The following is a 70,744-nucleotide window of genomic DNA, read 5'->3' on the forward strand; positions in this document are numbered from 1 at the left end:
CTGCTCACACATCTTTTGAGATTTATTTCTAAGAGGAATTTTTTTAAAAAAGGGAAAAATTATGGAAAGCATAGAGTGGTAGATCTTGATGATTTGTTCCAGCAAATTTCCCATCTCAAGGGTCAGATAGATATCCAATGTGTATGGAGGCACATGCTTCCATACTTGCTACTGCTTAACAGATCACAAAAATGTAGAGCTCAATAGCCCCAAATCTAGTGCCTGGGAAGATACATCCCTGTGTGCTGGATTTTCCACCACTTATTGAGGGGGATTAACATTTTCTTGCAAAATAGAAGGTTTGGGAGTGCAGTCACCTCTGTAATAGTCAGCTGTGAGGGATCCATAGTAGGATCCAATATAACCCAATTATGGACAAATCTGCTTATATAGTGCTTCTGGCAGAACTGTTAACTTTTAGCTTACTCAAGTGCCAACTTCTGGAAAACTTAAACTGCCTGCATTTCTCATTTCAGCCAGGGGAGGGCAACTGGTCATCAGGAAAATAAGATCAGTTTACTAAAGTTGATTTTTTACGGTGCACTTCAAAGTCCTAAAACAGAGAATATTAAAAATATTTTAGTCCTGAAAACATACCTTTTGAAAAACATGTCTTCACCTAATACAAGTTAAAATAGTCCCCTCTTGCCCCACAAGCTTCAGCAAGCACAGCACTTTTATTGCTGTTCACTCTTACCATTATTATTTCTATATAATGAATATGATAGTAAATCACAGCTTGGGGCAAATAAAAGAGTATTCCACTTACGGTGCCAGGAACACACTACAAATTAAACTTGAAAAAATCTGTAATTTTAAACAGTGCTTTGCATTCTTTCTATTTTATACTGTGCTATCAAACAGAAACTAACCATGAACTCTACATTGTTTGGTCATTTTAAGTTGGAATTTAAACAGAAACACCACCCCCTCCACCCCTAGAAATTCTTAGCTCTATTTTTGAAGTGTCTTCTCCTTGTCAAAGCAACTTTTTTTTTTTTTTTTTTTTTTTTTTTTTTTTTTTTTTTTTTTAAGTTAGTCTGTTTGTACTGATAATTACAGAATTACAGTCCTTGTCACTACATCACCTGGACCACTCAATGTTTTGGCCCTGTCAGCAAAGAAATCCTTAGAGAATCCAAAGAAGTCTCTTCAAGTCACAGTAATGTGAGGCCAATTCAAAGACTTTTAAAGGGAAATAGATATGCAAACATTAGAAATCCACGTGTCTTCCTGTTTCTCTTTTCTCCCTAATGCCAAAGACGAATTTCCTCCTTCTGGTGCATGCAACACAGGGCAGCAATCTGTGCCAGCTGCAACTCAACCCCCTTATTCTCAGAGATCCTCTGAGACTAAAGAAAAGAAGTTTGGTCCCTTCCCCTCTGTAGCCTGTAGCATAACAACCCTGGGACCTTTAATCCCAGCTTCAGAGAGACATGAAGAGCTGCCTATACATAAAATGGTGGAAAGTTTCTTGCTTGCATCGAGCTGGTCCAGGATGGCCTCTACCCAGCCAGACATGGGTTTACCAGCAGAGAATGAGGAGGCTGTAGCTCCCTCCATCATTAGCAGCCACCCATAATTAGCAGCCACCCGTGCCATATTTTGTGTTTTCCATTGCAAAGCAGTGGGAACTGTGCAGCTTCTCACAACCCTGGGCAAGGCTGCAAGCAGCCATAAATGCACAGCCAGGCAGCTCTGTGCAGGGCATTAGCATTCCCCCGTGCCTGAGGAAACAGACTTTGTGTACAAATGAATCAGAACCTTTATGAAGCTGCATCACAGGGACTTGGACGCCTGTGCAGACTTCCCTTGTTTACCCACAGAATAGGCCATGGCTTGAATTGGTACACAGATTAATTCTTCCTAAAAAAAAAAGCATTCATTTGACAGGGAATTATTGTTGTTTGTGTTTGAAATGAAGATGGCCCAAGGCAAAGCAGATTGCTTGGCTCAATGGCCCACTGGCTGGTGTCTGGCTCCCTTTGAAATGGTATTCAGTTTTCGGCCTTATATGCCACATAATGGTGGGTTTCTCGAACCTGGGTGTTTTCTTACAAGCACTTTTGTCTAATCACTAGCTGAGAATCCAGCCTGATGTGTACATTGTGAAAGATGCTGTTTATACTTGGGCTCTTAGTCTGCCATCTGTGCACAGCTTAGCTGCAACCTCCCAGTAGATCTGTTTCTCCTGTGCTGCCAAGTCCCTGTTGAAAGCCTTCTGAAGAGCATGATTCACGTCAGACTTTCTAATAAAATTCAGGCACTTTGGAAGCTCTCTTAAAACCTATTCCCTTCTCTCAGCAAATGCAGTGGTATAGACTTAATGCTTTCTCTAGACTCATTGGTTCATATCCGAGTGGCACTCGAGCACAACCAGTTATGCATGCAATCACTGATGCATATATATTCCCACACTGCCCTTGCTAACATGTATCCCATTCTCAAAGCCTCTGACACAAACGAATTCAGGCACCAGAGCTGCTGGCACAATCCATTTGCACTGCACCTTGTAATCACTTTTTATTTAAAACCCATTTTCTTTAAGAAACAGCCTTTGCACTAATCCTCAGGGGAAATATTTTGAGCCCAGGCTTCCTTCCTCAAAGTAGGACAATTTTTGTAAGAATCAGAAACAAGCTACATGCTCAGTACCTGTAGGCTTGGATAATCTGTCAGCACAGAGATGAGAAAGACTAAATATAAGAACAGGCAGATGCTATTTTACCTGCCCCACTCAGCCTTGTGCCTTTATAGGTAAGCATTCTGACTTACAGAGTACAGGCATAAGCCTGAGCAGATGTTTGAATTAAAGACAAAGACTATTACAGAGAGAGGGAGTAAAGAAAATGTACTCTTAATATTATGTGTGAGAATAGAAGTGTTTGTAATGAACACTAATTCTGCTTGAAAAGAGATGCTGGAGGGCTGCTGGTTTCCAGAAACACACAGTCCCCAAGACGGGTTGTAAATGAGTTTTCAGATATTGCCCCAAATAATTGTCATGCATAATTTGTCCTTGTCTCAGACAGTAACAACTGGCCTTACAAAGTTTTTTGGTATGAGCAAGGAGTCTGAGCAAAATTACACAGTTTGCAGGCCATGGATAGCCTGGTATTGCTGTGAGAAGCTGCAGAACGGGTGTGGTGAGACCACACCCACAAAAACCCCTTTGCAGCGCGTCATTTCACTTCCACCTTAATGTCCCTCTTCTGCGTCAGCACCTGCATTTCCATGCCCTCTCCCCAGCCCAGCCCTCATGCCATCTGATGAGCCTGCAGTTACCTGCTGGTGGCACAGAGGAGGGTGTGGAGCACACAATGTGTGTGGCACTCAGCAGGTGACACCTGCTCTCAGGTGCAGCCTCCTCCCATGGCCCCTCCTCTCCATGTATGAAGGACAACTTGCTATGTGGCTTGGCTTTGCCCATTACATGACCACATGCTTATTCTTACAAAAAAATATGGCCACAGGATAAAGTACAGGCTAATGGGAAGGCTGCTGATAGCCACTGCTGAAAAAGGGAAGAAGGATGTGTTTAATCCTGGTACCAGAAGAAATGATTTGAAGCCGCAGGGAAAGGTTTGGACTGGATGGGGCTCTAAATACCAGAATGAAAGTCAAGGAGATGCAATGAATAAAGCACAGCCCACAGCTCAGAGAAGGACTTTTTTTTTTTTTCTCCTTCAAAGCCTGGCAGGATAGTAAGGAATCAGCCTTCAGACACAGAAAGATGACCAAGAGGCATCTCGTTAGAAGACAGTAGAGTGGCCATTGTGCACCTGTCTCGATGCAAAAGCCAAACCGGTTTTTGCTGCCCCCAGGAATGCAGACTGGGACCTTGAGCTGCATGAGCTGGCTGGTCCTCCTCCTGCCAGGACAGCAGAACACGTGAAAGTGAGGAATCTTGCTCCTCAAAAGGGTGGGGGAGCTCCTGACCTTCCTTCATGTTAGGATCGGCTTGATTGGTTTGGTTTCAGTATCTCCAAAATGAGGATTTTCAGAGGATCACATTGTTGTTGCTGTTAGGTTGCCTTACCACTTTTATTTTTATTTGCGTTCTGCCAGTAGAGAAGAGGCAGGATCCCATTGGGCTAATTACGCCACGTGCCAAGAACAAAGAGCTGGTGGTTTGAGCTTGGTGCCTGCTGCGCAGAGCGGATACACCACACAAAACAGAGAAGCCCATGGAAACAATGCAGCGGCACTGGTCAGCAGAGCAAACAGCAGCCGCAGCATGCGAACAGCTCACCATCTTCACAGTGCTGGAGGCACTGGGGCAAACAAGAGCTTAACGGGGTTTGGAGGGGGAACAATGTGCAGCCCGGGTGATGTTTACAGGATTCATTGGGGCAGCGAAATTGCCCACTGGAAAAATCTTTCGGTGGGTCATCAGGCTTGCTTTCACTGGGCAGGGAGCCACAGCGCGCGTCTCGCAGCACCACACGAGCTGCCAGACGGGGGTTGAAGGGGTGTTTGTGTGTGTGCGCTTCTTGCACCTACGTGATGGGCCAGACAGGGGGCCCGCGGAGGAGACGGGCCCACGGCAAGTGCGGCGAGCAGGGCAAAGGGCCCCGGCGCACTGCCTAGCCACCTGCCCGGGCGGAGCGGGGTGAATTGGTCTCAGGTGCAGAGGAGGAGGCACGGGCTGAGGCCTCACAGGTGGGCAGTGGAAAACGTGAGACTCGGTGCGAGGAGCGAGCAGCGTGGGCTCGGAGGGGCAGTGCCGGGCGCTGCGCGGGACCCTGGGCGGCCGCAGCACCGCACGGGCACGGCACGGCCCGAGCGCCCCGGCGGCTCCGCGCAGGGCCCGGCGGGGCCGGGCAGGGCCGGGGGCGGGGGCCCGCCCCGGGGCCGGCTCAGCGCAGCCGCCGGCTCCGCCCCGGGGGCCACATCGGCGGAGGGGGGAGCGCTCCGCCGAGCTCAGCCGTGCCCAGCCCGCCGAGCAGAGCAGGTAGGCGCGCTGCGGCCGCCCGCCCTGGAGGGGCCGGGGAGCGGGGCGGCACGGGAGGGGGGCGCGGGCCGGGACCCCCTCCGCCCTGCCCGCACACCCCGCTCCCCTCGACCCGGGGGTCCCGGCGCGGCGGGACGGGGTCTGTGCCCGGCGGGGACTTCCCGGGGGTTTTCTGCGGGGGTTTCTGGTGGCCGGGGCGGGAGCCCCCGCTGCGGTTCGGTAGCCCCCGGCGGTTCGGCAGCGCCGGGGAGCCCCGCGCCCCTCCCGGGGATGTGCGGCGCCGGGGCAGCCTCTCGGGGCGCCAGTCCCGCTGCCGGGCGCTCCCAGGCGCGCCCCGCCACACTCGAGTCGGGGGCTGAGCTGTGGTCCCCTGGCGCAGCTGGTGTGTGACCTGAGAGAGCCCGGGGCCAGGTGCAGCGGGTCCTGCTGGCCCGGCGGCTTGCTGCTGTGCGGGGCTGTCGGCCGAGTGCCTCTGCTGCCTGCTGGTGAGACCGGGCATACAGCTGGCTTCAGTCGGCTCTGTCTTGATTGATTTCCAAGATGTGCACTAGATGCTTCGGTAGCGATCTTACCCTATTACGACTAAAGAAATCTGGTGCTGGCCCAGCCTGCTGTGTCCCTTTCCCCCTCGTCCTTTTTAAAATCCCTGTGAGGAGTTGAGAGCAGTGCTTGCAGTTCAAGAGCTGGGTAGATGTTGTAAATGCGAATTGCATTTGCAATGTTGCTGGTAACAAATCTGTTGATAAGGGGGTAGCGGCTTGTTGCACTCCAGGCATGCTGATTCTGTCTCAGAGCGTTAAAGATCTGCTGTGTATGCTTTCGTGTAAAATGGGGTGTTTGGTACAAAAAATAACAACCCAAAACCCCAAACCCAACCACCCTGAAATCTAAACATTGGCTTCAGTAAATTGTAAAGCTAGGTTAGGATAAAGTGTTCCTATGTCTTGGACGAGCTCTAGCATATTTGTGTATAAGATGACAGCTTGAAATTTACTGGCTGTGCAAGTGGGGGGCTGTGTCCTGTTGGAGTGCTCTTGGAGGTAGTGGCTGCAGAGAAGAGCTGATGTTTGAGGTGCTGTTGAGGGTAGAGGTTCACAGGCATGTAACACATCCCACTACTTGTGAGGTCTCTGGGTTGTTAGCTTCTGACAACACCCATGTGCTTCTGTGCAAGAGAGGGTGAACAGCTGGAGAGTGCTGTCTTGCATTCTGCCATCAGTGGTACTTCCTCTCCATTTTTTTTTTTTTTTAGTTTCTCAGACATTTTGGGCTTAAGAAAAATCCCCTTCAAAGCCTGAGATGTGAACCTGCTGTTGTGAAGCTTGCTCACTGCATGAGAACTTTCAAGCAGAAGCCTGTGGCTGAAATAATTTTGGTGGACTACAAGGTGAAAGTGTAGGAACACTGATCTGAAAATCTAGATGGAGGTGTCTAGTGTGAGGGGCAGTCTCAGTAGTGTGCTGCTGTATGCTGATGTCAAGCATATGACAAACTGTAAAAATGACAAATTACTCAGCTCTTGCTAAATACTTCATGAGCGCTAAATGGGAAGAAAGTGTTAATGAGGCAGAAGGGCATTGGGTGGTACAGTCAGTGACCTGTTCTGCAGTGTCACTGCATAGGCTTCGGAAGACCTGCCAGTGTTCCATAGCAGAACCTCCTGCAACAGTGAGGTAGTTTTTAACATTTACATTTGTTTTTGGTCCTTTGGCTGGAGCAGGAACTCCTAGACCTCCAGTTGCGCTTCTTTACAAAAAAGAAAAAAAAATCTGTGGGTGCTTGCTCATGCAAGAACCTTTGCCAACTGCACTGCAAGCCTATGTTTGGATTTGGAGTGGCTCAGAGAAGTGGGTAGCCTCTCCTCACTCCTAACATTGTGTCATTTAACACCTCTGTCAGGGATGACGCTACAAAAATACCTTTGCTTGGTGTAGGCTCTTTGGACCTAAACCCCTCTTTGGCTGGGTTTGTCCATCCTTGTCAAGCGCTCTGGGGACGCTGAGATGACATTCCCACCCCTGTGCTGCAGAGCTGGGTGAAGTCTTGCAGCGTTTGCTCGGCTTCTTACCTGCGTGTGACAGAAATAGAGCAAGACGCGAGCTGAGTGCCTGGAGAAAGCCCTCCCTGTGGGCAATCTCGGTCCTGCTGCATGGAAGCTCCTCCCCTAAGAGGATTTAGCGGCTTTAGTGATGTGGCTCATCTGGACTCTCCTCGTTACTGTTATTGTCTCTATTTTAGTTCTCGGGTGCCAGGCAGGTGTAGTGTGACCTACATTTGTAAGCTGGTGGCCTAACGAGGCCTCCCCACAGCTCCATGGAGGTTTTCTTGTCCCTGCTAATCAAACCTCACTGCTTCAAGCTCTTGCAAGTGCAAGGGGGGGTTTCACATGAAATTTCTCATCTGATTGTAACCAAGGAAAGTTTTCATCACTCTTCTGTTTCTCCATGTCCTGATATCACAGCTGTAAGGCAGGAAGGGTGTACCCAGGACTGCAGGTGTTCATCCAGTAGATGTGTAAGTCAGAGGGATGCAGCTGGGAGTTTCACAGACCTCTGGTAACCACAGGCCCTGGGGCACTTTTCAAACCATGGCCGTGGTTCTTGGTGCCTGCTGGCAGCAGCAGGTTACAAGTTACAGCAGGAAGTACCCAGCACAGGCAAAAGGCATTGCCACAAAGACCTTTGGGCACTGATGGGATAGGGTCTGTTAAGGGAATACCAGGGGGATGCTGGGACTTGGATCATGCCCCATGCTATCTGAAGCTGTAATTATTGCTCCACTTTAATTGTGCCTGGGGCATGGCAGCCACTTTTTTCCTGGTCTGGTTTCCCTTGGCTGTTGAGTGGGAGGTGCTGGAGGGGGTGGGTCTGTCGGGGCTCAGTCTTTGTTTGAGTAGCTTGGAAGGCTGGAGGAGGTAGCGATATTTCCAGTGGGCCTGTGTAACAAGTGGTGATTGGAGCCACAGCCTTCTTGCACTTACTCCTCAGTTTCCATTGTGGAAAAACTTATGTGCACCAAAACTAACTTACTACTGCCAGGAATTATGACATTCACCCTAGAGTGCCTTAACTTCATCTCTCAAAATAAGAGCATGACATCTGTATCCCCTTCTTCTCCTTCCCTGCCTTAATTTGTCTCTGAACATGGATCATGCCATCCAGAGATCTGGAGTCCTTTTGTGCAGCAAAGGGGTAGCTGAGTCCAGTATCCTGCCCACCACCACGTGGTTGTCAGCTTTAATGGGCAAAGAAATAAACTGTGTCCTTGCTCTAATGCATCTGTTGGAGGAATGTGGGATTGGAGCTTTCTACAGGCTACTGATTAATGACATACGTGTGAAGGGATGGCTGAGTGAGCCACCTTTCCTTTAGCAGCTGTGTAATGAGATGCAGTCATTACCTAACCACTCTGTCTCTTTTTGGCTCTTCTGTATTCTTAGAGGGAATGAAATGGAGGAAAGGCTAAAAATTACAGGCTCTCTTGGCATGGTAAAAGGAATAATACAGGAGGCACAGTCAGCGCCAGCAGTTCCTTGACGGCTGGTTGGCGGTGGCAGAGCCTGTTTGCTGAAAGCTCTCTGGGCTATCAGGGCTTGGAAACATTGAAGCAGTTAATGGCTGACTTCAGTCTAGATGGGGTGATAAGTGAAGCAAAGGAACTGCGTAGTGGAGATTGCTTAAATCACTTCTTGTGTGCACTGTCAGGTTCAGAGCTAGCTAATTTTCTGGACGAAGGATGAGGCGTTACTGTGAGCAGCTCTGCGGAAGGGACTGCCTGGCTGATCACAGAAGAAAAAGGGAATAAAACAGTAGCCTGTGGGGATTGGAGCAGGAATTGGAGACTGCCAGCTCTGAACCCAAGCATGTGTGTTTTTGAACACCACAGAGCCAGGGAAGCTGGGTGGTTTGTGGCGCTTCCAAAGCAGATAGAGGGGAGAAAGAGAAGGAGACTAAGCTGGGGACGGGCTTTGTCCTGTGGGAAGAGGTGCGTGCACAGGCTTGCTGGCTGAGTGTTCTAGTTCCTTGTCTCCTTGATGGAGCTTCAGAACTGGGGCATCACCTACTGGGACATCACCATTTAAAAGCATGTCAAACCAAAGTCCAGTGCATGTACTTAATTTCTGAAAGTTGCTGGTGTGGTAAGTGCCTTGTCTGTCTTTAAGGAGCTGAGAAGGACCAGAGGAAGAGCCTTGCACATAAACACGGTGGAATTTGTTAAGGATGCTATTGGACTGCTGATTTTACCTGCTTTGCAGCACAGCCTTGAGGCAGGTGCATCATGAAAGCGCTTTACCCTTTACTGCAAAATTGCTACTGAGCTGTAAGCAGATTGCTGATCTCTTCCAGTATGATGATAATCCCATGGCCATGTGTACTGGAGAAATGCTGATCTGGGATGAACTGTATACATTAGGATATCCAGCAGCCTGAAGATTTGAAGTTATATAAGGGGGAGTTCCCTTTGTAGGCAAAACAAGTCTGTTTAAAAGAGCAGATGAGCTCTGACACACCTTGAGCCGAGCTGATCTTCCCACAGCTGGAGCTGGGAACTGCCCTTGGTTCCTCCTGCTCCCCATCCATTGCCAAGGAGGTAGTTTGGGAAAGGAAAGGAATTATCTTAGAGGGGTTGGCGCATCAGGGGCCGAATATGCTGTAAAGTAGCTTTGCCTGTTGGGAATGAAGGAGGCTGTTTACCAGAGTTGGTCTGGAAAAGGGTTTACAGTGACTGGACCTCAGCATGTTCTTCTCCAGCACCTTACTTTGGTCACCACCTCTGTGGTCCATGAGGTTTCTGTGCCCTTGCCAGGATGGATTCAAGAGACCACCCAGGAATTTGATGGCCTCAGCTGCTGTCTCTACAGAAAAGGCTTCATGCAGCACTTGCTCTGTCTAGTTTTAAAAGCAAGCTGCTCTAGGATGCTGGTTTTGCTTGGGCTTGTGCACCAGACTGGCACAGGTTTGAGTGAGCTGCTGTTTTGTGCATTAGGTTGCTCTGGGGCCACCACCTGAGCTGTGTTGGTGCAGATCTGCTGGAACAGCATGCTGGGGAGGTGTGGAAAGGGCATCTTGGTACTTGACTAGGACTTCAAGGGCTGCTACTGTCATCTCATAATATAAGAATATGGAAATCCTAAATGCCCAGAGCTGATATGTCTCCTGTGATAGATAGTTACCAGTTTTGTTGGGAATCAATTGCAAAGTTTAAATTGACTAGCTTATCTCTACTACTGCACAAAATGCCTCAGTGCCCTAGGTAGAGCTTTCCAGGGAAGCTTTTGTACCTTTTGTGGCATTTCTGTTTCTAAATGTTCTAGTAATAGAGGAAAAACTTTGTGTTAGGAATCTTATTCCCTTCCTAGATTGTTGCATTCCCCTAGGAAATGGTTTCTCCCCCCTCAGAGACCCCTAGAGCCTGTAACCACATAGTTTAACCCTTCCTCCTCTTTCTGACCTTATTGGCTGTGTTCCAATTATCTCTCCTTAGCAGAAGCCTAGATAAGGCCCTCTTCTTCCGTACTCGCCCTCTTTCCCCTCTGGAAACCACCTGGAATAAACGTCTTGAACTACATCTGGGAGTCAGAGCCTCTTTTGGATCCTTTGTCCTGTCCCTGAAATATTCCTCCAAAGCCTTCTAAGATCTCAGCTAGCATTGGAACATTGGGGGGGGCTACCGGAGGTTTTATTTCACTACATGATTTTTTTTTTTTCTGATTTCTCCTTGGTCCTGCATATGGCTTACTTAGCATTACTTAGGATGTGTGTAGAAAGAAATAGAAAAGAAGTTCTGTATTCAGTGGTGGCAGTATCAAGGGTTTTTTTTTACTTTGGTCCCCAGAACTAACATGCTTGCTTTCCAAAGTCACCATGCAGACTGCTCTGCTCCTCTCCTCTCTGCTTGTCATCAATTAATTTGGAGAGTACTCTTTGCCCAAAAGGGTGCTTTTCTGGCTAGTGTGGTGACAGGACACGGGCTCTAGGGCTGCATTGGTTCTGGGGCATCTTTCATGGGCTGCTGTGGCACAAAGTGTCCTCCTGCCTGCTGTTCAACTGGTCATGTGTCTGTTGTGGATTGAAGTTGCTGGTGATGAGTCAGTCTTGGGTGGCTTTGCTGGAATGTCCTCAACTTCCCAGTGTGCTTCCTTGGCCTCTTTGTCCCCTCACTTGCTTTCTTCTGTGTCATAGAGCTAGGCTCCCTGTAAAAAAAACAAAAGCAGAGCAGGAAGGACTTGGATTAAGGAGATAGACTGCTGACCTGCAGGTTGGCAAGGCTGTTTGCCCTTGCTACTGCCTTGTATTTTGCACTGACCAAACAGATATGGGAACTGTCCTGCAGCATCTGTGCTGCACACTTGAAGAAACTGGGACTTAAAGACAGGCAGGAATTCTAATTATGCTCACATCTGAAGTCTTTCGTGGGAGAGAACCCCAACCAGAACTCCAGCTGCCTAAATGTGCTTTCCAACAGCCTAAGAGGCTGCTGGACTCTTCTTTGCATTCAGGTCCATTTCTGATGCCGGCTTGCAGCTATGCACATGGAATAACTAAAGAGCACTCTGAGCTGTGCAGTAGATCTGCCTATTCCCCGAGGAAGCTCTTTTAATTAGAGGAGACTTCTGCTCGACAGCTGCTATGTGGAACAGTGCTAGACCACAGCTATGTGGAGAAGCCCTGGTGAGCTGTGTGAAACAAGGTAAAGGCACAGTCCTTCCCTGGGTCTGCTGCACTTCTCTGGGGAGGCTGCAGCTACAAGAGAAGTTCCTGCAGGCGGGTGCTGTGGGGGAGTGGAGCCCTGTGTGATAGATCAGCCCTGCAAGTGAACCCCAGTCCCTCCGTGAGACTTGCTGCAGGGGTGGCTGCTCCCCACACATAGAGCTCAGCAGCTCCTTCGCCCCACATCCTCCCAAGGGTCGGAACACCTTGTGGGAGTGCAGATAAAATGGGGGTGGTCCTGGCTGCTCCTGAGGGGTTGGCGGTGATGCCCACAGCTGCTGATGCTTCTCCTGCCTGATGTGAGGGGACCTGAAACGTCAGAGTTTCCTCTCGCCCTTTTTCCCTGGGGGAGGTGTTGTGACTCACGGCTTCCTGGAATGAAACTGAGGTGACAAAATGCATTTGCCAAAACTCCATGGGAATTTTTTAATGTCAAAAACTGCATCAAACTGGTATTGCCTTGACAGAAGAGACTATATCAAAGAAGGGCTATTTTGAGGAGTGGCAATCTGCTTTAATTCCCAAGTCCAAGACCTCAAAAGGTTTCTTTGATTTGGTGCTGCAGTCCCGCTGGTGGCCTCAGAGCCTGAGTGTTTCTGCATTCATTACCATCGTGTTGCAGCTTTGGAGGCTGTTGTGGCAGTGATTTAGATGTGATCCTGCAGTAAAACACTAGGTTCCTGCTTAGTGTAGCTTCAGGCAGATAGGAAACCCCTTCCTATCCCAGCTGTCAGCCACTGTCAAGACCCCCCAGGTGTGTATACGAGTAGATGGCCATGCACCCAGTGCTGTCCCATGGGAGCTTGAACAGTTGCTCCTTGTTTGCCCAGAAGAGAGGCAGCCTTTGCCACAGGGTGTTTGCTGTCAGGAAGAACAGCCTGTGCAGCCATGTGTGAGCTGAGCCAGGTCGGCAGCTCTGTTATTGCAGTGCTGTCTGATGGTTATTCCCAGGATCTCAGTGGAGAGCCCTGGTGCCCTGTGATGGGTGGTTCTCCTCCTGGCAGCCTCCCATCAGAGGAGGAGCAGGCAATGGGGCTTTCCTGGGCTGAGTTTCTAGCTGCTGCACTAGCGAGGGTGGATGTGTATGCTGGGGGCAGAGGGAGCCATGTGTGACAACCATAACCTGCCCAGGGAGCATGCATGAGACCCCTTGCTGTAGTTTTTGGTGATTGATGAGTTTGGCTTGATCAAAAAAATTGTGGAGCTGATGTGAAGTAAAACCAGGTGAGCTGTGGAGGGGAAAGACAACAATGCAGTGGGATAGAGGCAAGTAAGAAAAAATTGTCTGCAATCATATTAAAAAGTAGTCTTAGCCTCAGTCATGACTTACTGATTAAAGATGGAACAGCCTGCTTATTTTTCCCCCTGAAATGGGAGCATTTATGTCTGCACTGAGGCTCACTGGATTATTTGTAAATTAGTTATGCTGTGTTCTTTCCTATTTTAAAGTAAATACCTCTGAACTACTCTTTTCCATCTTATTCTTCTAGCATTCTTCCATCAAATAGCCTTATGAAATATTTATGCTCTAAATATAGAAAAGGAGACCTTTTCAGGAAAGAAAAGGCCACCCAACCTCTCTCTTGGTTCAGGTTCAGCTGGACCCGTTTTCCAGACCACTGTGCATAGGTCTACAGACTCCAAGGAGGCCCCTCTTTTTCCCAAAACAGACCCAGCTTTTCAAAGTCTTGCTGTCTTTTTTAACTGCCAAATTCCTAGGGAACCTATCCCATATGTCTGTTCTTCTTGGCTTGAAACAGTTCTGTCCAGAACATACACATGTATTGCTTTGAAGGATTAATTATTTTCTTTTTTTTGGGATGGTGTTGGAGGTGTGATCTTAACTGCAGGTGGCAGGTCGATCACTAATCAATGTTCTTGTATTGCTCTAATTAACTCTGCTGGGATTACCTGCATGCTAATGTAACAATCATCAGGGTAGCAAAACCTCTGGGTGTTGCAGCCTGCCTTAGAGTCCAGGCCCATCTTCATAGACGTGCAACCAAAAGCTTTTGGGTATCTCTTCCAGCTGGCTAAGTGTTTTCTAGAGGACCTCTTTGTTTTCTAGAGGACCCCTTTGTTTTCCAGTCTTGTCTGCTGAGATTTCTTATTGTGGCATTTCACTTCCTAAAATGCTTAGCCTGGGAACAAAGCAGCTTTGCTGCAGCTTCTGTAACAGCTCATGCTGTGTTATTCGTGCTCCTCACAGCGTTGCTCTTTACTGCTGTACAATGTTGCCTTCTTTTCCCTTTTCTGTCTTCTGTTGGAAGAGCTTGGCATGAGGAGAGTGTTCTCTAAAGGTGAAAGGAAAAAGTGCTAGACAATGGTGCTGTCCTTCTGAGAAACTGTACAGCAGCCCCTGGTGGGACTGACTGTTCCAGAGCAAGGTTTGAAATAGCTTCTGAGTTACATCCTCAGAGTGATCAGGACAGCAAGGGGTTTGGCTGTTGTGGCCAGGTCCTGCCATAACAAATGTGAAACTGTTCGTATGATTTACCGTGATGTTGGAGAGGGAAAATGTGGTTGAGGTGAATGTTTCTGAATACCAGGAAATGACTCAAAATATCTGTGGTTTGAAGTCCTGCACTTTAGGGCTTTTCTTGCCCTCCTGCCCTCTGTATGTCATCATTTTGGAAACAGGGGCTGCTTAAGACAGAATATCTTCCTCAGGAGCTTTTTATAGTTCCAGCTTTCTCTTGTCATTCGTACCCTTTGGTAGTGTCAACTGGCATCTGTGCATGAAACTCAGGATGTTGTGAAATCTTCACTGAGACTGTGACAATGCTCCCTTCGTCAGCAGGGCAGACCACGCTCCAGCAGGGCACAAGGTCTCCTGTGACCCTGGGATGGTCTGGTGGAAGTACAGCCTCTTCTGGGGCAGAGGCTGGGTCCGGGAGTGACCTTCTGTAGCTGTATCACTGCTGCCACAGTGTGTGTGATTCTGTTCCACTGAGTTTGGACACCCCAGGCTCAGCTGGCCCTGTCTGCTTGTAACAAATGGTTTGGCTGAGTTGCCTCTCTTGTCTTCCCTGGTATGTAAATCTGGGAAAGATCATGAGGTACTTTGTGTGAGAATCTAGCAGGAATCTTTTATTTCTGATTTCTTTACTGTCAGCCTGCAGTGGGACCCTTCAGGCTGGAGGCCCGTGGTGATGGTAGGGCAGACCTTGCAGAGGAGGGGAGATGGTTACAGCTGTTGATCTGTGCTCTTCTGCTCTAGAATCCCATGTAGCAGTGCCAGAGTACTAGCAGGGTCACAAGAGTAGTTCAGGTAGCTACATATTAGCAAATAGTCTATTTGGCAAAACCAAAGTTTCCTAAAATTACAAATATTAAAGAAACCATTTCTGATAAATGCCTAAAGATGTACCCCCTTGAGTCCTGAGGCCCTTTCCTGTGCCAGTAAGATTTCTTTTCACTTTCCAGTCATGATGGGTTTGCAGTACTTTTCCAGCACTACTTAACCTGTGGGCTAAAGGGTTAAAACCTCAGCTTCTTTAGATCAGTGCCTTCCTATTAGCAAAGGATCTGATACAAAGCATGTGATATGATTAAAGTAGACTACTAGCCTGTCTCTTCTGTTGTTCAAGGAAGATTACTTGGTTCTAAAGCTTCACAGTCATTTGGAATAACAAGCCAGAGGCCTCTTCTGTTTGCTTTGTGGTGGGTTTTGGGTTTTTGGTTTCTTCGTGTTGTGTTTTTTTTTTTTGTTTTTTTGTTTTTTTTTTTTTTTTTTTTGTTTTTTTTTTTTTTTTTTTCTTTTTTTTTTTTTTTTCTTTCTTCTTTCTGCCACTTGAGACCGTGTGGATGTACTCTCCAGGGAGAGGTCTTAGGGAGAATCCTGGTGCAAAAGACACTTCCATCCTCCAGTGGGCTGTCAGCTGCAGGAGACTTCATTGCTCTGGTGAGTCAGATAGTTTGGCAGGGTGTCTGAGCTCCTCCAGAGGTTTAATCTGAGAAGGACAAGGGAGTGCTCATTGCCCTATGCCCTTCTGAATAGGCTATCTGTAGTGCTTTCACTTCTAGAAGTGTCTGGCTTCAGGTATGAAATGAACTCCAGGAGAACCTGGAATTACTGGGAGTGGTGCAGAGTAAGCTCAGCTTCCTTCCTATGCCGGGTGCTGGTGCCCAGCTCTACACAGTCCCATCCACCTGTCTGTGGAGGTGTTTGGTCTGAAGACTCAATAAGCAGAGGGGAGAGAGAAGTTGTTTGTTTAAGTGCTGCACAAGTTGCTAAGCTGTGGAAAACTTCCTGCCCTTGAAGTAAAACTACTTTCTCTGCTAATTCCTGGAAAGAACCAAGAGAGTAGGAAAACTCATTTCCCAGGTCAAGCAGATGCTGTAACTTTTCAGAAACATGTTTGTCATGGGTGTGCTGAATCTAATCACCCACTAGTTATTTGCCCTAGTATCTGAGAAAATGGAAGTACCTGAAAACCAGTTTGTTTGGAAAAGGAACTTTACAGTAAAAAGTCCTCGACCTTGACCCTCTTGCATTTTATGGGAGGAGGAAGCAGGAAAGATAAAAATCAGTTATAGTACCTAGCTCCTACCTAAGTCTCACAATCTCTGTTGCTGTTTCATAACATAGAAAAAAAAGGCTTTCTTCCTGCCTGGATTGGGGTAGCTTCTGGGTGCTCTGGCAGGGAGAAAAAGCTGCTGAGTCTGAGGAAGGTGTCTTCAAGCCAAGTGGCATTGGGAGGGATATTGTGCAACTCCTTGGAGGAGATCTGTTGACCTCCAAGGCATTGCTTGCATGAGAAGGAAGGCAGGGGACTCTGTCCTGTGCCTGTACTTTCACCTGGGATTTCCAGGCTGATGACTGGCACGGGGAAACACTTAGAAGCATCCCCTGTGCTGCAGAGCCATGCTTGGGAGAAGCTTACCTGAGCACAAGCAGAGTACTCCTTGCGTGTGCTGGGCTCCCTGCTGCAGTTTGGAGTGCAGGTCCTGCTCACAGCTTTTGCTCCTCTGTGAGGGCACGCCAGAGCAGGGGGACTGCTTTTGACACACTGGTGCCACTGACAGATGTGGGAGCTGGTGGGCACATCCATTTCTGAGGTTAGCTTTGCAGCCTGGCAGCCCCAAGTGCAGAAAACAAAGCTGAGCTGGTCTTGTTGTTGAAGCGATTAAAGAGCCAATGTAGTCAAGTGACAGAGTTGCCCAACCAGTTTTGTGAAAACTCTGCATTTTTACTGCATTGTGTGCTGGCTTTAGTCAGTGTGGAGACCTCTTTCTGGACCTGACCTGCACAGCTTGTTGCACAACTAACATTCTAATACGTGGTAATTAAAAAGAGAAAGTCCACTAAACTGTACTTTTGGCTATTTCTCCTGTCTGCTGTTTTTGGTAAGTTGATTAATTTCTTTTTTTTTTTTTTTTTTTGTTGGTTTGTTTGTAGGGGGAGAGGAGAATCAGATGACTTCTCGTACAGTTTGTGGGGTTTGGGGTTGGTTTTTTCCTCCCATTTTTTGGCAGAGTTCTGTCTCTGGTCTTGATGTATGGAAAGTTTTGCTTAAATCAGAGAAATGCTGTCCTGCAAATACTGTCATGCTGTGCAAGCATGAGTGTGTAGGCTGAAAATAGCAAAGAACTTTCTCAATTTGCCAGTTGTAGGGACTGAAGACCTACTTAAATGTTGGATTTCAAACTGAAGTGTGAAGGCCAGATGTTCTCAAAACGTGTTACACTGCTTGTAAACAGAGATAAAAACACACTTCTAAAACCTCTGCTGCACTTTGATACTGAACTGTGGGCTTGGTTTCTTTTTAACGATATGATAGTTGTTTATAAATATCTGATCACTTCCCGTTGAGCATCAGAAGCACATTTCTAAAACACGCATTTCCTTTTTACAAAACACACGACGTGTGCTTGCTGTGATAAAACATACTGAAAAATCTGTGCCATTGTAGGAAGTCCTGTGGGTGCTTTCTAATCCAGGGTCTTGCTGGAGAGTGCGGTTGCTAGTCAGAGAATTCACACAACAGTGTATTAACTTCAGAAGGCAGTCAGAAAAGCTGAATGTCTCACCAGGTGCACCAGGAGCAAAATACCTTTGCAGTGTGAGCTGATAAGTTCCCTCAGAAACTATTCCTGAGAAATCCGTTCTTTCTAGTGGTATTTCTGCAGTACTTGCTGCCTTGCTCTGTGCGGAGGGACTGCATGCACGTTTGAGTCTCTGTCCTGCAGATGTCTTGCAGATGCTGCTGGGGGTCTCACTGTGCATGTCTGTGGTGGTAGTTCGAAGTTTGCAGATAATTAAGTGTGATGCTGTGGTTTGCAGGCTGATGTAGCTATGTTGGTCTCTCTGTGCTTAGCCCTCAGACCATATCCTCTACCCTTGAAGATAATTGCTTCTACTTCAGAAGAAACTGTCTCTAGTAGTAGATGGAATAAGAGTGGGTCTGGTTTGTTTTGTTTCCAAAATTTGTAATATGCAGAAATAATTTTCTACCTTGTACTGACACTTTCCTTCGAAGAGAAACTGTAGCTGTATCACTGAGATACACACATATAAATATATATATATATATATAATATGTAAAATATATACCTTAATTTTTAGGATCCAGCTTCTCCCTCAATCCTTCCATTGTAACTTGTGAAGAGATGCTATTTGGAAAATCTCCACAACAAACATAATCTTGTTTGTTTTCAAGGTCGTTACACAGCTGGTATTATCTCAGTGAAGCTTAAAGGAAAGTTCAGTGAATTCAGACTTGGGTCATTCATCAGCTCTGTGGTTATTTGCTTGCCAGAGACAAGATGTACCTCCCAGGTGTACCGAAAGTCCAAGGCCTTTATATATTAACGTCAACAAGATGAACTCTTTAGGATATTCTTTGTATGTTAATGGGGCTGTAACTTAGAGTCCCTGCCCTGGGGGCAGTGATGTACCTGGTTAACAGCAGACTTAGTAACTCTGCCATTGTTCATTAACTGGTGCTGTTGTGTGAAGCTGTCCTATCTCATCAGTCATGATCAGAAGAGTTTCTGATTACCAAAGGTCTGTTCCGCATGTGCATGGATAGAGAAGCAGCTGGGCTTTGTGCTGCAAGGGCTCAGAATCCTGCAAAGAGTAACCTGTTTCCTCCTCTGCCCCCCGGCTTCTGGAGCTGCCCCTTCCCGTCTCTCCTGCATGGGGATGGCTGCCTTGGAGCTGCAAAGTGGCCATTCAGTGAGCAGCTGTAGTGTGCTGGCTTCTGTGGGTCTCTATGCAGCTATGTCTAATCTGCTTCTGGCTTCTGGGGTAAGACTGCAAAAAGTAACTTCACTGGCCTTCAAAATGGCCTCAGCCTCATGCAAATTGCTGTGCAGATAAACATCTTTATGGAACCAGCAGCAGGCTGGTCCCTTCCTAGGGACACCTGCTTGTTTCTTTGGGCAGAGGGAGCCAGTTATGCAACCTGAGTACAGCAGTGGGAGCTCCTCCATCTCCAGGATTTCTTGGTCAATCTGTCTTCAAATGAACCCAGCTAACTTTGGTCAATGTTGTGGTGTGAGAAAGAAAAGACAGGGAGGTGACACTGGATCAGGGAAAGCTTTAGATATTTTAAGTGTCCAGCCTTGTAATATCTTGAGGGAGGTTACCTGTTGCAATATGTAAGACTTAGATAAGTGAGGCAGATGATGCTTGCTTGTTGTGTCAAGAAGGACCTGCAGTGCCTGAGATCAGCTGAGGCCGCTTTGGAGGTTGCTGCAGTGGACCAGCTGGACTTTCACTCAAGGATCCCACCCTCCTCATCAGATGCAAGATGTGAAGGCGGATCGGGAGCCTTAGGGTATGTTGCAGAACCTTAGTTCATAGTGCTGGCTGCTGCATCTCTGCATCTGTCAAACTGGAAGTTTCTCCTAGAGCAGGCAGGAGGGATAGCAGAACTGAGCCAGCATGCCTGCCTTACAAGGCATTTCAGGTGTTTTTGGGGGCAAGGAAAATAGCAACTTGTGAAAGCCATACCTGATGCTGGTTTGACCTCATCCTAGCCTGATAGAAGCTGGTAGTACTGCATCCAACAGGGTCTGCCTTTGTTTTGCACCCATTGATGTTAGAGCCTGAGGGGTGGTGGTGGGGAGCTGCTGGTCAGAGTACACAGAAATAACCTGCAGCTTCTTTGTAACCAGTCATTTCCTGTCCTTAAGCAAGAGGATCTGGGGAAGAGGGGACAGCATCCTCAGGCTATGTAGATGCAGTTAAATGTGTACCCTCTTTACCTGAGTTGGAGTATTTGGACTGACTGTCAGGGCTCAGTGCTCTTGGGAACATGTGTGCTGTCCTTAAGAGTTTGCATGAACTTTGCACTTTTTTGTAAATCTATTGAGACAGAGATTTCCACAACTTTTCTGCTCTGGTTTGTTTTGTGGTTCTTCTTTTCTTTCATTGCAATCATAAATGAGCGTCGTATTTGTGCTGCATGGTAACTTGGCAGCCGAGGTGTTTGAGCTGCCAGAGCTCATCAGGGAGAAACCTGTGGAGTGAGTGCAAAGGTGTGCTGCAGAGGAGGGCTGAGCCCTTCCCAGGAGAGCTGCGTGGCCAGGCATGTACAGCACTGGCCTGGGCCAAATGTCATAAACTTCACTAAGCACCAAGCATGCAGTGCTTGCTGGGTGGAGGCAGTACAGGATCTAATTGGGTAGAGCAGAATTGCAATTAAAAATTAACTTAGCCTCTGTGCCCCTTGACTGATGTGGTTATAATATCTGTGCATGAATTTTCCCCTTCCTGCCTTTGTGGCCAGTGGTGGGGTCAGGAGGCAGAGGTGTTCAACTCTCCTCATGTCACTTGTCCTTCTCTGGGGTCACCTTTTACAGGAGGGAACTGGGAGTTTCACAAGCTCCAGTGACAAAAATAAGTTAATCTATGAGCTGTGACAGGACTCCTCTGCAGTTGCTAACAAAGCAGGCCTCTGGCCACATGTCCTGGATTTTATGTTCCTGCTCCACATGCAGGTCTTGCTGTCATTGCTGTTGCTGTGAGAATGACAGGCCTGAGAGCTGGAGGTTATGGAGGGGGTAGGGAGCCATGCCTTGATGCCAGTCTAACCTGTGACGACCCATTCCATTCCTTCCTGATAGGAAACCCTTGACTTGGCAATTGAATCAATTGATGCCTTCCTGGAATTAGTTCTCCCTTCAGGTCCTGGGACTGAACCTGGGCTATGAAGCTCCCCAGATCAACTTCACAGCAGCTGACCAAGCTGTGTTGGCAACCAAGTTTTTATGGCAGTAGTGCCTCAAAGGAACACTGCATAAATAATCCTGCATATCTTTACAAGATGGAGAATGAGAGTTTGGAAGAAATGCCATTCTGCAAGCTGATGGTGTCTTATGAAATCCTGTGCAGAGCCATCAGTCTAGAGAATGACAAGGAAAAATTGGATGTGTACGTACAGGATTGTTGAAAAGAGTGGGCATTGCTGTTTGGGGATGAAAATTCAAATGGTCAAAGCAGTAGGAGTGGACAGGTAGAGGAAAAAACAAATAATTTTGGACAGTTAATGGAATTTGAAAGCTACGTATGTATTTAACCTCTGCATGCATTGCTGCAAGACATAAAGGCTGAAAACTTGACCAGTTTCAGAAGGCAAAGTTCAGGTTTTACTGCAGCACTAGCTATGGTACTTATGATGTCTTTTTTCTGCTGAGTGGCCTGTGAATATGCCTGGTTGTGATAACTCCAAGCTCATCTGCTTCCAAACCTGACCTATTTCAAATTTTGTTGAGCTTCTGCTTCTACTGTATGGCAGTGCTGCTAATCTTATGACTGTGCATTTCAGAAGATGGAGTTTTGAGGAGTTTCACTGATGTAGTGGACAAAAGTGAGTTCATTTGCAAAGAATGGAAAATTGGAAAATCTGTAATATTTCAATGGAGCACTAAAGTATCTTAAAAGCTCAAAGCAAAATAAAGACCCTTTTTTCTCTTCTGACATGAAAACTGTATTTTGAATTACTTTATGGCTAGGAGCTATGAAAGAGAAACATTGCCCTGTGGCAAGAAGAGAATGGTGCATAATGCTGTAATGCACAGTTGGGGTTTGTTGTTTGTTTTGGGGTTTCTTTTTAATAAACTTTGAAGATGGTATGTCTTTAACAAATAGCTAGGAGTGGAAGAACCCTGAAAGCAATATTTTACCCTTGTTACTTCAGGCATATCATCTTCCACAGTAAACTTGCTTTGCTGCTTAATTAGCTGAAATAATTTTTATAAAGATCCTAACAGCTTTGCAAATCTGTTTCCCTGACAAATCAAAACAGTGTGGGCAGAGTTTAAATAGGCAGCATACGACTTTTAGTGCTAGGAAGCAAATCAGTGGTACTGGGACTTGGTCCTCCAGTTTGAAAATTAGAAGGATTGCACCTGGGATCAGATGTCTCAAGGTAAGAATTCCGTGCATTTTGCAGGAAGTCGTTACCTAGCTTAGTTCTTGGCTAGGTTAAAGAAGAGAAAAACATTTGTAACCCCCACAACAGAAATTCATCATCGCCTAGGGATCTGCTTGCCTTCGTGTTCTGGTTGCCTTCTGTTCTGGTTACACTGCCCGGCTCCTGTTTGTGATCCTGTTAAGAGGAGATGTGTTCGTGGTGAAGCCAGGAAGCAAGCCAGCTGGATGGGAAAATTTGCATCTTAGTTATCCTCTCAAAGTGTAGCCCTAGGTTTTGGAAGCCTTACCTGCCAGGAGTAGTGGCCTGAGAGAGTGTTTCTCCTGCAGAGGAAAGGCAGAATTCTGCTAACCGAGAGCCTTCATTCACTATTCCTAGGTTGGTAGTGATGCAGCTATTGTATAGTGCATCTGTGCTGGAACACAGCCAGCTGATGGTGGTGGCTGCACCCAGGAGCACTGAAAATGGGAAAGCTGTGTGTTTGATATTTGGTGTACATATGAACCAGAAACTATTTCAGGAGTCTTCCATGGCTCATTTGAAGGACCGACTTTTGAGTGCAACTGGCTTTATGGCCTCTGACCTGAGGAGTTAACTGAAGAGCTGACTGAGATGTTGCTAACCTGGCTGTGCAGTAAGAGCTCCTTAGGTGTAATGACTGCTATACAGATGTGATTTGAGATCAGTCTGTAGCACATCTGGCTGATGTTTTATATCTCTGCTGCTTTCCATCTCAATAACATCTTGCTAGGTGCTATGCAGTGATGGGTTTAACACTGTCTCCAGCCGTGGCATTCCTTGAAGTTAGAGCAGGAACTTGAGCCACAGAGCTCAGACTTGTGCTTTCTCCTAGTAATTTGAGGGTGACCATTGCTTGTTGGAAAGGCTAGCCAGTTATAACAGGGCCCACTTACTAGTTTATCTCCAGAGTTAACCTAAATATTTAATAGGATTATGCGAAAGCCTTTGATTGAAACAAAAGAACGGACTGGGCTCTGGTGATCCTTGGTACACCCAGGCTGACAGCAAAGAATCTTGCTGACCTTGCTCTCTTTTGGAGCTGTTTCTTTCCAGGCCAGGCTGGTGACCCCAGCCCAGTATTGCTCTCCTCTGGCTAGTGAGTCTTTAAGTGTCATGGTGTGTTTGGAGCAAGGAGCTTTGTAGAGCATATTTTAAGGAACTTAAAAGTTCTCTGTTTTTATGTAGGAAACAATAGAGTCTGGGACAGGAAGAAGCAGGAAAGCTGACAGAACCACAGAATGGGTCAGGTTGGAAGGGACCACAGTGGTCATCTGGTCCAGCCGCCCTGTTCAAACAGGGTCATCCAAGAGCATATGACACAGAATTGCATCCAGATGGTTCTTGAATATCTCCAGTGAGGGAGATTGCATGCCCTCTCTGGGCAGTCTGTTCTGGTGTGTGGTCACAAGCACAGCAGAGAAGTTCTTCCTCATGATCAGGTGCAACTTCCTGTGCATCAGTTTCTGCCCATTTCTTCTTGTCCTATTGCTTGGCACCACCAAGAATAGCCTGGCTCCATCCTCCAACACCCTCCTAGACACTTGTAGACATTGATGAGGACCCCTCTCAGTCATCTCTTCTCAAAGCTGAGCAGCTCTTACTCTTGCAGCCTGCCTTATAAGACAGATGCTTCAGCCCCTTAATAATCTCTGTTGCCTTTAGTCTATGTTGCTCCAGAAGGTCCATGCATCTCTTTTAGTGCTGTCAGGGAACTGAAGTAGCTTACATCACTTTTCACCACCAGGAACATTAGCTAGGGTTGGTGTTTTGGTTGATGCTACTGTTGCAAAGTCCATATAAACAGCGATGGAATTAGCAGTGTATTTGTGATTACATCTCTCCTGTAACTGCTGATAGCTCTGTGTCACTCTCCAGGAGATCTTGGCAGCAGTGACTGTAGTGTGGTGCTGCTGTGAAAGGCAGCTCCTGCATTGTGCTGTCTGTGCATGTGCTCTGAGGCCCACCAGCTGATCCAGAGCTCTGCACAGGGGAAGGGTGTTGCTGTGAAGCTGCCCAGAGGACCTGTCTGTAACATAACTCATTGTCTGTCTGTTCTCCCCTTAGGTCCCATAAGTGAAAGAAGATGGGGTCTGGCTGCCTAAAAGTCACCAAGTACTTCCTCTTCCTTTTCAATCTCCTGTTCCTTGTAAGTATTTTGAGCATCTGTGGAGTAAGAAGGAAGGCCTGGACTATAGTTAGCTAGATTTTTTTTTTTTTTTGGATGTTGGCCCAGTATGTTTATTAAATAAAATGGCCACTTTTCTGGAAGGAGGGAGAGGACTCCTGAAGTTGAGGGATGTCAGAGCTGCTGTGTGTCACCAGGTATGCCAAGCAGCTCTACCCCCAGTAGCCACCTGCAGCCTCCAGTGCACACAGCTCCATACCTGCATTGGGCAGGGAAAAAAGGGAGTTACGGGTTCTTTCTGGAAGGAGAGTAGTTGTAACTATTTTCTCTGACACATCTGGAGCAGCAGCTGAACTGTCCCTGAGCAGCAAAGCTACACAACCTGCCAAGTAATGGCAGTGCCCTCCTAAATAGGCCAACCAGGCTTCAAAGAACAACTCTAATTTTGTTTGAGTCCCAACGGCTGGTTTTGATTTGTGAAAAGATGAATTAGTCCAAGTCTCCTGTTTGAAATGGAGTTGGGAGGTGGGGGAGACTGGGACAGGCTTGTCTGGGGAAATAAAACCGCCCACTGGGCTAAGTTATTTTCAAATGTGAGGCTTAGCAAAAGATGAACTCCTTTTGGAACAGATCGGGTCTGAGAGGGCCACATGCATTCTTGCATGCATCTTTCTGATGCCTAGGTATTGTGTGTCCTGTGGGCAGAGATGGTACTGTTGGTGATGCCTTCTTGCAATGGAATGTTGCAGTGGGGAAGTGCAAGGTTTCAGCTTTCCATGTGTCAGCAAGAAAATAGCCTGTCTGATATCATTATCCTTTATGCAGTGTGTAAGGAAAAGGAAGGGTCAGGCTGGGAGAGAAGGGAGGGAAGTGAATCATGATAAGGTGAGCGCTGCTTTCTGGTCTCTGTCTCTGCACTCAGATTCACTCTTGCTTCCTGCATGGCTGCACTGTGCTGGTAGCACACAGGGTGAACTTGAGGCACATCTGGGTCTGGTTTCCCTTGGCTTACTGTGCTCACTTTTCACTCTCTGTCTTTACTTCTATCCTAAGAGTAGTTAACTGGACTCTAATGGTCCAAAGTCAGGGGTGCTAGAGCATCCATGGGGAAGGTTCTTGGGAGGGAGAGAGAGGAGAGGTATTTCAAGTACCACTAGGTCTTTCTGAGTATGAATTAGTCCACTTTAAAGATAGGAAAAATCATGTGAGTCCAGGCCTGTCCCCCTACTAGTGCAGGACTCCTATGCAGATATCAGCATCCAGTCTCTCTCCTCTCTTGAAGAAGAGATAAATTTTAAGCAGCATATGACAGCCAGTCTACCCTGGGAAGCAGAGCTGTATTTGTTAAGACAGTGTTTGAGTTTTCCTTAATGCCCAAACCTCTGTCTGAGTTTATTAGCTCATCTCTGTGTAGAGAAAGTTCCCTTCAAGAAAGTCAGCCTAGCACATAGGAAAGGAGGAAGATGACAGCCTGAAATACTGCAGTACCTTACAGCACTATCACTGTTTCTGCTGTATGCTGTTAATGGTCATTGTGGCAGCTTCATTCCATGTTGCCTTTCTCTCCCTGCTCTGCTGAGCCAGGCATGGTTGCAGGCAGTCTGTGGGGATAGATGTGCTCTCAGGAGGCAGAGCTGAACTGCTTTGTTGGGCTGACCCACATCCACGCTGCACTTTCTTACATTTTGCAAGACTGTGAGGATGGCAGGCTCTGAATCCCTCTCTGAGTTCTGGAGAGTGGCAAGTGATTTGCAGTAGCTGTTCTTTGTCTTGTGCACACCCTGCTCTGAGCCAACTCGTCTGCTGTAGCACCCAGCCCCCCTCTCGCTTGTGGGAAGCTGATCTGATTCGCTGAGCTGGACCTGGAGAGTAAGAACTTGAGGGTAGGATGTGTTGTGAGAAGGTCTGTGCTGACTAAAGGGAGAAGCTGCTTTAACTGAGCTCTTTAACCCTGCTGTGCAGCATAGGCATTGCCTTCCCCTTGGACTGCTCTGTCAAAATGAGGTCTCCAAAGTCACGGTGTTCTGGCTGAGCTTGGTACTTCTCTAGAGTGAAGAAGTGCTTCTGTCTTGACTGAGGGCAGGCTGTTTGCATGTGCCAGATGTTGGCGAAGGTGGCATACATTACTCCCTCCCTCTCATAGGAAGTAGTTGACCTGAGAAATTTTTCCATTATTGTTTTTCAAGGTCTGAACTGGGGAGAGTAGTTGGTGATTCTTGAGCTTATACGGTGTGGTAGAGCTCTATTAATCTAGCAGAGAAAGTGCTTGTATTGATTTGCTGGGAGCTTGTCAGCACAGACAGGTTTTGAATGCCTTGTGCTGGTTTCCTGAAGCTGCTGAGCTTCGTGAGGAGAGCACTTGAGCAAAGGTGAGCATGGATGCTGCTGGCAGAGCCCTGTGTCTGCTGTGGACCTTGAGCTGAGCCTGTGTGATTGCACCCCATGCAGGCCAGCCCTTGCTGGCTGAAGTGTGTTCTTCAGTCTTGCTGATGATTGAAGCCTTTAAAGACATGCTGGTGACTCTTTTTAGAAGTTAGTTATTGAAATAGCACTTCTCTACAGCTCTAGGTCTGTGAGAAGGTCGCTTGCTATAGCTGAAGTAGTTCAGGGACTTAGTGGTATTTTGCAGTCTTGGAGCTTTACTTCAGGGAAGTGTTTGACCTGCTTTGGTTAAAGGGAAGAAGGTTACTTGGACTGCCTGCCTGCTTGCCAGAAAAGATACCAGATAAGCTTGGAGTATAATCTTGGTTTCCTAATCAGAATTTAACACGTCTGCCTGCTTGGCTAGCAGACACGTGCTGCATCACATGCGCTTAAAGGGAAAACAGCTCTGCAAGACAAGTTTAACAGTCTCTGGGAACTTTGTTTGGAACATGTAACCAACCGTCTGTCCTGCTTCCGACTCTTCAGTAAATGCAGCAGAAGGTTGTTACCTACAGCAAAGCCTGGAGTTTTAGAGCCTTTCTGTTGGCCCTGTGCCAACAGGTTCAGTGTTGCATCACACAGTCTGAGCATGCAGGAAAGCAGTGCTGGGGAAAGAAGGCTGGAAACCCCCAACTGCTCTTTCCAGCAAGTTGAGTCAGCTGCATCACAGCTTAGTTTTCCCAAGCCCCTCTTGACTAGCTCTCTCTGGGAAACTGCTGACCCCGTATTGAGGGACCTGCATCCTTCTGGCTTGGGTGCAGAAGGACATTTTGCTGAAACTGGGGCTGAAACCTCCACTCCCCGGGGAGGAGGGGAGACATTGGTTCCCCACTTCAGGAGTTTACAGCAGTGGAGCAGAGGAATTAAACTCCACGGAAAGCAGATGTAATTTCTCGTATGGAGAGTCTGAAGCCCAGCCAGTGGCAGAAGCAGCCTTGCTATGCGATGCAAACTCCTGAAGATGCTGGGCAGAGATACTATCCCACTAGAAAGTAAATACACTCTTGTTAATGGGACAGTGTTTTCTCCCTGCCTGTAGTTATTGTAGTTATTATCCCTGACTTCCCCTTGTGTTTTCTACAGCAGCTCCTGGCAAATGCACAAGTTGTGGACTGGAGCAAAGATCAGAGTGAAAACAGGCCTTGGGTAGTCTGAGCACCTCATAACAAATAAATTCCCAGAAACTCTGCTCAGCAGCCCTTCTGTGTTTTGTCAGCAACAGCAAAACTTAGGTGACATTTCAGGGTCAGTGAACCAAAAGGGATGTCACATACAGCCCAGTTTGCATCTTTGTTAAGACAAATGTTTATTAAAATGGTAGTTTAAATGTGAGACTGCCTTAAAACAGTCAGTTCAACAGTTCTTGATACTACCAAGTTTGAGGGGAATTTTTTAGGTGTCCCAGCTGTTACACGTTCAAGGGGCCTTTCTAGCTTGACCAGCAGACTGAGCATTGTGAGTGCAGCATGTTGGGACATAAGGCAAGGGGGAATTCTTTTTTTCTGAGGTACAACAGCTACCTGTTTTCTGAAGCTGAGTCAGTACACTTCGTAGGTGGGAACTTGTTTGATGACTTTCTAATGCTGTCCCCAGAGCTAACTACATGATGCACCTTCTGCCAAGACAGGAGAGCTTGCAAGCAGCTTATTTCAGACTGTGGCTTTATCTTAGTTCAGAAAAGCTTCTTTGTATGAGCAGCTGAAGCCTAGTGTAAACTTTCAAAATGTGGAGCCAATACCTATCCAACCCTCTCTGCCAGCTTGCTTCAGGTGGTGGTTTGGCATTTTCCATTTCTCCCAAGTATTATAACATTATCTAATGAAGCACAGAATTGCAATCTCTCTTTAGCCCTGTTAGTTTATTTCACTTCATTCTATCTTGAAATCCTGCCGATAAGAGAACAGCTGCTTGCAGTTCACTTGCAGTTCTTGTCCACTCCTTGTTTCTTCAAAGACTATTTTGGATCTTTGCACAAGTGTTTTCCAGTCCTAGTTGGCTGAACAGCACAAGTTTCAGCTTCTTATCAAACCTGAAGACTTGCTGATACGTGAAGGCTAAAATAGAGCATGCTTCCCTCCACTTTCAGAGTGAGATGGGAAGATGTATGCATTTCTTGGCTACTGAGATCAGTGTCTGGATTCAGCTGAGTCCTCACAGGGACGTATTGCTCTACTAATCCTTGCCCTACATAAGACTGTGTGGTGAGCAAGGCAGAGGCCACAGCTAATGTTTCATAACTCTTGACTCTCTTGGGGCTCAGGTATTCTGCCATAAAGTAGGGGCCAAGCCAAAATGCCTAAACTTGATTTTGGAAGGGGTGAAGCACTTTGTTCAAGGGAATACGCTGCTGGTTTTTTGTCTTTGTGATTTGAAGCCATAACATTGTAACAGAGCCTGATAAGCCAAAGATTTCCTTCCTGGAGAGGTTCCAGCTGCCAGATATCTAATCCTTTGTCAGCTATCTTCCAGCCTGGCCCTTAGAGTCATGAGTTTCTCTATTAAAAAAATATTTTAAATTGTGTGTTTATCTTTCCTTGGTTCTTCACAGAAGCAATGCATTTACCTTTTGCTTCTGACAACAACGTTCTAGCAGCAGGGTGTCTCTTTCTCAGGCTGTTTTGAATGGTCCTTCTATACAACATTATGTACTATTAAAATACTGTGTGAAAAACTGGCAAGCAGATCTTGAGGCTCCTGTGCAGTTGGCTGAGGCATTCTTCCTGAACTGTGCTAATCCTGTTTACCCTGGGAGGAGTACCATAGGGGAGATGGGTGGGAACAGCAAAGGAATGATTGTTTTTAAACTGGAAGTATGGATCATAGTGACTGCCTCCTCTTATTTATCTAAGCTTATAACTTACACAGAACTGTGTATGTTTTGTTCTTGCTCTTTCAGATTCTGGGTGCTGTAATCCTGGGGTTTGGAGTATGGATTCTGGCCGACAAAACCAGTTTCATTGCAGTTCTACGTAAGACTGTGTTTCTTCATCTTCCTTCTTTTTCTAAATTGACCCTGTTCTAGGGCTGTGTTTGACTGTGGTGTAGCCTAGGAATAGCAATACTTTTGTGCATGGCCTGTGGCCTGAGCAGTGACATGGTGTTTAGCGAGGTGGGATTGTTATCAGGGACACAGTGAAAGGGAGCAACCCGGGAGACATAGCATTCCTCTTAGTCTTGTGGATTGAAACACGAGGGTCAGACTGAGTGAGACTACTGCCTCTTCAATCCAAATATTTTGCCTTAAACACAGGGGCTAATATTTCATCCCATTTTCACGGCATGCTCTGTGTTTTCACAATAATTTTTTTATTACTATCATGTGCAAAGGCCCCTGATGCCTTAATGCGGTTTTGCTGTGTGAGTTCTCCACTGCTTTCTTTCTGTAATGATCTATTTCAGTTTAAATGCTTTAAATGCCAAAGAAAGTAAGAACCTGGTTTTATTGATGCTTCATGTACATTGTAGAGGATGCATGTCTGTGGGGTGTGGGTGTCTGAAGTGTTTTGACTTCTAAAACACTCTTGTGTGCGCTTGATGAGACTTACCCTGGGCATCAGAGGTGTTTTGTATTGTGCAAGAGGCTTAGCTTCCTTTCCCTAAAGTCAGTCACAAACTTTGACTTGAGTCTTAACAGAGGATCTGCCTTCTGCAAAAACCAAAAAAACTGATCTGGTTTAGTAGTCAGGGCTTCAGAGGACTGTAAGTGGACTTTTCACCAAACTAGTATCTCAGCTTCATCTTTCACAAGCTCTGCTTCATTTGAGCTTTTTCCTAGAAATACTTCAAACTTTTCTGCTTGGTGGTTCTGGTTACTTGTTGTCACTACCTCCAGAGTTGCTGTGTTGGGCACCAGTGCAGGAGGGCTGCCTGCATGTGGGGGGTGAACACTAATGGCATTCATAGCCCTGTTCCCAGCTACTCTGAGTCCAAAAAGGACTTACCCTCCCAAGTCCTGCTGAGCACTCTGGTCTGGTTTGAAAGGTGCTGGATGGAGAAGACATCCCTGCTAATACCAGACATGCAGATACTGCTCCTTGCTCTGCTGTTGTGCTGTGACATCTGGCTTGCTACTGCAGTACTAGAAGGTGAAGAAGCACAGCAGGGATGTTGGTTAATAAAGTGAGGGCATGAGCAGAAACAATACATGCAGCCTAAAAGAAGCCTATCATGGCCTGGCTGTTTGCAGTACCCCTCACAGTCTGAGGTGTGCTTAATACCAGTGGGTCAGCAGCTGATTCCCTCAGGTTGATGCATGTTACAGCCACTTGTGGAGGGAGAAGTCCCTGAACTTGGCTCTGTTTCTTCCCATTTAGTTGGAATCTCTGCTAACAGAGCATTTAAGACTTTTGTTTCCTTCCTGGAGATTTCCAGTATCAGCTCTCTCCCTGCCCCCTCACTTCCTTTCCCATGCCTTGCCCCTCTTTCCCTCTGTTTTAGTAACCTAGGCATCAGGGAGGGCACCCAGCTGCTGCCAAAGGAGCCTGTTGTACTTGCTTGGCTGCCTGCCCAGCGCAGGGAAAAACACGGAGTGACGGCAAACAAGCAGGAGTTGAATGCCCTCAGAGCCTTCTCTTGCAAGACAAGACTATTGCAGATGAGAACTGCAAGTGTGGCTCCTGTCCCCTGACACTGTCAGCTCTCCAAGGGGCTTTTGACTTGGAAGTACCTTTTTCCTTCTAGTGGGAATTGAATGAAGCAACTGCTTTCTGGCGCTGTGGAGGTGCTGCAGCCTTGGCACTTGAACACTGACTTGCATGATAGCTGAGCTGATTTTGAGGGAGGGAATAGGGTAGATTTGTGAAGGCCACTTCTGTAAGGCTGCTGCTTTGGTAAATGCTTTGCAGTACCAGCACATAGCCCATGCAGCAAGAGTTACAGGACTGGTAAGGAAGCAGGATCCTGGGGTTTGTGGCATATGTCCAGCCAAGGAGAGTCTGGCCTGGAAATTAATTAAGGCTGAAGTGACCTGTGTGGCAAATGGATCTGCTTCACATCTTGATAAATGAACTTTTCTCTGTTCAGTGTGTTTTAGGGAAAAAAGTTTGGAAGCTGGTGGCTTGTGCCAGGTGTCAGGAGTAGGGGGAAGTATATATCAGGGAGGAGAGTATCAGTCTGGGCTTGATTATTTTCCTTTAACATATTTCAGGAGGAGCTCAGAGGAAGTTTGCCTCCTGAGACTTCCTTAGTTCAGGAAACTAAATGCTGAGCTCTAAAAATATTATTTTCATTAATCACTGGACATCCAGAATTCCCCTACACTCTGTAGCTTGCAGATGTAGAAGTGTCTCTTAATGATTAATGAGATTTCTAGTTATTGTTTCTAGACAGAATATCTCTTCAACTTTTATGCTGTAATGATTGTTATCTCCAATCCTATTCTGCACAAAATAGTCTGCTGACCAACCCAAATGTAAGAGTTTTTCTTCGCTTGCTGAGCACTAAATGCTGAGGGGAGAGGGCTGACATCGCCTGCATGTCTGAAACAATCTGACCTAAACTTGGTTGAAAAACAGTTGAGTGTTCAAAAGCACAGACATTAGAAACAATAGCAGGGGCTATCTAGGAGGATTTGTCAGAGTAGCTAATTTGGGTATTATATCTGTTTTGATCCTGGAATAGCATCTGTTTGCAGGGTGCCATGCACAGGTGCTGCAACAGCCTGTGGTAAGTGCCTGGCCACAAGCCATTCAACCCAGACTTGCTAAGTAACCTGTGCTCAACACCAGCTGTAGCTTGTTGCATGTTTCACTCCACAGATTTAGTTTGCGATTAACTGTAAGTGGATAAGTGAAAACAGAATGGCTACAACAAGAAATAGTGCATTAACGTGAAAATGCTATCCAAAAAGGGGGTTTAGGACTTGGAAGAAAGCTTTCCTGAAGAGAGCAAGGGGAATTGAAGCAAATAGACAGTAGTTATGGAGTAGATCATCTTTTATATTACTGTTACTTGAAGTACATTCATGAGGGAGTACAATTCCAGTAGGGAGATAACTGTCTCCAAACAAGGTTCATTTGTTTGGAGTGACCTTGAATCTTCCAGACTCTGGAGACCTGCAGGATGGATTTTAAGTCTACCTTCGTAAAAAGACAACCAGAAGCATCTGTCTGTCACCATGTTCGGCCCACATCTGTGCAGTCCCTTTGAAGCAGACAAAGACAATTATCAGTAGACATGGAGACAGTTCTATAAATGGTGATGGCAGACATTTTTTTTTTTTCAGTAGCTAATGTTGTTCTCTCTCCTGGCTCCCACAGAGATGTCATCTCCCTCCCTGAAGATTGGTGCATACATCCTCATCGGTGTTGGGGCACTCACCATACTGATGGGGTTCCTGGGCTGTCTGGGAGCCGTCAATGAAATCCGATGTCTCTTGGGTCTGGTGAGAGTATTCATGCCTGTTTTAGAGCCAGCCTTTAATACCTCTCTTGCAAAATGCCTGTTGGGTTGTGGGTGGGCCTTCAGTCTCCTGGGGATGTTATTTCTGCTAGGTCAACTCAGATCTAGTTCTTAATTTGCACACATTAAATTGTCCAGCAGTCAGCAGCAGAGCTCCTTAGACATTACTGATAATGAGCTTGGAACTGTGAATGAGAGAGGATGTCACTGACAGTTTGTGCACGCAGTGGGTTGAGGACTGCCAGCTGGGAAATGTACCCTGTCCCCCTCACCCTGACTTCCCACTTGGTACTGTGTTCTCAATGGTGGAAGAGCAAGTTCCAAGGGTAGTGAAGAGTGACAGTGTCCTGTTGTATCACACCTGTGGGAAGTGCAAGAGTCAAGAGAGACCCAACTAGGAATGTCCTGTCTGTCAGGACCTCTCTTCAAACAGTTCATGTGTAGGAAGCTTTCTGTCCATGATAGGTGAGATGATACCAGCTTCATACACCTCAGCCTTCTGCTTGACTCTGTCTTATTCAGAGCACATATGTGTTGGAAACCAAGCATGGCATACATTGTGTGTCCTGGTGTTAGGGTCTCCTTGTCTAGCAATAGTAGCTGCACCATTTAAAAGTAACCTTAGAAGTTTGCTGGCGCATCTTAAATTTAGACCCTCAAACAAATTAAATAGCATTTTTTAAAAAAGGTAGTTGATTAAAAAAAAACCATTAAAAATTAGGTTTGTAAAATGGACTCTTTTCTTTTTATTGAGGCTAGAGGTAGGCAGAGTCCAACTGATTGATTGAGGCCAGAATGGAGTTGGATGTGGGAGAGAGTCCCAGCTGGGATGACACATGCAGATAGTACTTGTAAGCCCTTTTCCTCCTGAGGTCTTTCTACTGGCCCAATGGGAGAAGTGCTGGACTTCTGCACTGGTCTGACGCTGGTCCCAGCCTTTTCCTGGGAAAGCGTTGTTGATAGCAGTTTGTCTGCAGGCAAAAAGATGTTAGCTCAATGTTGTGATTGCTGTTGTATATGAAATTTTAGTAACTTTTATGTACAGACCTTTCTAAAGACTGACAGTGATCACCTATTGTTTTTTGTTCTTCAAAAACAGTACTTCACCTGCCTGATGATAATCCTCTTAGCTCAGATTGCTGCTGCACTGGTCATCTACTTCCAGAAAGAAACGGTAAGTCCTTATTACTGCACGTCTTTTCCTTGGACTTGGCTTGGGAGAAGGGTGGTACCTAGAAATTCTTTCTTCCCAACTGGACTATACTGTTAGCAGGCATAACTGGATTCTCCTTTTCTCTATCCCAGCTCAGTAGCTTTGCTATTTGATTTTTCTGTATCTGCCTCAAACGTGCTGCTTTCTCAAGGATTATGAAGCTTTATTTGGTATGCAGGCTTTATTTTTGGGTAGTGGAAAAAAAAGTCCTGAAATGCTTTGGACCACACCTCCTCTTGATCCTGCTGTTGACAACTGTTTGGGCATTTAGTAGCAGTGGTTACTACGACCCTGTTGCCACCACTGGTGTCTTGAGGAGTTACCAGCCTGAGCACTTTCTTGACTGGTCTTCCTCCTTGTGCCATCTTGTTCTGTCCTTTCAGTCTTTCTGCGTCTGTATGTAGAACTCTTCTTGGAAGAGCTGTCCTCTTTCCGCAGGAACAATCCCAAATATCTGATGGTTCCTGTTCTACAGCTGGAGTTTAAAGCCAAGTGGCTTAATAGTTTGAAGTGGATTCCTTTGTCGGGAAGGCACTTTCACTCTAGTATGTGCCTCTAGAGCTCCAATATGCTTCGTAGTGTCAAAGGGAATAAATTTTGAGCTACCTAAGTGTATTGCAACAATCCATCATGTCTACCTACAGGTTACCTGGCCAAGAGAGTGCCTGATCAGGCCTTGAGCTAAATTGGGAGCCACATTTATGCAGTGGGGAACAAGTTATAGCTGTGGGGTCACTACTGGCTTCTGGTAAAAGTTGTGGGTAGCCCTGTCCTTTGCTGCGTAACTGTGCATACCACTGTATGGCTGTGCTTGCCTCTCCTAAGTCAACTCTTCAGCTACATGGTTACAGAAAGCAGAACAGCTGAGGAAGTTATGGATGGGGCCTGGTGGAGAAGTTTGGGGCCAGGGGGAAGGTGCCTGCCACCAGTATAACTGATGTGAGCTTTGTGCTGTGGTGACTGTGAGCAGCTGTTGGCTGGGTTCCTTGCCACATGTGGTGTGACTGTAGCTTGCTTTCGGCTGGCAGAAGCTGAAGGAGAAACTAAAAAAGTGACTAAAACTGGTGTGTAAAGATTATTCTCAACAAATAGCTCTGACTAATGCAGATATGGAGGTGTGGGGATGGGCATTCCCCTGCAATGGGGAAATGTGACTTCAGACCAGGAAATTCTATACCTCTGTTAGCATTTCACCTCCAGCTGCCAATCTACTCTAGAAAACTCCAGCTTTTAAGCTGTAGCTCTTCATTTAAACCTCATCAGACCAGGGAGAGTTTAAAAGTACTGGAGGTTGTTTTGCACAGCTATTGGAGCTGGTGTGACTGAGATTATCACTTTTACAGATCTGGGAGAATGGTCAGGGAAGCTGGGCTTTGAGCAGATGCTCCTGTTCAGTCTCTAATTAACAAAATGAATGGAAAAGCTCTTCTAGAGCCATTCTGTTTCAGGGATCCTCCAAAGTACTGCCTAGAGCACTAAGAAAAGCTGTATGAGGAAGGTCTTGGCTGAAACCTCCAGCACAGTGGTTTGGGGCTGCGCTTCAGTGCTGCTGTGCAAGTCGCTGTGCTTCACTGGCTGTACGTCATCCCAGGGCAGCTCGGAGCCCAGTGAGGACTGAAACTGCTCAACAGCCAGTCCCTAGATATCTGTTGTGTTCTTTATGTTCATTGCTTTCTGACTTCAGGAACTTGGTTAGATATAAAACAAGGAATAACAAGAGTGAAGGAGAGGGTTTTGGATTGAGAATGTAGCAAGATGATAACTCACTCCTTTACTTGAACTGAAGTATTTGTTTCTATGGATTCAATTGAAATTATTGTTGGCATATCTGTTCCTTTTTGGTGTCAAAATCCTCCCCCACACTGACAAATGAAAGTATACTGAAATAGAGTCAGAGAAACTGTAAAAGGCTGAGCCTCTGACAGGAAGGCTGCTGCTTTGCCTCTCCCATGGGCATTGTTAGAGGAATGCCCCTTCAGACTGGAATTGCCCAGTACTTCTGGAAGGATGTTGATGCAACATTCGTTTCTATGCATGTGTTGGTGACTGAAAATGTGGGGTGGGGTTTTTTTATGGACAACAAAATAGTAATATCACAAATGCTGCAAATGATATTCTGCATTGTGAACTGAATGTTGCTAGTCACCTACATCTAATGGAACACAAGCCCCTAAACATGTGAGAGTCTGGGCAAGTTCTCTCTTGGCCTAGTTCACACAGTGCAGCTTGGCTTTAAGTGCCTTGAATGAAGGAGAATGGTGGTGTTTTGGTAATAGCCCTACTTCCTAGCTATTGTTTGCAGCAAACAGGCCTGTGTGATTGCATGCAGTGACTTGTCTGGGGCTATGGGCTATGCATTAGTTTCAGAATCTGAAGTGACAAGGCAGAGGAGAGCTCCCTCCTGTTTTATGAGCAGGCTAGATGCTAGTAAATGCTGAGAGAAGGATCCAGTTTGCATCTGACAGGGACAGGATAGATGATTGACAGTGTCTGATGGGGAAGAAGCCTGCACAATCCATTGTATGATCAAAGACCTGCTCTTGCCTCTGGCATTCAGCTTTCCCCATCTCCCTCTTCAGCTGCCTGTGTGATGGGGAGACTGACAGCCTTGCTGCTTTCTGACAGTGAGCTGTGGCTTTGGTGCCTGGGATCTTAAGTGGCCCTGCTTTGAGGTGGTGGGATTTTGCCTTCTGTCACTGGGCTTGCCAGAGCTGGGAAGGAGCAAGAAACCCTGAAAGCAAGGGTAGCCATTTCCTGAAGCATTCATGTCTTACACAGCGTCCTGATACACCCTTACAGAGTCCTGATACCTTTAAATGAGGTGGAGATGGTTAGGATGTTGAAAACCTACTGTTCCATGTGCCTTTCTAGCTTGTTGCTCTTTGTTTTCATCTGCCAGGTGCTTAAAGGTGAACAACTGCAGGTGCCTGTGTTTTCCCTTTGGGCTGCTGAATGTGTTAAACCCACAAGCAAGCTGCCTGTGTGGCTCCAGAGCTGTGCCATTGTTTACATAATGTTCTCCCTCTCTGATTGCTTGCTGAAACACCTAGGAATGTGTGATTTTTTTCTTTCATTTGAAATGCCTCACTTTTTGAAATGAGTTGTTTGCAAGATTTCTTGCCTATTCTTTTGTAAGAGTAAGGGCAGAGCAGACACAGAGCTTCCCCATGTAGCTGTGATTGGGGACATCAGGTCTTGTCTGCTTGTGGTGGGGTCCCAGGATTCTTGCAGAGGTGACACTGGGCTCCATCTGACCCAATAGCTAAGGGGCAAGATGGGCCCGGGGTAGGAAAACAAACCCAGCTCTCCTGGCCTCCCTCTGCATGTGGAGCAGCAGTGTGCAAGAGGGTGGAAACTCAGAGGTTCAGTAACTCGTAAGGCTTATGGCAGCAGCCAAGGCAAATCTCATTAGTGAGAACCAGGTCAAGTTGCCTTGATTTGAAGGGAAGGAAAAGGGGAAGTGAAGTAATTAAAAGGGGAAGAGATAGACATCATGAGAAGAAAGATCATGCAGCTCCCATCTGTCTGGCCTGACATAGCTGATCCCAGAGAACTGAGCTGCAGTTTTCCTAGGAGGAGGAGCTGCTGATGTATAGAAGCCTCTCTCTGTGGTAGGCAGTGCTTCCTCTTGCTGAGTGTCCTGGTATTTACCATGGTCATTGGAAATGCTTGATGGTAGAAAAAAAGAGAAAACCCATTTCCACTGATTTGAAATATGCTGTACAACCCCAGTCAGAAAGGTAACATGTGGGCCGGGAACATCCTAGTGCTTAGGCTGATGTAACTCTACCCCATCCCTCAGGCAGTCTAATGACATTTTTCTCCAACATCTTGTGAATCTGGGTCTGATCTGAGCAGTTCTCATGTACAGGCTGGTTAAGAAGAGCTTCAGAAGGAGGTGAGGGGAAGAGTCTGCCAGGTGGTAGCTTGTACCTCTCATCAAACTCAAGGATGTTGTAAATATCTCTGGAAAATGAGTGGGGGTGAAGGGATGATTTGATACACCTGAACTTTGTGATAAGACTGTTAATGAGCATTTAGGTAGTTGTAGTACTTCCCATCTTAATATAGAAACAGCAGTTGTGGGAGTTTGGGGAGAGGTGGAAAAGGCAAGTTTCCATCAGCTGTATATCAGAAAACCCATCTGCATTCATGAGCAGAGTGTCTCACACCTTCCCTGAGCAGTGGAGATGCACTGCAGTGGCAGAGATTCTGGACCAGGGTCTCGCCTGCAGTACAAAGTTACAAATGTATAACCTATGAGTCCTTAAGGCAGTGTTGTCCTTCAGCCTGCACTTACCTTGCACATCTGTCTTGTCTGGGGCATGCAGTTAGCTGTTCAGCCTGTGTCTGAGCAGGATAACCATACCCAGATCTGTTTTCTTACTGCCCATCAGGTTTGTAGGCTTTCCCCATGTCTGGGCAAGGACTTGCTGGTGCTTTGGCTGTTGCAGCAGCAAAGCTGCTGTCCTTACCTGTACTTGGTAACTATTTGCAGTCAGCTTTTGTGAGTGACTGCAGCTTTATACATGTATCTGAAACACCTAAGAAAAGGCTACAAGAACTGATAATCTAACTCTTCTGCCTCTTTTTTTCTTGCCAGTTGAAAGGTGAGTTGTCTGGCATAGTTGTAGGCCTCATTGAAAATTACGACCCTTCAAATGAAGACAAGAGGAACTTGCAAGATGCATGGGACTATGTGCAGACACAGGTGAGTCGTGGGGGGCAACAAGAGGTAGATGATGCTATTTGCCAGTGCAGGCAATGACCTTTAAAGCTAGGCTGAGGACAGAGAAACAGCTATTACACATTGATCTGGCTGATCTACAAAGTGGCCTATGAGGTTTGGTGCCTGCAGACTAGAAAATGGTCTTGCTTGCTGCTTCTGTGACCCTGAACCATTCCTGCATGCTGGGTGTTAGAACTAGCTAGTGTTGGCTGCATGACCTAATGTATCAAGTCTATCAAATGGCACTCCAACACTTGTCTTTGTTTGCTAGGCCTCCTGAATACTAACATGTGTGAAAAACATTTTGCACATGACTTTTGTAGTAACAAGTCTCTAGTTTTTTTGCCAGGCAAGACAGCAGCACCACCTGCCTTACTACTTGGTGCATGTTGCTTGCTTATTGTGATGGTTCTTCTGCAAGTGTCAGTGGTCTTGGGAATCTTCCAATTGCCCATGGTTTCTGTTTTAGCATCAGGGTGAGCAGCTAGAGAGTATTCAAGCACACTGGAGTCATGACAGCTGTTTACTGCCAAACCACAAGCTTGAGAGCTGGCTGGCTGTTGTGGTTAAATACATGCCCAGCATGGGACTGATGTGTAGTAAGTACAAGTAACAGCATTTGTCTTCTGTCTGTTCTTTGGTCTGCAAAGCAGTGACCTGTGGTATTTCTCCTCCTTGGAGAATGATTTATGAATGTTTTGTCACTGTAGTTGCAACTCCTTGGTAGTGAACTCAAGAGAAGCCTGATTCTACTGTGGAGAAAGGCTACTGCTTGAGCTCTTCTTTTATGTAGGAACGGAAGAAAAAGGGTTTGCAGAGATGGAGGAGTATTAGGAGTCTACTTTGTCTCACACTGGAGTTAGCATTTGAAAGAGGGTGGGGTTCTTTGGGAGAAAGTCCAAACCTCCTGTGAGCGAGATTTAGTTCCTTCTGGAGGCTGTGTCTTTGCAACACTCTTTTGGAAACCAAATGCTGATGTGGATGTTCAGCTGTTTGTATCTCATGTCAATTACAGCAGAAACATTAGTTTTCCTTTCTGAGCAGAGAAGGATTTTCCCTAAACTTCTACCTCAGCATGGACAGCCTTTCTGCTCTGTACCACTGGGCAAGCCCTGGGATCCATGCTTAAGATCTTACTCCTTGCTATACTTCCCGATGTGCTTTTCCCTTCAGCAAATACGGCTTTATCACGTGCCTCTGTAGGAATGTGAGTGTTTCTTTGGATGGAAAATTTTCCCTATCCCATGTTCCAGCCGGTCCGTGCTGCACCCGGGCCGCGCAGGGATGTGCTGGGGCTTGGCAGCATGGGGACGCCACCGTGCGGTGGCTGCTGCTGTCCCCGGGGCCCTTTAACTCTTGGTTTGCTAGCAGAGTGGCTCTTTAGTAGGAAATGATCTCCCTGTCTCTCGGACAGCTCTGTACATGAGTGACCCGGGTGGTGTTTAGTGCAGCTATTCATGCAAGCTGTATGGCCTGACTGTTGCTGTTCCACAGAGAGCTCCTGAGTACTTCTACCTGCTTCTTTTCATATGCAGTTATCTTGCCAGTGCAAAGTGTAAGACTGTAATGATCTCTCTCCCATTATTAGATTGCCTGCTGTGGCTGGACTGGAGCAAAGGAATGGGAAGATAATGAGATTCTTAGGAACAAAAGCAATACTGAGTATCCGTGCTCCTGCTCCAATAGATCTAAGGACTTAGTGGAAGGAAGAGGTTTCTGTCATCTGGAAGACCCTGTCAATGGCACTGCAACATACGCTGACTGGCCTGTTCATGAGCAGGTGAGTATGTCTGGGCCCTGTGAAGCTTCCACTGAAGCTCCCTGGTCTTTGTTCCCCTGAAAATTTAGAGCACTTCTTTCACATCCTTACTACCTGAAGAACCAATGGAATTTGGGGCAAGGGAGGACAGGATGACAGGGATCCTTCCCTTTTCTGCAAAAGTTTCCATGAAGCATGGTATAGCATATAACTGGGATAATTCCTGCATGCAAAGATATGTAATGGAGATATTTAGATTCATGCTTCTTTTCTTTGTGGCCATGTTTTTCTCTATAGGGATGCATGGATGGTGTAGAGCAGTGGCTGAAAGATAACCTTGGTATCATTCTTGGGGTTTGCACTGGTGTTGCTGTTATAGAGGTAAGTAATTTCCTGACATGAACCTAAACTATCTTATCATGGAAGCTCTTTTCAAGGCAAAGTTGTTATCTTAAGTAATAGACACCTGGTTTAATGGCAGTGCAGTTCTAGCTCTTGGTTGTTTCTGCCTGGACCTTTGAACTGCACCTTTTGTTGATTGGATTAAAAAATCCAACAAAGCCTTGTCTACTTGTGGTTCCATCTGCTGTATCTGCTTTTGGCAATTCTGTAACCAGGCAAGCAAAATCCCACTTTAGCGAAATCCCACTTGTTGTCTTAAAAATACCATTACATAATTTCCAGATGAAGTCACATCTTTATCAAGCCCAAATTTTTTTTGTCATTTCAATTATTGCATTTTCCTTGTGTTGCAGACTAACTCTGTTCACCTGTGTGGTGTCATTAGAAGATGTTCACTGTATTCTGCTCCCCTGTATCACCCGTTCTTCCCACCTTATTTGTCTGGTTGCTGATTTTGTTCCTGTTCTTCATACTTATTCCAGCTGCTGGGGATGATACTGGCCATTTCGCTTTGCAAGAACATACACAGCGAAGACTACACCAAAGTGCCCAAGTCTTGAGTTGGCTGACTCCAGAGCTACGGCACCACAGAGAAAGGAGCAAACAGAACATTCCTGCCTCATACCCAGACTGTCCAACCATTGACCATTATTCCTGTGACATCCCATTTCTGATACCACTTTGCTAAGAACTGTTAGAACTGCAACACAGCCTGATCTTCTGGCAATAGGGCCCTTGGGCCACCTGCATCCTGCCTCTGGATTATTTCTACTTCAAGAAGCAGAACTTAAACTGGCTCATGTCACATGAGACACGGATTACCCTGAGGGGACAATGCTTTTGCTGCTTGCTCCATGTTAAATAATACTATTCACATCTTCATTCTACAACCCATTGGGCCTAACATACAATAACTTTTTTCCCCCTTGCTCTTCTCCTGCACATCTTTTCACCTCCCCCCTGAATTCCCATGAGCCAGGAATTCTGTTGAGATTCCAGTGCTTTGGTAGCTTCACTTGTATCACTGACTTGTGGTGGTAACTAGTCATGCTTTATAGGCCTTCTTGGCCCCTGCAGTTAACCTGGTTCAGCTCATACCATGCATCTTCCAGCCTAGGCTCTCATCTGAAATGCAGAGTGCTGCTGTCACACTCGCTTCTCCTGTTCCTGGAGTCAGCTATGCCTTGCCTTCAGTGGGGCTCTTCCCTTTGAGCGTGATGAGAAGCCACAGGGAGGGAGCCAAGCCTACCTATTTATTCCTAGTGTGACCTAGCAGATTGTGTGTTGGTGCTCAGCTACTTCTGGAATGGATCCCTTGGGCTTTGGATTTGACACTTACATGTTTCTCCCATTTGCCTCTATCTTTTCCTCTCCCCCTAGCTCTGCTTTGCTGGCTCCTGTCAGCTTGGAGGTTATTTCAGAGACTGCTGCATACTGTGGACTCAGCCCCAGGCTGGCTCTGCTGTTTGCATTCTCGGGTTGCCAACTTTATAGAGGTTGCAATTGATTTGATTCTTCCCCTGCTCCTTCACGAACATAAAGGTTTTTAGCTGTGGATTTAGATATGAGTATGGAGGGATCTGACTGGATTGCTGATGCTGTGTATTGGGAATATCACTGCTATCAGTGCCCAGTATAGATTCTGTAGCTGGGATGCAAAGATAAGCTGCTTTTATTTCAGTTGTCCATTCTTCTGACTCCATGGCTGCACCCTGAGTTCTGCCTCAAGTGCCAGCACTGCAGCAGATAAGTAGCAGGTTCTGCAGTTGTGCAAGCTGCAGGTTTCTCTGCTAGTGGCTGGGCTCTTTGCTCTGTTGAGCCAGTAGCCAGCAGCAAGGAGTGGTGTAGGCCAGAAGAAGGTAGGAAATGCACATGAAACACTGCCCCAACTGCTTGCATAAGAGAGCTGGGTGCAAATCCTCACTTTTAGAGGTGTCCTGTGCACAGCAGATTTCCTGTTGTTACACGTGGTACAATGACTGTGGCATCAGGAAGCTGTATGGGAGATGAGTGGATGGTCCTTGCCAGGGACCTCTTACAAGGTACTTGGTGAGAGAGCCTTTGCCTTACAGAGGTGGTTCCAGGCCTGTCTCCTGTCAGGGTGGGGCAGGTAGTAATAACCCTGGTAGCAGTTCCAAGCGATGGTTTCACTACCTACTTGGTTAGAAAGGCTGGTGCAGGGGATCAGGGCACCAGCAGTGAGTCCCTGCTCCGTCCTCATCTTTGGACAGAGCAATGACTGGGGAGAGTGACTGGACAAACTGGTTTTTATGGAGGTCTGATAAGGCTTTGCAATTCTGAGATATCTGCCCCTTCCTGCACAGATCCTTGAGGCTGACCTTTGCTATAGCAGAAGGCACCCTTAGCAGTAAAGCTTGCTAGCTTTTGTAACACAAAGTCTATTCTCTAATGTGTTCTTATTTGTAAGATTCTTGTTCAGTTACAGATGCCAAGGCTGAGCAGCAAGAAAAAAGGAGCCCATTCTGGATTTCCTTTTTTGTTTTTGTCTGGTTTTAGCAACATCTTCCTACGGGAAGAAATGCGTGTACAGATATAAAAGTCTAGAGGGTGAATATTTCTGTAATAAAGACTTTGGTAAAAAAATATATATCTGTGCCTATGACTTGTGCACTGAAGTGTTTTCCCCTTGCTTCCTCTCCAGCCCTTTCTGCTTCACAGGCAGATCACTGACATCATCTTTGTTCAAAGTATCAAAAGGTCTGAGGTGCATGTGTGAGATCAGTGTGGACTGTAAAGATCCTGTCCAGCAGGTGGGGGTGACAATTTTTTTGGGCTGTGTTCTAAAATCAGCTTTGTCTTGTTTTATGAAGTGTGTTTGTCTTAGGGTGAGCTGACTGAGTGGTAGTTCCTTGAATTACCTGCTACCTCCTAAGCTAAGTATTTGAAGATATTGCTTCAAGTCGGCACAGTTTGAAGTCATAAGCCTTGGAGACTAATTCTGATAAAATACAAGCTTGCTTCTGTACCCATAGTGCTTACAGCTCTTGCAGGCTTAATGATACCATTTTTTCCTACTCATCATCAGAAGGATTCCACAGTCTCTGCCCTGCCACTGTGAGACGGGAGAAAGCTAGATGGCAATTTTTTATAGTTTATGTCACCACATATTGACCTTGACTGAAAAGCTCTTTGGAAGTAGACCAAATACATAAATCTTCTTGCTTTTCTCAGCTCAGCAGCTGGGAAGTAGATATGAGCTAGATCTCAAAATTCCTTCAGATCCTGCACCATATTGGTGCATCTGGACATTTGGAATGGCTTAGAAGAACCTAAGGCAGTGTGCTAATGAATTTTACAGCTGTTGCTTTAGGAAGTAATAAGCGTGTTTGAAGAAACAGAATGAAGTTGCAGAGAAGGTACTGGGTGCTACCAGCAAACCCTGGTGGCAACTGCTCTAAGTCAAGGTTTAGAGGGCTAGACTTCCTTTCAAAACTGCCAGCCCTGACCCGATTGCTCCTAGCAGGGAAGGGCGCTGCTGGTTTCCACTCAGCCTGTTGTGGAGCTGGAAGGAGAAAGGAGGGAGTTGAGGACAACTGCTTGTCCCCAGCTGCTCGAGCTCTGTGGAAACCACTTGCCTTTGGCCACTGGAGGGAGGTGTTCCACCAAGAAAACCCAGCCCGGCTGGTCCCAGGGGAATGAGAGGATGACGCTGATCGCTTCCTTCTGCTCCCAGTTACTCCTGGCAGCAGGGCAGCTGAATTAACTTGTAATTACAGATGTATTCTCCTTGTAAATGATTTGTGCTTAATCCTTGGCATTTTTAGGGATAATTTTCCCTTCCATTTCTTGGAGAAGCACACAGTTTGATGTTTTTTTGCACTTCCATTACTTGTTCCACTACTGTGAGAGTTGTGTTTCCTTCTTGTGTTTCTGTTCTACCTAGCTCTGGAAGTTCAACATGAGGAAATTCCCATGATGGTTCTTGTCCCCATTTTTTCCTGTTTCCCTCCAGCCTCAGTTCCTTTGAGTTGTCAGTCTGCGGGGAAGGAGAGCGCATTGAATACTTACAGATTTGATCTAAAAAAGATTCCAGGAAGAAAGCCCTCAGACCTTCAGAGATTAAGAAATCTGCTGCTGCTCCTTGGGCCGGGCTCCCAGCTCCTCTGCAGAGGTGAAGGTTTGCTGCTGGAACAAGAAATCAGCCTTGCACTCAGGCTTGTTGGGAGCTGGAGCGTTTGTCTAGCAGAGCCCCCAGCGCCAGCCCCTGCAGAAGCTCAGCACATGGAAGTGTTTTGTGCACAGCCAGTAGGCTGCTCTGAAGCTGTCCCAGGACAATAATTAATATTGCAAGAGCAGAGCTGTGACCACCCTGTGGCCTGAAGCAAGGCCCCTGGTAATGAACTGGTGACGTTTCTTGTTCTGTGTGATCATGAAGCACGCACAAGCTGCTATAATTCTTTCCATGAGGTGCTTTTTTCTTCTGGAGAGGGAAGAGGAATTGCATTAGTTAGAGTGGCTGTGGGTAAGTCTATAGGTCGCAATGCATCTTGTTTTCTGTATGGCACATGCTCAAATTTAACATGTGGCAGCTGTTCTTTTCCCTGTAACTCTCCCATGTGTGGTGGTGTGGCTGGTCCCTGCCAGCTTTGTTCAGGATTTAGCCTGAATGTGGTAGACTTCAGAAAAGCCTGGTTTCTGGCTGCCAGAGGACAGACTGCAAGTGGTGGTGTCAGACTCTGTGACATTGTTGAGGAAAGTGAGGAATAGGCAGCCACAGGGGCTCACTGGTGAAAAGCCAAAGGACCCTGGGACTCCCACAAATGCTACCACTCAATGCCATACATGGAGAACATACCCTCAATAATTCATGGGCTGGCTCTATCCCATTAGCCTCTGAGACTCTGCTCTAGCCTTGGCCTTTTATTACATATAAACCTCAGTTAGCAGCCAGGATTTCTGAATGACATCTTAAACCAGGTTGATACTAAAAGCTTGTCAGTGTAGGAATCTACTAGCATGGAAGTCTTCAAACACCTGTAAAGTGGCAAAAAATGCAATTAGTGAACCAAAGCTATTAGTAAAACGTTGTTAGTAAAGCTAGTAAGTGTGCTTTAGCTATTATAAACAATTTCTAGCAGGTGTGTGCTGGCAGAGTTCGTGATTTTTTTTTCCTTGTGGCAGGAATCTTCTCTGCCAAACCTGGGAAATTACCTTCTCCTAAGTAAATTCTGGCCGTAAATTCCTTCTTCTCACAGGTATAAATTGTCTGGTTTCTCTACTCTAAGTTCCTAATAACACAATTGACTGGGCTCTGTGTGCTGTTTGGCTTTTGTGGGGAGGGATTAGGGGAATACTGAATGCTGTGTACCTGGAGAAAAAGTTACTCTCAGCTCTCCAGGCAAAAATATTACCTCCATTTAAAATAGGGGTATAAAAGAAGGATAATGGTCCAAGTAGTACATAGATGCTTTCTGAGATATGGAATCTGGGAGGGAAAATCCTGCTTTAGGCCCCAAGGATAGTATTTTCATCCAATTCAATTAAATTTCTCTCTGGTATTTTCTTTCCTATAACTCTCTCACTGATGAATGGCATTATGGAGTAACTCCTCTGCCCTCAACAATCCAGAGTTCAGCAGAAGGCGTGGAAACCTACTTCTGTAACTGCAACGGGCCCTATCTCTAGGAAACAAGAGAGCATTTTCCTTCCCACCTATAGGATCCAGATATTAGTAACTCTCATTCCTTCACAGTGTTTCTTTGAACACTGGCAGCAGCTCAGGGATTATCCTGATATTGCTCTTTGTTCTGTGAGTGTTCTCCATGTTAGGAACTATACTGACATCAGACCTAGGCCTCCTGCAGGACCCCAGATCCTCACTGTGTCACCAGAGTGCCAGACCTTTTCCATCATGTGGCTCTGGCCAGCGTTATCTGCTGTTCATAACCTTAAATCTTCTCCACGTTGTCTCCTCTTGTCCAAACAATTTTTCTGAAGGTTGTCAGTCTGCAGTTCCTCTGGAATCTGTCTGCCACCATCAGGTAACTGGCTCCAAAGCAACAGCTGTGACAGTGCAGGAGACCAGAGGATTGTGCACCAGACTAACTTTTTCCTTCTTTTTGCCCTCCTTGGAGTTACACACTGGACATATGGAAGTTCTTCAGAGACAGCAAGAATCCCAGAGCATGTGATCATCTGAATGGCTTACCCAGCCTGCTTGCTGGGTATTTTCTACACAGCACTTCTGGAAACTATTTAGGGTTTACTAGGGTGGAAATGTGAGGTCCTGTCATGTTATAGTATAGGCATGTGCCTTGTGCACTGAACTTGCAAAATGATGTCAGAATAGTGTAACTCATGCAGTGATGTCTGCAGACAGCCTGGAACAATAACCCAGCACAGTGCAGACCTTTCGTTTTGGCAGAGGTTTTTCCACTGTACTCTTAAGTATTCAAAAAGAAGTTGTTCTTTTAGTATGATGTTGTAATTAACTCTGGTAAGCACTGATTGGGAATTCTTTTGGCAAAACGGTTCTTCCCTAGAGGGTATCAGTTCCTATAAAACAAAGTGTGATTTAGTTTTTCTTTTTCCTTCTGCATAAACAGACTGAAAGTAGTAATAACTTCTGATTGAGGGATTTCTTTTGCTTTCTCAGTGGTTACCTCATAGTAAACATTGTGTAAAGGACTTGGAATTGAACAAAATAGGATTATAATGCCATATTCTAAACTTGTGACCTAAAACCGGGGTGTATTGGTCTTCTGAGGTGGGATAGACTGAGGAATGTGTGCCAACTCTTTCAGTGAAGAATTTCTTGTAGTATTCAATCTAAACCCCCTTCTTCCCCAGTCCCCAGTGCTACTTGAAGTTGTTTCCTCTCATCCTGTACTTCGGCAAAGAGACTGACACCAGAGCACTTTGTATTTTGGAGAGGCTTCTCTAGACTGCTGTGAGCAATTCTTCAGAGTTGCAGAACAAAGGGCAGAGCAGAAGTGAGGTGGGCTCCATGTGGTGTATGAGAGAAGAAGAGAAATCAGTGGGTGCCTTTCCTCAAAACCAGTGCACTCCCAGTCACCTGGGAACTGAGTACAGGTTTGCACAGGATTTGACTTCAGCGCCTGCATGGGGGCAGGTGTGTCACTGGTACCATGCTGGTGCTTGGTGGAAGCCAATGTGTCTCCTTGTGTGCTCTGAGGCTGGGGAGAGGCTGGTAGAGAAACTGAAATGATGCAGCCAGTGCTACTCTTGTGCGTGGTTTGGTGAGGTTTTTTTCGTCTTGTTTGGTTTTTAAGTGGAAATGCACGAGTACCAGGTCTGTATGAGCCTGTGGAGGTGCGGTGGTGTGGAAGGTGGGCTGGGGCAGTGGGGGAGCCTCTGGAAGGTGAGGTGTACTCATAGGAAGGAACTGCCTAAGGAGGAGGGGGAGGCCTTGGTACATGGTCTGGAGGTGAGGGAGGTGTCTGGGACAGAGAGAGGTGGTGTGGGGATTGGCATGACTAGGCAGTGACAGGAATGGGCCCCCACAGAGCAGCGCCCTGCCCTGAGGAGCCAGCCAGCATGGCCAGGGAGGTTGGATTGCTGAGCAAATGCCAAGCCGTGGTCTGGCCATGGAGGGTAGCAGGATGAGTTGCAGCCAGCCATGGGAGGGATGTAGGAAGAAAATGTCTCTGGAAGAATTGTTCTTGGGAGACAGGGACTTAGAAGACAGGTAGGGCAGCAAGTGGCTGTATTTCAGCTGCTGAGGTTTGCCACATTGGTTCTTGCCAGCAGTGTGAGATGGATGAAGAGAACTTCCATGCCTGAGTGTGAGCACTCCAGTGTAGGGCTGGTGATGTGGAAGTAGTCAGCAGGGAATGCAGAAACCACAGCACCTTTATCCTTAAGCGACTCTGTTGCCTTTCCCATTAACTTCAGGATCAGTTTGAAACCAATTGTTTATAAAACAATCTGTGAGGTTGCCAGAGTTGACTTTTGAGTAGTTCCAAGTATTGGCAGTCTGTCTATTGCTTTATACACTCTCACCACAGATGTTATGAAAACAGTCTCCTGCCTCCTGTAACACTGAGATTGAACGTTCTTTCTCATGCTTGCTGGCTCTTCCTGGAGTCCCCAGCAATTCCTGCTTTAGATAATGAATGCCAAAATTTGGTGAGAAAGTTTGCCTGCAGAATTCTGTGGGGTCCAGGCTCTTGGATGTAAGGAATCTCTTCACATGGTGAGCTGTGAGCAGAAGTGGGAAGATGTCCTACCAGGGACCAAGGCTCCAGAGAAGAGGTAGGTCTTGGATTTGGGAACCCTCTCTTGTTTTCTCAGATTTCTCTCAGTATCCCTGTGGTCATTAGGAGGGAGGAGCTTGCACTTTGTTAGAGTAGTGAAGCTGGTTACACCAGCTTTTATGTAATGAGAAGATGCGGAGAGCACATCACAGTTCAGATGGCTATCATAAAATTAAGTTGGCAATTTCATGCCTGGCTATAGTGGAAGCTAATTAGCTCAAGTCTCTCTCATCTGAGCAAGGCAACAGCAGGATTATATTGTCTTCCTATTAGGCAGTAGTCTTGCCTGACATGAAATGAGATGTCTGGCGATTCTCATAATTGCATACAGCTATTTATTTTTTACCACAGCTCGATTGTCTCACTCTTAATAGGCAGCGAAATGATAATGAGATCTTCTCCTCTCCTCATGAATTCCTCACAAACCATGCTGAGGACTCCTATGCTCCTACTCCTATCAGTAGCAAAGAGGAGGGTAAAGCAGAAGTAGAGAAAAAAGCAGTCTCTTTGTCTCTACCCTGAAATCAACTTGGTGGGAAAGGCTAGTCTGCTAGCTTCTGACTTAATGAATGGAATCTCCTGAGTAACTGTTTCATGCTCAACGCTTTATTCTCCAAGACTAAGAGAATTTCAGTCACATCCTCCTGTTACTGCCAGCAGGACCTTGTAAGAGCTTTGCTAACTGTTGTTTGCAGGAAGAGGACTACAGTAGCCCGTGTAATTGGTTTATTATATGCAGAGATGTTTCCTGTAAGGATAAAAGCTGAGGGCCAGAAGGTTGAGAGTATGGCATATTTCAGGATACTGAAAGGCTTGTAGTGCTTACAGCTGCTGTTGTCAGATTCCATCACTAAAGGAATGCCTGCCTCATTGACAGTGGAAGATTATGGTTAGGATTCCTGCAAGGACAAATGAAAGTTTATTAAAACTGTAAAGCTCACCTGTTTATTGCAGACTGATTGGTAACAGAAGCAGAGAATGTCTTGATAGTCTGGTTAGGGGGTTAGGAGTAGTATAATTCCTAGAATCAGCATAGAGTAGTTTAGATTGGTGGTCCACTACCTCCAACCCCCTTCAATGAACAGGGATGTCTTCACCCAGATCAGGTTGCTCAAAGCCCCATCCAACCTGGCCCTAGATGTTTCTAGTAAAGGTGTATCTACCACCCCACTGGCCAACCTGTTCCAGTGTTTCAACATGAGAATTGTAAAAACGTTTCTTCCTTCTATGTGATCTGAATCTACCCTCAGCCAGTTTAAAGCCATTCAGTACCCCTGTCCCATTGCAACAGGCCCCAGTAGAAGGCCTGTCCCCATTTTTCTTATAAGAACCTTGTATTTGTGCTGTTGAGGCTAAGCCTGCTCAGAGAGCAGGGCTGCTATCAGAGGTGACAAGGGGACCAGCCGGACATGCTGCATCAGGTTTAGGGTTGTACAGAATTTTGAGGAGCATAGTGTACAGTAATGAATATAGAGCATGAAAGCAATTCTAACAGCCCTGAGCTTTTTCTGCAGTTACTTACAAGGACAGTGAGGGCTGGAAGACAAAATGCTGAAGCTGGTGTTTGCCCTTTCCTCAGGAATGAATGAAGGCTGGTGTTGGTAGGATTCTTTGGCTGCAGTAACATCTTGCTCATTGGAGTAAAATGAGACATGAGTTCAGAATGAAGAGTGAATAGCTATGCAAAAAGATTCTAGTTTAGGAAAATTTCTGGCACTGGAAATTCTTATTAATATATGGTTAAATTTGTTAGCTGTGGGATGAAAAAGGTTTAAGAACACCTCTTACCACTGTGTTCTGAAATACTAACATTGGAAAAAGAAACAATGATTGTGGGGTGAAATGAGCTGAGAAGGTCAGCCTATTGACTGAGTTAGGTTTAGACAGTAAATAGACTGTAAATAAAGCATTCTGGTGCCAGTTGGGTAGAAGGTTCTAGAACAGTCTTTGTGATCTTAGCACCCAGGCACAGCAATGCTCCAGGAGTGTGCCTGGAAAACCAGCAGCTGTGGTCAGCCTGCCACCAGTACTTTGTTGCTTGGTCAGGGAGGAGAGAAGTTCAGTCTGATTCCTTCCTAAGCCTAGACTTTATCACAGTGTAGTATTAGTGGAGTACCTGTAGGATACTACTGCACATAGTTCTGTCCACAATCCATGGAAGTCTTTTATTATGTAAAAACTCATATTCTTATTTTTCTTGCACACCCTGATGCTACACCATAACTGCTGAGACCTTCTGTCATCTACACAATGCCCTTCAAAGTTGCTGTTTTCTTGTTCTGCTGCAAGCTTTGAGGGAATGATAAGAACTGGTCATGGCCTTTCCTTCTTTTCCAAAAGTAAAATCTAACCCCAGCTATACATCCAGTGTTCAAAAGAGTTCAATGTTGCAGACTCAAAGCACAAGTCTGGGGACCCTATCTGCCTGCTTGTACAAATTTCTGGGATTCGTGAACAAAAGGAGCTCCAGTTGCTTCTTATTCATAATCCTAATTTAGTTGAAGGCTGTTGAGGCACTGCTTTCCTCAAAGTAATCGTGACTTGGGAGGAGCTTTCTGGCATGCTTACACTTACTTTTGGAGACCTACATGTAGGAGTACAGCTGAAACTCTTTGATGCTTGTATTTTGGAAGAAGAATTATAAATCCAACCTGAACCCTAGAGTTCACTTAGCTCTGCAATAGGTCTCTGTGCAAATTCAGCTGGAGCCACAGGGTTTTTGTCAGAACAGCCTCATTATGTCTGCAAGCCTTCTGGCATTGCAGTTAAAACTGTTTACTGCAGTCTCCTAAAGCTGGTCTTAGCTGCGATCTGCTAAAGTCCAGAGGTCTCAGGGTAGGAGTGGTTTCTAGAATGTTACTGATGGCTGCCCACTGAAATGGGTCTCTTTTGAATACAAGTTAGTGTGGAGCAAGTTTATTCCTAACTCCAACATTTAGAGAGAGCACAGAGTTGTAAGGCTGCTTTGAATTTTGGCACAGGTGACAGAACTGCTTGGTGTCTTTCCACCACAGAGGCAGCCAGGATTTGGGCTGCGATTAAGACTTACCGTTCTGTTCTGCCTTTCCTTGCTTACAGGGCAAGAATGAAGGCCGGTTCCAAGAAGGGCCACGGATATTTAGGTACCAGCCAGTGAGGCTAGGCTTAGGAAGCATTCAGGAGAGCTTGGGGACTAAAAGGGGTTTTGGGGAATTTATTCAGGATTTGTAGTTTTAAGAGAGAGGTTTGTGAAGGTTTTGGTAAATGCATGAGTTTTGATGTGGCAAGTGGTTGCTGGACTGGATTAAAAACTAATATCAGGAAAAAATGGTTTGGCATGATCTAAGGCTTCACCTCAGCCACAAGCTGATCTGATCTTGATGTGGAAATCACACCCCAAAAGCTTGTTTAATGTGCTGCAGAGTCATCAGTTGTTGATGTTGTCACCATTATCCTACAGTTTCAAGTTGAAACTGTTTTTCTGTGAGTCACACAAGGTATCAAAATGCTGATTCTACTCCTTGGAAGTCAAGAGTCAAGCTATGTAATAAATCAGAAATATTTGATCCTGCCTTACTCCAGTTATACAATTATATTTAATTTCAGTTTTCTATGTCTAAAATGTCATTGAATTGTCTTTTAGCAGTTTTTCTCCTTTCAGTACTTTTCCTCCCTCCCTCCCTCCCTCACCTCCCACTGCTCTGACCCTTCTTAAACTAGAGACTTGAAGAAAAAGGAGTGTGAAGGCAGTGTTGTTAATGGGATAAAATATCCCATTTTATCCCATATTTAGTTGCAGAACTAGCAGCTTGAAACATTTTGATCTCTTAAAAATCCAGGGAATGGGACTTTTTGGCAGAAATTTATCTTTTCTCATTCCTTGAAGGTTTCCAGCTCCATTAAGCCTTGGAATGGAGAATGCACTTTGAAGGCCCTTGAGCAAGTTGCTTTGATATGAAAAGGGCCCAGGTTCCTGTGATCTGTGTGTATGAGGATTTCTTTCTTGTAAGCAGTTCCTCAGACCCATGTTACAGAATGCCTTGTCATCTTTGTGCACTAATACTCCTTTCCAAAATGCTCTGAGGGGGGGTGTGTATTTTAAGGGAAAGAGGAGGCAGAGAAGGGAGTTTCCCTTGTGCTTGCCAGTGTAAGAGGCAAACCTCTTCTGGAGCCACTGCCATCCCTTATTACCCTCAAGGGCTTCTCGTTGTCACCTGCCATTACCAGAGAGTTTATGAACATCCTCAATGGCTCATTTCAAACTAGAGTGTCCACATTCCTTCTAGAGCCTGCTGCTTACCAGCTCCATCCCAAATTCACTGGCATGGGAGAGATTCTCAGAACTTCTAACTTTTAGCCATAAACTCTCAGCATACTACGTTAAATTCTGCTACCAGCTTCAATCAGGGAATGCAGGGTGTCTCTCAGCAAGAGAAGATGAGGAGCTGGTTTAATTGGGACATTCAAAGACGTGGACTTAATTAGGCAGTTTTGTTCATCTTGCCCAGGGACAGGAGGAAACACTGCAAATAGCCAATGGAAAGTTTTATGAGAACAGTTAAATATCTGCTGCACCCTCTTGTTATTTTCTGTGCAGGCTGGAGCTCCTCAGACTACTTTCAACTGATATCAGGATTTTTTATCATTTACAAGTGCTGCTCCCATCACCCTTTCAGCAGCTTTGTTCTACTTGGCTATTTCCCCATTGGGAATGTGCATTCCCCATCTGTGATCCATAGTGGAGAGTAGCAAACCACTGTTTTGGGTCAGATACTTCATCTAAGGGTGAGGTGATTCCCAAACTCTTCTCATCCCAGAAAAACTCCGGTTATATCATCTTCCAAGAGATAAAGAGGTTTGCTTTCTTTTGTGTGTTCTTCTTTCTGGCAAAAATCTATGATTGCTTTTTTGTGTAAAAGAAGCTATTGGGTTTTATTTGTGTTGAAATGCCTACAGATTTCTCAGTGAAAATTAATAAAACCTGGAATTAAAAGAACAAAGAGGATGTGCACTGAATATTTTCTATTTTTCAGTAAATGAATAATCTTCAAAAGAAATCTGTTGCACATTTCTCTTTGTGTCTAGAAAAAAACGATTTCTTGTCTAGCCCCCATGTGTATGTAAAACACCTTGCCCTTTCCCCTCTCTAATGTTAAGATTTATAGGCTTCCTTTCCAAATGCTAGTCTTTCCTCCACAAAGAAAAATAAAACCAGCAATAAATTTCCAAATTCAGTTGCCAAAACTAATTTATCATTTGAACATAGGCACCAGCTCTGATAAGATGTGGACCTGCATCATTCAGCCTATTCCATGAATTTTTATTTAGTTACTGCTCTTACTGCATTGGGAAAAAAGTTCTACTGAAGCCAAAAATGGGTGGGTCATTTTCCATCTAACAATTCCGAATGTTACCTGCCAGGCCTCCATGTGACAGAGTTGTGGCTATTTGGGAGTACTGTTCTGTTGTCTGTATTTAGTTCCAATCTCAGTATTGGGTATAACAAATTGAAATGTGTTTCTCCTTTCTGCTCTCTTTTAATTTATAGTTTTATAAAAATCCCCAGCCTATAGCCCAAGTCTCACTTAATCTTTAGCTGTCTTTTAAACCAAGTACATAAACATTTGTGATAAATAAAATAACACATTCATATAAACTATCCCATTCTCCTAATAGGTGTCTCTGAATTAACTTATGTCACCATTAATGTGTTAGTACATACATCTGTATTTCTGATTTTCTGTAATGTCTTCTCAGGAATTTTAAAGATATAAGTCTCCAAGTCTATCAATTTTACAAGCTTATTTTTTCTTAAATCTCTCTATGAAACATAGATGTATAACTTTAATTTTTAGAAGAATTGTATGAGCATGAAAATTGTGTCCCAAGGAGTATTTAAATTTTTTTTTCTAAAAACATTTATCTTCCTTATTTCTGATCTGACATGACCTGACATACTATTCACTCTTCAGCAGCCATCTATCTTGGCACACTTGGATTTAGCTAAGTGAAGAGACACATTTTCTTTCATGCTCAGAATGTTTCTGTGAAAATTGGTAAACCAATCCAGTAGTAGTGGGGAGAGAGGCAGAAGTAGAGGCAAGAAAGGAAGGAGCCATAAAGTTCAAAGAACCTTCTTTCAAAGCCAAGTGGTCCCCAAAGCATTCTTTATCTCTCTAACTTTGGGAGCACGCCTGGGGTGCTTGAACTGACAGCCTAGTCACAGCTGAAAACCTAATCTGAGCTAGGAGCTGAGCCCTTCAGTGGCTGCTGCAGAGAGCCTCAGACTATAGATCAGAGTCATCACTGCAGGGCTATTGGTGCCTCTGCCCTTGTCTGCTCTTCCAAGCTGCAGCTCTTGAGTAAGATCTGGAATGTGTCTTGGGCTACACTCATGGCAAACATATGTTGGGGCATAGACCACGTGTGGTGGTGATGGGGGGAAAAACAGTGTGTGGAAACCTCTCTCTCCCCTCCACCCTCTTTGTCACCAATCCATTTCCATGGTTTAGCATTTGTGATCTGAAGAATCTGTTCCACAGGCCCTATTTCTGGCTCACTCTGCGAGTTATTCTGTTAATCAGGCCTTGCCAAAAGTGGTTGATGATAGCATGAGGGAGAAGTCTAATGGCTTTCAGCTACACTATTCACATGAAACCCCTGCTACAGAGCTGACATTATGTGAAATTACTGCTGAACTAGAATGTTCTCATCTCATTCAGTGGAACCTGTTCTTACTGAGGTGTGACATCCTTCCCCCAGTGGCAGTGCCTGTCATTAAAGTGTTGAAGGTCTGCAGATCTTCCTGATTTGTGGGATTATCTAGTAAATGTTTTTGCTTTGCTGAGTACACAGGAGACGTGCTCTTTCCACGTCACTAAACTAACTAGATCCCTGGCTTCTAGTTTGGGGTGGATTTGGTTTAATTGTTTTTTTTGGGGGGGGGGGTTGTTTTGTTTGTTTGTTTGTTTGTTTTGTGCTGTAGGTGGTTTGGATCTAGGGACCTCAGGTAAAGTATCACTCGTTGTCAGTGATGCCTAACATGAGGTGAAAAAGGCCATTGCCAGCACTACAAAAAATGATTGTAAGGCGACTCCAGAATTTCTTGAGGAAAGCAGGCTGTTGGCAATGCTGGTTAAAACTGGGGAAATCACCCAGAAGTTCATGAGAATTCATTGCTGGGAAGCAGAAAGGTAGGAATGGGGACAAGGTCACATAAGCACCACTAATGCCTCTTGCCCCTGGCTCCTGAAAGCTTAGCTGCTCCTGCTGGAGCTCCACAAGGCAGTTTCAGTGCCAATACATGAGGTGGGAGTGGGCAACCCTATGACCAGGGAGAGCAATTCTGCTGCTCTGGTAGGCTCTAGATCTAATCTCCTCACTGCTGACCCATGAAAGGGCAGAACACTGCAGTTTTTCTCCTGAGATCCTTACCAGGCTGCAATTCTGATTAGTTGTGGCTGGGCAAGAATGCCAGGATTCATTAGAAATTTCATCCTTTGGAAATTCCCCAGGAGCCAAGCAAGGATAAAAAGAGCATCTACCAAATAGGGACAATAATGAACATGTAGACTGCTGGCAAAAACATGCAGAGTGAGGTACATCCTGGTGTTGCTCCCTAATATTCTCCATTAACAGCCCACAGGCATCCTGGGGAAGGAAATACAGCAGACCAAAGGCCAGAGAACAGACAAAACAGGAAAGGTACAAGCATTCAAGACCCCTTGCAAATAAATCTGATTTATTAAAATGTATCCCACCTTCAGACAGAAGCTTTATCAGGTGCCCTCCTGACCCTTTGTCCTTCTGTCTCTGCCTTAAGCCTGTTGCCTAGTTGGGAGTTCTGCCTTGGCATTTGTAGCATCTCATTTTATCAAAATTGCTTGTTCTTTGACTAGATCATTTTCTCATGCCCCTTCAATTTGAGCCAGCTGAATTTTGCTTGGTCTCCACTGACTATTTCTTTTTCTGCTGCCAATGAGTATGGGAATGGAGGAGTTTGCCTTCTATTTGTCATTTCTGTAACTCCTTCCAAGCAGCTGGAATTTATTTTAATAAAGTTCATTTCAATGGAGCCTGGAGCCATAATACATGAGGCTGTGCTCTCAGACGAGCTCATAAATTAAGTAGGGTCAGCTCTGGTCACTGCATGCATGGGGGACCTCCAAGGACAGCCTGTGTGCTGCTCAGCCTGTGCCAAGGATGCAGTGGCTGCCAGCCTGTGCCTGCCCAGGAGGCTGTCTCCTTTGGTATGCTGTGTCTGGCCCCTGCCAAATGCTTCAGGGGAAGATACACGATCCCTGCCTTGGGAAAGTTATTCTTAACTCATCTTAAGACCCTCTAGACCTTTGTGGCATGAAGGTCTGCTGTCTCACGTGTGCAAGGGTGGCTGGGGGCACGGGGAGCTGGCTGCTTACACAACACTGGGCCGTGTGCTGGCACTCACACAAAAGGCTGCTCTGCTGCCAGCCCCATCCCAAACTTCGCTGTCTGTCCTGAAGGGTGAATGCACCACAGAGGTATCTTGACTTTGTGAGGGAAGGAGCCAACTTGAGCATACCCTTTGCAGTTTTCCCCCTGAAGCTACATAGTAAGTACGTGTTCTTAAAAGGAATATAGTCTTGTCATAAAGATTCCAAAAGATGGTGACCTCCGCTGTTGTGCTGTAGTAGTTCTGACTTCCCAGATATTACAGCTTATTTAAATAAGAAAGAACTTTTCTTGTTGAACTTACAGCTGTTGGTTCACATTATGTCTCTGACAGAAAGACTGAAACGCCTGTCTGCTTGCCTCCTCCGCTTATTAAATGCTTTTCTGTGTGTAAATCCCCATATTCAGCAATTATGTCACCTCTGAAACTTCTCTTCTGTAGGCTGAATTAATTGAATAGAATAAGCCTTACATTTGAAGTCTTGTTTTTCAGTTCTTGTGGTCGCTGCTACAGATAGCCGGGCTCAGCAATAAAGCCTGTGTGCTTTGATATCCCGCAGAGTGTTTTTAATTCAGATTACAATAAAATCCACTGATTAGCAGTAAAATAATCCTTTAGGCTATGTTTGACAGTGGTTTTTCTTCATCAGTGAGCCTACTAATTTAACCTTTCCCCTCCCAAGTCGAGGAAACTCCCAAAAATACTAAGCATTTTTCCTGTTAACATTTAACAGCTTTTCTAATACCTTGATCTTGACTTAGTGTTTAAAGCAACTATGAGACGTGGTCTCTGTTTTCTGGAATAGCACGATGTGGAAAGAGAGGCCCTCAAAGAGCAGGAAGGCCTCCAGGTCAGGAACTTTCAAAAGCTGTCCTGTGACCTTCCCACTACTGAGGGATGTACCAAGCTCAGGAGAAGCCTCTTCCCTTTTTTTATAGTCTCTGGTGGTGTTGAGTGAGATAGGACTATTTGTTTTCCTTCTCTTGTTTTTCTACTCCCTTTTCCTCTTGCTGTGGTGTGCTACTTCACCAGCTATGGAACCAGAGTTTGCACAGAGATACTATTCACCAAAAAATTAAATTTGTAGCACTGCTCTGCTTCTCACTTCTCTTTCTTGATCCCTTTTCTTTTGCATAGTTTCAGGATTATCTCAAAATTTCAGAAGAAACGAACTAGCATCAAATGCTATTTGAGCAGGCATTAGGTGGGCTTTTCCACTGACAAAGCTGATAGCATTTCTCATTTCTGACCAGAGATTCATTTGGTGACTCTCTTCAGTGTTTTTTCTCAGCCTAGAAATCTGCTATTGGTCTGGAGTGCCGAGTGTTTCAGTTTTCATTGCTTTGAATGTGAAACACATCAATAACAGCCTCTGTATAACTGACAGGCAGATGCTAATGTCCAAGTCTCACTTGACTTTGAGTTTGTTTGGTATCTGAATCTAAGTCTGCAAAGGGACTGTGGTGAAACGTAGTGTTAATGCTTGTCACTAATTAGCTTTGTCACCTTCTCAGTGTCTGTCTGTGCCACCTCCTGAGAAATAGTGCTTCCATGGTGTCAGAAGTGGCAAATATTCTGGATCTGGATACTAGTGCTGATGTACACTCCTGAAGTTCTGTCTGGCCAACGACAAGGACTCACCCAAATGGTTTTGCTTGACAATGACTGGATATACTCTGTAAGGGCTGTGTTTTATTTTCTTCCTGCACCAAAGAAGATACCCTTCAGCATCCAGCCTGCCTTTAGTTATAATTTTTCCCAGGGTTAGTGTCCAGGGTGTGTTGCACTCTCTCTTGTATTTTGTGGTGTTGGTGTCAGGAGGCTGTCTCTGATTTCAGGTGTGCTACAGGAGCTTTCTTAGTAGCTATTAGGTGTCCTGGAGGAGTGGGCTGAAGCAGCAGAGACTGTTATGCTGCTTAAATGGGGGATGTAAGAGAAAGGTGTACTGAGTCGAGTCAAACCGAAGGGAGAGTGGGAGGAAGCTGAGTCAGAGGTTCTGAACATGCATCGAGAAGGAAACTTCAAACATTTTTCTCCTTCTCTTTTGCAGAAACAAACAGAATTGTGTAATGACCTCAGATGTGTTGTGTGAATGGGCGTGGATGTGGGTGACTCTGTGAGTGTCTCCATAACATGCTACAGATGTTTTTCTGTTTGCTTGCTTGCTCTGGACATTTTGTTCAGTTCAGCTTTGTATTGTTTTCCAGACTATTATAAAATAGCTCATCCTCAGGCACTGGGCACTACTTGGTGGAGGTACAGGATCCACTGATTTCACATTCACCACCTCTTGAGATTAGGAAGAGCTGCCTTCCTATGCCAGAGTGCCCCAACAGGCTCTGCAACATTCCCTGCCCCCAGCAAGGAGTTTGGCTGCCTGTGCCCAGGAGCAGATCTGCTGTGTGCAGCTGTGACTGGGGTGAGGCACTGTGAAACGAGCTGTGTGACATCTGTGTGGAGCCTTGGCAGGGTCCCCCCTGGAGAGACCTGGGAGAGTGGTGAGAGCCACTGCTGAACTCAGGCCCTTTGTCCTCACTGGAGCCATGTTGTGCACATGCCTGACCATGTTCCTACCCCCTGGTGCCTGACCCAGCCTGACTCGAGAGCTGCCTTGCCTTTGTGGACTTGTCTGGCAACTGCTGGCCCGAGTCCATCCCTGCTCAGAGTCACTGGAACTGCTCTGCTTCGCTGCTCCTGCACTGCAGCCCTGCTCTGGTGGGTGGGAGCACTGCCCTGCCTGCCCTGCTGTCACCCTCAGCCCTTGCAGAGCAGCCCTCTCCTGCTGCTCTGGCACCCTGCACCTGGCAAAGCCACAACTGAGATATGCAGGGCATCCCGAGCTTGTACCAATAAAACCTTTACAACATCCCTCACCACCATGTGTTTTTGAAATGCATCCAAGAGGTTAAAGGCTTGATTTGGAATACTAATCACCCCTTTTCCATTAGGCCAAGCTTTTTTTGGTGGTGTTTAGGCTTCCAGGGAAAGGAAAAGCCTACATCAGAGATGGAGGGAGATATATGAAAGACAAGATCGGCTTTTCATACATAATATCACAACTTCAAAGTCCACTAGCTAGCACCAGTAGCACATGATTTATTTCAAAATACTTCCATGTGATGGAGTATTTTGAGAGGTCATATGTGCCTTTTGTGGGATTGTTAAATATATTTGGTTTATGGAAACTCAGTTATCCAGGAGTCCCAGCCTCAATGCATTAATGAGTGATGCAAACCATACAATAGGTACAGTATCTCACAGTGCTCTGCACATGTATTCACAGGGTTCTACACACTGAGTGCTTTAAAATAGGACCTCTTTATAGCTTTCATTTCCAAATAACACTGACAGTGCTTCAAAGATCTTGCAGTTTATGTGAGAGAAGGCTTCTAGCAAAAAATAGGAATTGCTCTGGTTGTCTTCCATGTGGGCTGGGCCAAACTTACTTTACCACAGCCTTTAGAAAAGTATTTTCCAGCTGTTCCTTTTTTCTGACCAAAGAGGCTGAAACAAAAGCATCTTACAGGCCACTGGAGGAGATAGAAGGAGGCCATGTGAAGAGGGATTTTCTGGCTGTGATTCCTTTTCTCGCTTCCAAAGCACTTATGATATTCTGCATTCCACCTAATCCCCCAGATTCAGATGCTAGCACCACTGGGGCAATCTGTGTGTCCTTTTGCAGTCAGCAAATGGAGTAGCTTGCTAGCTGGGGATGACTGACTCCTACTGCCCAGAGATTCTCTTGACTGCCAGGAGTTCCCACCACACTGACTGAATGGGCTTTGCTTGGAGTAACAGGCCCCGACTTCTAAGATGAAGCAGGTAAGGGAGGAAGAATACAGCAACTGCACTGATTCCTGACCTTCCAACAGGTGAGTATCCTAAACTGTGGGAAAAACTCATCTGCACTTCTTAATGTCTCCACAATCTCTTCTTTGTGTCCTCTTTCAGGGCAGAACAGACAGGAACAGGGACAATAATCAGCCTGTGTACTTAATTAGTGCCACTTCCCTTGAGTGGCCTGCTGCTATTAGGCATAGATATAATCTCTGCATGACATCCATATTATAGATATTTGTAATAAAAGGTGGGAAAATATCTCATTTTTCTGTGTCCTAGCTCATCCATTCCTCTTTGGTCACTGGGGATATCCTCTACAGTCAAAGCAGGACTGGGGGAAAGTACTGATGAGAGCTCAAAGGCCCAGCCTGATGTATCTTGCCAAAATAAGTACTTGGAGAAAGGCACAGAACTTCTCTGTCTCTGTAGCCCCCCTTCCATGCAGCAGAATCTGGGTGAGTGGTTCTGTGACTGCAATTATAAGGTCCATGCCTGTATCTGTAAGGAAGTTCTAAATACCAAGAACATGAACTGGGAAAAGCTCGAAGCTCCCTACAGATGTGGCAGGACCCGCAACTAAAGAAGCAGTTACAAGTGCATCACGGAAGGAGAGAGTTTATTATGTAGTGAGTATTGCGTTTGTTTAACTCTGCAAACAGATGCATAGTATGAAGTCAGGTACTTGAGATGAGGCCCAGTTCCCCAAACCCACTGGTTTTACTGTATCCACACTGCTGCAGACCCTCAGCTGTCCCCCTGGGCAGCAGTGGAAGTCAGCAGAGTGTGGACATGGATGGTCCCAGCCTGGTGTCTCTTTACTGTGGCCTTGCAACATAAGCCTTGCTACATATCCAAGTTCAGTGGATATTTTTCCTAGTTCCTCTTGAAAAGCTGGAACCCACTGAACTTAGCCCAATGACTGCAGTACACAGCTATAATTTGTTTTCTGATAATCTCCCTCTTAGCCACTGGGACCATTTAAGAGTAGAGTTATCTACCTCTGGTCCATTATTCTACATGCCTCAAGAGTGAACTTGTTTGGATAAGGCCTTGAGCCTTATCCACAACCTGCGAGGTGTCCCTGCCCATGGCAGGGCAGGTGAGGCCAGGTGATCTTTAATGTCCGCTTCAGCCTCTTAACACTCTATGATTCTATGATTGTTAGTTTATTTTTCCATGCCATGTTCTGGTTCCTTTCTACAGGACAATCACACCGAGCTTTGTCATCTTCAGGTCTAGGGTCTTGGATCAAAGCAGCTGAGGTTGACCCTGCTCCATAAATTAGCTCTTTTGACCAATGCTCAGGACAGTCTAGTTCATACAGTTCAGATGCATTTGGACATGGGGAGGTGAGGAGGTGGCTCAGCTCATCCTGACTCAGATGTGAGTGTAGTTTGTTATGATTCTACACATCCAGCTACTACTGTCAGCAATGGCCAATATGGTTTCAATTGCTCCACTTCTTTTCTTATCTAGTTCCTTTGCTCCTAGCCACATTTCAAAAACATGGTTTCTTAAACTCTGCTCCCATTTCTCAGTTACTGCCACTCCTGTTTCAGGGAGTAACCTGCATTGCCATAAGAAGCTGTTGAAAACCCCAGGGGAAGCTTAATCGCAACTTTAATTTAGAAACCAGTAAAATATGAGGGATAGTATTGCTTCCCCTGGGGATGAGGAAGAGTTAACAGTTTGAAGACAGTCAAACACTGATTCTAAATGGAGCTGCAGCCCTTTCAGAATCAGCTGTTCTTTTTTGATAGGTTTTTGAATGGGAGGACTGAAAGAGGCTCCTAAGTAGCAATTTGGAGGGTAAGTATTAACTAATGGCTGATACTTTATTACAGTGCTAGAGGGCACTGTACTGCTGAAGGTACTGTTTATGGATCAAATATAATAGCTAGGAGCTAGACAGTTTAATGGCTTGAGATTCCTTTGCACGTTTTGTTAGAGAGACATGTTAATCCTGACAGTGTTGTAACTCATAATAATTGCGCTCTCCCTGTCTCAGACACTCTCTCTGTTTAATTCCTTGTTGTCCTGACCCTGTGGACTCTTTTCTTCTGAAGAGGTGCAAGAAAATGTAAAGTGCTGCCTTTCTGGACAGAAAAACATTCTGCATTTAGTTTGCACTGGTGCAAATGTCTGTATGTGCTTCAGGCCACATGAAGCCTGCATTTGCATGTACAACTGTGGGCAGCAGCCCTCCATGGAAATGGTCCTCTATCCAGTTAGATCACCTTTAAAATTGATAGATAAAGATGAAATGTACTTCTGTCAGTTCAGATAAACATAACTTAGAGCCCTTTTTACAGAATGGTACCAGTTGTCTTACAACACTATCAGAAAGCTGGTGTCCATCACTGTGACTCTAAGCAATTCTCACCTTGTGCACCTCAGTGCTACGTGTTTCTCTGGGGAAAATAGTTTCATCTCTGCTGCTGGACTTTTAAATTGAAAACAGGAAATAGTGACAGTATCTGAAAATTCATACCTTGTCTACAAAGTTATTTTTGAAAGTTTTGTTCATACTTTTTTTCCCCTAAGATGTGGTTTCATAAACAAAACAGTCATACATTTGTCTAAAATATTAAAACAGTTGTATTTTTAGATTAGAATTCAGTTTCAAAGTTAAATATTCACTTTTTAAAGTTTGTGTTTTCTCTTATTCTCACTTTCGTTTTTTCTTGCTAGAAAGAGAAAAAAAAGGGAAGTTGGGGATTTTACCTGCTGTTTCGAAATATGTGTAATTATCAAATTTCCTACAAGTCTTTATTTTCTTTATAAAGTTTTGAAAACCCAATTTCTAAGTTTTCACTTAGAAATTTCCTTTAGAGTAACTTGACCAGTTCTCTTTCTGAACTTCAGTCAGTGTTATCATGTAAGTTCTTCCTGTATAATCAAAACATGAGGAAAAGTATGTTATTGCTGTTTCTGGCCATCACCAAAAATATCAGTCCCAGACAGTGATATCATGACAGCAAAGCAAACCTTGAATGATGAACAGTCTGTGCTTTTACATGGTCCCAAATAGAAATACACACAGTTAGCACACCCGTGAAATCTACTGTCCAGAAGATTTGTTGCAATGGGTGAGAGTGTCTTAGGAAAGAGTTTTCTGGCTGCCAGTGTGTTGTGGGTTTGGGCTTGGGTCACTGCACTGAAGGGACAGCATGCTACTGAAGCTCAGGGAGACCCAAAACTGTGAGGGTAAGCACCGACAAGGTTCCTATAAAAATAATAACTTTTATTGCCGTTTTCTTTTACTGCAATTTTCCTTTTCCAAATTGTGTGAATTGACTCTGAAGGAAGAAGATCACACTGAACACCTGAATTGTCTTCAGTGGCCTTTCCTACCTTTCAGAATATGACTTCTTTCTTCACCTTGCATGGCCGTGCCGGCAAATCCCATCTTGCACTTTCCCAGGCACCTGTTTCCAGTGCAACTTCTGCTTGGCAATGAACTGCTATTTTTTTCTGCTTCCCCTCCCAACCCCCAGCTCATGTTCTAAGCAGCTGTGAGGTGGGCTGATCCATCTCAGGAAAAAATCTAGCTGTTGGCCTGACAGAGGAAGAGAATTAGCTCTCCACACTGCTCTGCATCCCATGGTCCTTTCTTCTTCTTTCCTTTTCCCTTTCCGTTTTCCCTTTTCATCTCAGCTTACCTTTTTATTTCCCTGCTGCTGCTGCCTCAAAAACTATGGTGCTCTCTGATTTTATTCTCCCCACACCAAGTTAATGGATTGAAGACTGATCAGAAACATGAAGGAAATTCTTCCAAGTCAAAGAATTGCTTTACATATTGGGGTTTTCTAGGGAGATACTTTACAATTATGCTAGGTTTGATTAAAATGGCAGCTCATCCCAGAAAACTGAAAAATTGCCAGTACAGTCTGACATCCACCTGGAAGGTAGACAAGGAACTTGGGAATGGATTTATAACGTTTCAGGAAGATTCTTCCAAGTTGTATGTATCTCCTTTCTAAAATACAAGAAATGTCAACGATTCCCACATACTAGAAAATGGTTTCCTTACTAGCTGGTGCACATGTGTGATCAGTTTATAAGGGTTTCATTTTGGTCTTATCTCCTTATTCTACAGTACTCTGAAGTTTTTAAGTTGTTTTGTTTTGTGACACTGCCAGTGGCTACAATCGTTTTCCACAAAATCTTTCTTGTAGGAGTTCTCATCATTCTCTTTTGCAGTGGTTGGTACAGTCTTGGTTGCTACAAGAACTTGCAAAACTACTGGACTAAGACAAGGAAGATGAAGATTGGTGTTCATTAGGAAGCCTCAGGTAACAGTGACTGCAAATACTCCTCATTAAGGAATATGTGTTCCTGGTTTTCTGGCGTCCTCAGCCCCCTTACAGCACAGTTATGTGCTCCTGGATGCCATTTCAGTCCTGTGGTTTACCCCTTTCTCAAAATGTAGATTAATAATGGGATGCTGGCCAGCACACAGGGAAGCAGATTAATGGCTGAGAGCGGGAAATAGCCAATTAAAGGATCAAAGTCAGGGAAATTAAGCCTTGAGAGGAAAGGGACAAATAGGGTGGGGTTGGGAAGAGCAGTGTAGTAGTGGCCCTCAGGGGACACACCAGAGTAGGAAATGGGACCAGAATCAAAGCAGCTGAGGGCAAAATGCAACTGCTGTCTCTTGTAGGAATTGTCTTAGAAGGGAGAAAAACAGCACAGGAAGAGAGAAATGGAAAAAATGGTTGAATATGTACACTGATTTTGTTTAGCTACTGCACCCTCGGGGGCGCCCACAGTGAGCCGGGCTGTGCACACAGAGCTTCCCATGTGGTTCAGCACCTGCATTAGGTGCTCTCAAGCTCCAGCTTCCCTTCTTGGCACCACTCCACTGCCCCTTGCTCTCCTTCCTCGCTGCTGGTGCCTGGATCCCTCCCCCACATGGCTCCTCCCAAACCCCTGTCATCTCGCCTCTGCTTTTGAAGTAATGCATACTGACATCCTTACTGATATCCCCCTGCTTTTGACAAGCTAGATCCCTCATTTTAATGCCTTAAATATATGTAGATGCAACCCTGCTTAACTAAACCAGCTATTTTCAACTTGGTGCAGCATGGCAGTGAGAGCATTCCTGCTTTGGAGTAGAGGGAGCCTACACTGACCCTGCTGAAGCCAACACGGGGGGACTTGAACAGCACTGAAATAGGACATTCCAAAGAATGAGCTCAAATTGTGCACGGAGTGAAGTTACCCAGGAGACACTTCTGTCGTAAAAGGGTTTTTATGGAAAATTAGATGTTTACAAAACAGGGAAAGTACTCAAATATTTGTTTGGGTGGATTTTCCCCCCTGAATCATTTAAATGGCAATATGCAAAGCAAAGTAATTTTTCTTGTATGTCACACTGTTTCATTAAGGCACTAAAAGAAGACACTTGATCTAGAAATTAAGATAAGTTGCTTCAATCAGTACTAAGTAGCAGGTGCCCTTAGTGATTAAATGTAATAGAGTATTTCCATTATTCTATTAAGCTTTATGTCAGCAGTTGTCATAGTTCCTCTCATATCCTGAAATACTGTGAAAACATATTCAGAACAACATTTCGGGATTTTGGAATGAAGGCTTTCTGAGAGAGTAGACAAATAGGATTTTCTTTGCATGAAAAATTTACAAAATTTGTGTTGTGTCTATAGCAGATTAAAAACCAGGAACTGAAATATCTTCTTTTCCTGTGAAGGATGAAGTATTAGGTTTAATAATACAGTATATTTCTGACACAGTATAGGAGTTGTTCTGCTTCTTTATTTGCTATATTACTTTTGAAGAGCACAGAAGTACCTTTCTCAGGGTAGTGCACTCTTTCCCTGCTGTTTGGTGCTTCTCAAATGTATTAAGGGCATTGGGGATTAAAACAAACTTACTAGACAGCAAGACAGTTTATTATTTAGGTTGGGAAAGACCTCTAAGACAACCAGGTCCAACCCAGCCCTGCCAAATCCATCACTAAGCCATGTCCTTTAGTGCCACACCTGCTAAATGCCTCCAGGGATGGAAACTCAGCCACTTCACTGGGCAGCCTGCTCCAGTGCTCGATAACCCATCAGGGAAGAAATTTTTCTTGTTATCCAATCTAATCTGAGTTCAGGGGGACAATCCCTGCCCTGGTCCTGCTGGCCACACTACTGCTGATGCAGGTCAGGATGGCATTGGCCTTCTTGGCCACCTGGGCACTGCTGCCTCATGTTCAGCTGCTCTCAACCAACCTTCCTAAGTCCTGCTCTGCTGTGCAGCTTTCCAGCCCCACTTCCATCAGCCTGCAGTGCTGCCTGGGGTTGTTGTGACCCAAGTGCAGGACCTGGCACTGAGCCTTGCTGAGACACACACAGCTGGCCTCAGTCCATTGATCCAGCCTACCCTGATCCCTCTGCAGCGTCTTCCTATCCTCTGGCAGATCAACAGCCCCACAGAGCTTGGTGTGATTTGTGAATGGAGGGTACACTCAGGGCCCTTATCGAGGTTGTTGATAAAGACATTAAACAGGACTGGTCTCATCACAAACTGCCCTGGGAACACCACTGTGACTGGCTAGCAGATGGGTGTAACTCCAGCCACCACCTCTCTCTGGGCCTGGCCATCCAAGCAGATTTTTACCCAGTGAACCATGCACCTATCCAAGCCATAAGCAGCCAGTTTCTCCAGGAGAATGCTATGGGAAATGGTGTCAAAGGCTTTACTGAAGTCCAGGTGGACAACGTCCTCAGCCTTTCCCTCTCCTCTTAGATGGTCACCTTAGAAGAGCAAGTCAAGCAGGACCTGCCTTAGAGCAGCAGATACAGAAAGAGGAAAGCAATAGAAAAAATATTTGAATGATGATGAGGTCAGTACTCTGGGCTTTTAGCTGCCATTTAAATTTAAATATGCACTGCAATGAAGTAAATAGGCCAAATGAGTCTACAGAGTGCTTTGGTGATGTGCAGTCTGAGACATTCACAGCAATGTATCTTTGCAAATGGCTCTGGTCTGGCTTCCTGTGGTCGGGTACTGCGAGTGAGTAGCCTCCATCACACCCTGCTCATAATGCATGGTGTGGAACAAACCACAGCTGTAAACAATACCTTGAGCTGGGTTGTCGAGGCAACACCAAGGGGCTCATACCTGGTGCACTGATCTCCCTCAGCCCTCTGGTTCACATCATGTCTATATTTAGTCTTCACAATATCTTTTCAGGATATGTACTGTATTACAGAACCCGACAACTGTAGAATTCCAAGTCTGACAATCTTGTAAGTTAATAATGAACTTTTTTTTCTCAAAGTAACAAGAAGGGAGGCATAGACAATAAGTTATCTACTTAATTGAAATCTGAGGAGTTTTGGGTTTACTTCTGTCAGCACAATCCCAGGGAAGTCAATCATATGGAACCAAGTGTGCAATTTAAGTCTAAAGTGTTTGTTATATTCAAGATGCCTGTGTCCACATGGGATGGGATCCTACCAATCCAAACTGAAACAATTTAATTTCTTTCTCAGCTGAACTTTTATTGATTTAAAAAACCACATATTTTTCCAGACAACTGGTGCAAGACAGGTGAGGTAGAAATTGTGTGGGAAACAGGGGTGGGACATATACACTCTCCCACAGCTTCCTTGAGAAGTGGGGGAGCAGGGGGAAAGGCTTGCGATAAGACATGAAACTCCTTTTGATTCATCTGCTATCAAAACAGTAATGTGATTCTGTTAATTTAGATAAATATCTCAGGGCCTGGTTCTACACTGGCTTACATCAACTGTTTATTATACTAATGTGTAATATATATACGTGGCCAATTCTGAGATAACAGCTGTAGTTCAGTTTCCATTCTGGCTGCATTACTGTTTAGAGAGACGTGCTATTTTCTCAGAAATGTTACTGAAAGAAAGAAATCCACAGGCCATGAAAATGGGATTTTTAAAAAAATGTTTCTCATATCTCCAGCTAGGCCCATGCTGACTGAATTCAAATAGACTGATGGGGAATCCTAAGTGCTGTTCCACGTATTCAAAACAAAAAGGCAAATTCAGCAGTCATTTGATGGCAGGAATAAGTCCAGCTCCCTCCATACTGCCTGGTTCCCTCTGAGAAGGCTGGCCCACCTGCTGTCAAGAAATGCCTGTCTGGGTTAAACAACCTGTAGTCAGGATGGATACCATTAACTGAAATATAGATACCTAAACTGCTGTTTTTGTCTGAGATTATCTTGTATCAGCTGAAGGAGTTTAAATTTGTCTTTCTTGAAGCTCCAACAAGTTCCTCTCAATTCATTTGTCTGGCTTGCCAATGTCCCTTTGAATAATAACCCTGTCCTGTAACACTGAAATTGGTACCATCCACAAACTTGCTGAGGTGCCCTCTGTCCCAAAGTCCAGCTTAATAACACAGACAACACTCGACATCAAAACCCATTGTCCCTCATATTGATCCCTAGGGACAACCAGCCACCAGGCACAACCCTTTGAGCCCAGACATTCCTTCTGTTTTTCTGTTCCTTGTCTACCTATTCAAGCAAAATGTCATCAGTTTGACTGTGAGGATGCCATGGAGACCATGTCAAAGATATTTCTGTACTAAAAGTAAAACAATATTTACCACTGTTCTCTCATCCACAAGTAAAACATACAATTTGCTAAAATAGTGGTCTTTTCATGACAAAATCCAGTCCCTGGGGAGAAACAGTGCTGAACATGTTCCCAGTGTTCCCTGGCTTCTGCCTTCCCTCCAGAGGTCTTCCATGTATGAGATCAGTTCCAGCACATAACTTCATTCTTCCAGTGCCCAAAGCTATACACGAGTTTCCCATGCAGAACTCAGCTTCCACATGCTTTCCTTCTCTTATTAACAGGAAGGAAAGATGCCAAGAACATGTGAATGTGTGTCCCAAACCACAGTCGCACGTAGGAAGTCTGCTTTTGGCCTCACTTGATAGCCTTTTGTTTCCATTGAGTTTCTAATGTGAAGATGATAATGTTTCAGTGAGCAAAGCATAAATGCTCTGTATCAGCCTGAGAATCCCACCTTATTTTGCACACCTAACTAGGGATGTTTCCCTCCCTCCCTCCCTTCCTCTGTCTCCTATCATCCTGTTGAGTGTCTTTCCCATTTTTCTCTAATGTACTAATCAGTGCAATCT

At 45.4% G+C, this 70,744-nt stretch overlaps 1 protein-coding gene across 5 annotated transcripts; it reads left to right on the forward strand.

The window, feature by feature from the left end:
* Nucleotides 1-4,245: 4,245 nt before the first annotated feature.
* Nucleotides 4,246-43,724, forward strand: CD82 (CD82 molecule). Of its 5 annotated transcripts, none has more exons than XM_063398364.1 (9): nt 4,246-4,384; nt 24,132-24,213; nt 29,513-29,585; nt 32,874-32,998; nt 34,115-34,189; nt 38,832-38,939; nt 40,546-40,737; nt 41,014-41,097; nt 41,601-43,724. In XM_063398364.1, the coding sequence occupies exons 2-9, from the start codon at nt 24,151-24,153 to the stop codon at nt 41,676-41,678; spliced, it is 798 nt and encodes a 265-aa protein (XP_063254434.1). In that variant the 5' UTR covers nt 4,246-4,384; nt 24,132-24,150; the 3' UTR covers nt 41,679-43,724. The 5 variants fall into 5 exon arrangements, with proteins under 5 accessions (XP_063254434.1, XP_063254436.1, XP_063254432.1 ...); XM_063398366.1 differs by lacking the exon at nt 4,246-4,384 and adding an exon at nt 4,538-4,662; XM_063398362.1 differs by lacking the exon at nt 4,246-4,384 and adding an exon at nt 4,820-4,954.
* The last annotated feature ends 27,020 nt before the right edge of the window (nt 43,725-70,744 follow it).

The sequence above is a fragment of the Prinia subflava genome, chromosome 5 (genome assembly GCF_021018805.1).
Source record: "Prinia subflava isolate CZ2003 ecotype Zambia chromosome 5, Cam_Psub_1.2, whole genome shotgun sequence".
NCBI classification, from domain to species: Eukaryota; Metazoa; Chordata; class Aves; order Passeriformes; family Cisticolidae; genus Prinia; species Prinia subflava.

Excerpts from the sequence above, each read along its gene's own strand:
- CD82 (XM_063398364.1), top strand. The coding sequence starts at position 24,151 with ATGGGGTCTGGCTGCCTAAAAGTCACCAAGTACTTCCTCTTCCTTTTC. Across the intron at positions 32,999-34,114 it reads TCCGATGTCTCTTGGGTCTG|TACTTCACCTGCCTGATGAT; the intron begins GTGAGAGTATTC and ends CTTCAAAAACAG. Across the intron at positions 38,940-40,545 it reads GGGACTATGTGCAGACACAG|ATTGCCTGCTGTGGCTGGAC; the intron begins GTGAGTCGTGGG and ends TCCCATTATTAG.